The sequence below is a fragment of the Rhizophagus irregularis genome, chromosome 28 (genome assembly GCF_026210795.1).
Source record: "Rhizophagus irregularis chromosome 28, complete sequence".
Classification (NCBI taxonomy): Eukaryota; Fungi; Glomeromycota; class Glomeromycetes; order Glomerales; family Glomeraceae; genus Rhizophagus; species Rhizophagus irregularis.
The window spans coordinates 2,830,386-2,901,947 of NC_089456.1; the positions used below are offsets into that span (position 1 = coordinate 2,830,386).

At 26.6% G+C, this 71,562-nt stretch overlaps 13 protein-coding genes across 13 annotated transcripts; 5 read left to right on the forward strand and 8 right to left on the reverse strand.

Annotated features, from left to right (window-relative positions):
- Window positions 1-2,423: 2,423 nt before the first annotated feature.
- On the reverse strand, window positions 2,424-4,097 carry OCT59_019251 (uncharacterized protein; the record flags this gene model as incomplete). Its single annotated transcript, XM_066135897.1, has 5 exons — window positions 2,424-2,437; window positions 2,514-2,549; window positions 2,635-2,877; window positions 3,370-3,484; window positions 3,579-4,097. The coding sequence occupies 5 exons, from the start codon at window positions 4,095-4,097 to the stop codon at window positions 2,424-2,426; spliced, it is 927 nt and encodes a 308-aa protein (XP_066005143.1).
- A 4,592-nt stretch (window positions 4,098-8,689) lies between these two features.
- On the reverse strand, window positions 8,690-9,304 carry OCT59_019252 (uncharacterized protein; the record flags this gene model as incomplete). The annotated part of the gene is made up of 2 exons (XM_066135898.1): window positions 8,690-8,864; window positions 9,228-9,304. 2 exons carry the CDS (start codon window positions 9,302-9,304, stop codon window positions 8,690-8,692), a joined length of 252 nt encoding a protein of 83 aa, XP_066005144.1.
- Window positions 9,305-10,149: 845 nt separating this feature from the next.
- OCT59_019253 (uncharacterized protein) lies at window positions 10,150-10,797 on the forward strand (the record flags this gene model as incomplete). Its single annotated transcript, XM_025327686.1, has 1 exon — window positions 10,150-10,797. The coding sequence occupies one exon, from the start codon at window positions 10,150-10,152 to the stop codon at window positions 10,795-10,797; it is 648 nt and encodes a 215-aa protein (XP_025170035.1).
- Window positions 10,798-11,755: 958 nt separating this feature from the next.
- On the reverse strand, window positions 11,756-13,300 carry OCT59_019254 (uncharacterized protein; the record flags this gene model as incomplete). Its single annotated transcript, XM_025311597.1, has 1 exon — window positions 11,756-13,300. One exon carries the CDS (start codon window positions 13,298-13,300, stop codon window positions 11,756-11,758), a length of 1,545 nt encoding a protein of 514 aa, XP_025170036.1.
- Window positions 13,301-16,612: 3,312 nt separating this feature from the next.
- Window positions 16,613-16,879, reverse strand: OCT59_019255 (uncharacterized protein; the record flags this gene model as incomplete). Its single annotated transcript, XM_066135899.1, has 1 exon — window positions 16,613-16,879. The coding sequence occupies one exon, from the start codon at window positions 16,877-16,879 to the stop codon at window positions 16,613-16,615; it is 267 nt and encodes an 88-aa protein (XP_066005145.1).
- A 949-nt stretch (window positions 16,880-17,828) lies between these two features.
- On the forward strand, window positions 17,829-18,499 carry OCT59_019256 (uncharacterized protein; the record flags this gene model as incomplete). The annotated part of the gene is made up of 2 exons (XM_025311598.2): window positions 17,829-18,257; window positions 18,329-18,499. 2 exons carry the CDS (start codon window positions 17,829-17,831, stop codon window positions 18,497-18,499), a joined length of 600 nt encoding a protein of 199 aa, XP_025170037.2.
- A 2,422-nt stretch (window positions 18,500-20,921) lies between these two features.
- OCT59_019257 (uncharacterized protein) lies at window positions 20,922-22,965 on the forward strand (the record flags this gene model as incomplete). The annotated part of the gene is made up of 1 exon (XM_025311599.2): window positions 20,922-22,965. One exon carries the CDS (start codon window positions 20,922-20,924, stop codon window positions 22,902-22,904), a length of 1,983 nt encoding a protein of 660 aa, XP_025170038.1. The 3' UTR covers window positions 22,905-22,965.
- Window positions 22,966-23,792: 827 nt separating this feature from the next.
- Window positions 23,793-31,027, reverse strand: OCT59_019258 (uncharacterized protein; the record flags this gene model as incomplete). The annotated part of the gene is made up of 13 exons (XM_066135900.1): window positions 23,793-26,093; window positions 26,193-26,417; window positions 26,495-26,667; window positions 26,757-26,817; window positions 26,891-27,123; window positions 27,208-27,933; window positions 28,013-28,828; window positions 28,897-28,956; window positions 29,029-29,682; window positions 29,770-30,307; window positions 30,415-30,590; window positions 30,662-30,725; window positions 30,809-31,027. 13 exons carry the CDS (start codon window positions 31,025-31,027, stop codon window positions 23,793-23,795), a joined length of 6,246 nt encoding a protein of 2,081 aa, XP_066005146.1.
- Window positions 31,028-34,405: 3,378 nt separating this feature from the next.
- Window positions 34,406-41,551, reverse strand: OCT59_019259 (uncharacterized protein; the record flags this gene model as incomplete). Its single annotated transcript, XM_066135901.1, has 11 exons — window positions 34,406-37,063; window positions 37,140-37,321; window positions 37,409-37,466; window positions 37,556-37,803; window positions 37,887-38,573; window positions 38,648-39,463; window positions 39,545-39,601; window positions 39,680-40,868; window positions 40,954-41,117; window positions 41,196-41,259; window positions 41,333-41,551. The coding sequence occupies 11 exons, from the start codon at window positions 41,549-41,551 to the stop codon at window positions 34,406-34,408; spliced, it is 6,342 nt and encodes a 2,113-aa protein (XP_066005147.1).
- A 4,458-nt stretch (window positions 41,552-46,009) lies between these two features.
- On the forward strand, window positions 46,010-48,535 carry OCT59_019260 (uncharacterized protein; the record flags this gene model as incomplete). The annotated part of the gene is made up of 13 exons (XM_066135902.1): window positions 46,010-46,052; window positions 46,146-46,165; window positions 46,256-46,663; window positions 46,735-46,843; window positions 46,938-46,994; window positions 47,066-47,659; window positions 47,732-47,776; window positions 47,845-47,875; window positions 47,946-47,987; window positions 48,114-48,140; window positions 48,221-48,250; window positions 48,352-48,357; window positions 48,451-48,535. 13 exons carry the CDS (start codon window positions 46,010-46,012, stop codon window positions 48,533-48,535), a joined length of 1,497 nt encoding a protein of 498 aa, XP_066005148.1.
- Window positions 48,536-54,889: 6,354 nt separating this feature from the next.
- On the reverse strand, window positions 54,890-56,251 carry OCT59_019261 (uncharacterized protein; the record flags this gene model as incomplete). Its single annotated transcript, XM_025327687.2, has 1 exon — window positions 54,890-56,251. The coding sequence occupies one exon, from the start codon at window positions 56,249-56,251 to the stop codon at window positions 54,890-54,892; it is 1,362 nt and encodes a 453-aa protein (XP_025170046.2).
- Window positions 56,252-58,551: 2,300 nt separating this feature from the next.
- Window positions 58,552-64,243, forward strand: OCT59_019262 (uncharacterized protein; the record flags this gene model as incomplete). The annotated part of the gene is made up of 8 exons (XM_066135903.1): window positions 58,552-58,704; window positions 58,885-58,957; window positions 59,035-59,210; window positions 59,303-59,633; window positions 59,695-60,000; window positions 60,064-60,651; window positions 61,525-61,915; window positions 62,017-64,243. 8 exons carry the CDS (start codon window positions 58,552-58,554, stop codon window positions 64,241-64,243), a joined length of 4,245 nt encoding a protein of 1,414 aa, XP_066005149.1.
- A 4,067-nt stretch (window positions 64,244-68,310) lies between these two features.
- On the reverse strand, window positions 68,311-70,248 carry OCT59_019263 (uncharacterized protein; the record flags this gene model as incomplete). The annotated part of the gene is made up of 1 exon (XM_066135904.1): window positions 68,311-70,248. One exon carries the CDS (start codon window positions 70,246-70,248, stop codon window positions 68,311-68,313), a length of 1,938 nt encoding a protein of 645 aa, XP_066005150.1.
- Window positions 70,249-71,562: the final 1,314 nt, after the last annotated feature.

Below are 71,562 nucleotides of genomic sequence, written 5' to 3' on the forward strand. Positions count from 1 at the left end.
TTTTTTAAACTTTTTTTTAAAAAGTTTAATTAAACATTACTTTTGTTCTTACTCATTCACACTCTTCTACCCTTCTATTTCCTTCCCCTTTCACCTGTCTTTCTTTTACACTTTTCCTTTCACCCACTTAACCCCTTTTTACGCTTTCCCTTTTCTTTTTTTTCATTTTCACCTTTCGTTTCATTTCATTTTTTTCCATTTTTTTCATTTTCCCTTTCATTTTATTTCAATTCTTTCGTTATTATCATTTTATTTCTTTTTTTTCGTTCATTTTTTATTTGTTTTTTTTTATTTTTCATTTTTTTTTCCTTTTTCGTTTATTTCTTTTTTTTACTTCTTTTCCATTTTTTCATCTTTCTAGCCACAATTTTCTTTAAATGATACTAGCCCTTCCCCCTCACCTTTCTCACTCTTCTTACCTTTCTATCTTACTCTATTTTTCATACCCTCCCCTCTTTCCTTTACCTTTCTTTCTCTCATCTCTTCTTTTACCCAAAAATAAGTTTCAAAGCAGAAAGTTTAGAAACTTTGATTTATTTTTTGTTTTTAAATTTTCGCTCCTTTGGTTTTGGACTTCAGATATCGCCTTTTTGGGCTTATGGACTTCATAACGTCTGGATAGCACTTGGACTTTTCTTTTGTAAATCGGCGACTTGGAATCTTTGGACTTTCTTCAGCTTCAGAGATGAGATATCGGTAAGTTTCGAATTTCGTAACTTTAATTTTATTTTTTGGTATTTTTTTTAAGGAGACACACATTCTATTTCTATTTATTTTGTAGGCTCCCTCCGGTATTGATCTTGAATTAGAATAATAGGTTGTTTTAGGAAAGTTTGAGGAGATTTTTTCAGTATGAAACTTTAAACTTTTTTTTTGCTTTTTTTAAAGGAGCGTTTCTAACATTCTTTATTTTTTTTGTAGGTTCCATCTGGTGTTAAGCTTTAGATGCGGAATTGGTAAGTTTTGCAACATTTATGTTACAAAACTAAATTTTTTTATTTTATTAATAGAAACGTTTTCTAACGTTTCATTTTTTCTTTCTTGTAAGGTTCTTGAGGATTTATGAATTGGGCATTATTGGGATGGAAATGGTAAGCCCCATTTCAAAATGTATTATTTTTTTATTTTGTTTATATTAATAGAAACGATTTCTAACGTTTCTTTTTGTAGGTTTTGACTTTCAGGTGATATTACTGAACGATGGATACTTGGGTAAGTTTCGTTATGAAGTAAAACTTAAACATTTTAATTTTTTTAAATTACAACCATTTTAACATTTCTTTCAACTCTTAATTATAGGTTCCATTTACAGGTTTCGGTTGGATACTAAAAATTGGAAACGGTAAGTTTCTTTGCGAAACTTACCGTATTTTTATTTTTTTTAGTAGTAAAAACGTTAAATAACATTTCTTTGTTATGTTTTTGTAGGTTCCGAAGGATTCAATAAAAGCATTATAGTTTAAAAACGGTAAGTATTCCTGCGAAACTCTACTGTTTTGGTTTTGTCTTTTATGTTTTCTTATTAGGAATTGTTTACTAACAATTCTTTTGCTTTTATTTTGTAGGAATCAGAGAAGATAACGAAGTAATTAGATAAATTTTTAATATAGATTAAATAATATAATCATTATTAAGTAAAACAATAAAATGACATTTTTAACAATGAAAAAATATAATGCTATTTAATAGTGAAATAATACAATATTTAACTATAAATAATATAACACTATTTAACCTGTAGTGATAATTATCGATTTTAACAATAGGGATAAATATCGATTTTTAACTGTATGGATGATTATTGTTAATTTAACCTGATTTATCCTATCGATACTACTCGACAAGTGCGATAAATGTCACATTTTATAAATAATGTGATAAATATCGATAAAGTGATATATATCGCTATATATCACCTGGAAAAATTTCCTGATGTGCTACAATATTTACAAGTTCCAACTCCAACATGTTAAACGAACTTACTATATTCGCTTCAAATTTATTTAATATATTGTTCTTTACAATAGTTTTCTTTTCCCCTAGTGTTTTTACCTAGTTAATTTACTAATCACCATGTTCATCCAAATATTTAGAGCTCCAAATTGGATCAGCTCGGATTAGGTACCTGATATAACCCGAACTAAAAATCAGGGCCAGATCATAATAGGTTTTTAATCTCCCTTGAGTTGGATAACTTACAATATTAAAGATTAATATAAAATACAATGTAATTTTTTACTTTGTTGTAATTTTATAACATATTACATACAATTTATTCTATTTATTTTTCATATAATTTTATAAATAATAATACTTTATTTAATCATAAAAAATACATTCCAATAAAAATATAATATCTGTAGTAATGTTAAAGAAAATAAATAATAAATAATAAAGAAATTTATACCCTTCCTTTCTTTTATTCAGCTGCTTTTATCTATAAGTGAAAAATAAATTATTAAATATTATTATTAATAAAATAAATCATATAAAAGGTTAATGTATATAAGTACCGTCTAGTTTAGTAAAATCTATTGCTTCTAGTGATTCTATAATATAAAAAAAATATAATTATATACATCAAATAAGATATTTAAAGAATGAATTTGTAAAGTAAATTAGGAAATTAATTACCTGAATACTCTCCATTTTTTGGTTCTGGAAGATTTTTATAATCTAAAAGTCTACTTGTGTAAACTGCTTTAGGATTTGTAGTATATGAAAGAGTAGGTCCAGTATCATATAATAATGAAGAAGAAGTTAACTTCTTATTAATTTTATCTGCTTCTTCAATTTGCTCTTCAATTTGCTTTGTGATTTGATTTTTATAATATGATTCCGTCCATAAATTGCTTAATAAATTTTGTAATTCATTTGCTTTAGGTCGTTTTAAAGGATCAGCATCCCAACATTGTTCAATTATGTTTAAAATTAATTGGGGAATTTTGTAATTTGATTTTGGCCTAAGTCCATTACAAATGCTAATAGCTAAGACTTCGTCATGAATAATATCATGATAAGGAGGAAACCCTGTACAGACTTCATATGCAACAATCCCAAATCCGTAAATATCGCTTTCTTGAGTGTATCCTTTTCCTCTTAAAACTTCTGGTGCTACATAGGGCAATACTCCATATAGTTCTTTACATTCATTTTGAGATGATTTTACATTTGCTGGTCGACATAATCCTAAGTCAGTAATAAGAATAAAATTGCTATCTTTTAATATATTACCACAATGAAAATCACGATGAATTAACCCTTTTTGATGAATACTATCAAGGCCTTGTGCAATTTTTTGTAAAATATTCAACTTTCCATTCCATTTTGTTGAATTAAAACTATTATTCAAATGTTGTCTTAAACTACCATCTTTTGCATATCCCATTACTATCATAAAATTTCCAGATTTTGGATCTTTAGTAATGCCAAAACACAGTGATATAATATCCATATATTTTGAAAGAATCATATGTGTTTCAATCTAAAAAGGAATCCATAATAATAATAATTAATAGATAGTTTAACATTTATAATAGGACAATATCTTGAAATTATATACAAATTAAGTAACTTACTTCTCTTAAAAAATCGGATGTAATTTCTTTAGAATTATATAAACATTTTAAAACAACTGGAAAATTCTCATAATCCCTACAATAAGTTTTTTTTCTTGTCCATTTATTATTCTCAGAATCCCAACTTTTTATATATCCATCTTTCCAAATTGCTTTATAAATAGTTCCAAATCCTCCTTTTGTCAAGTATTCAATATTTTCAAATCTATCATATTCAATCCATTCTAAAATTTCCCTATGATTTTCAGCTTTAAGTTGTGTTTTTTGAATAAACATATCAACTTCATGATTTCCACTAGCCCAATTTTTAAAATTTTGTTGAAGTTTACATTGATACAAATGGTCATAATTTTTAGGCTGCTTACATTCTTTGCATAAACCATTTTTTTCATAACGTATTTTTAGTTCTTCATTTAATATTAACTTATCAATTAACAAACTTTGTTCTTCAGTTAGGTCCTCATGGTCAAAATCTTTTATTTGTTCAAATATATTATCAGTAAGCATAAATTCTTCCATATTGGATTAATAATAAATGTGACTCTCTAGAAAGAGTAAAAAAGATTTTTTTTTTAAAAAAAAAAGGCGCCTTTTAAAATCAAGAAGTCAGCTGATGATGTAAGAAATTTCCTTTTTTATAAATCCCATACAAAATACTTGTTTCACAAAAAAAAAGCTTTGTCGATCATCCGTTCATCCAACACCGAAATATTATTTGTTAGTAAAATTATACTACAGTAGTATATAGGTACTTTATTGAAATTTTGAAAAATATAGTACAGTCAATCAATACTATCATTATCAGTAACAACGTGTATTAAAAATTATGATAATTAGAATCGTGTTAAAATTGTTAGATTAAAAAATGTATTATCCAACTATATAAAACTAAAAGAAATATTTTACCATTATTATATGAAGGAAATTCGTATTAACAAATGAATTCAGTTATAATATTATTCATCATTAAAGTAGTTAATAATTGTAAAAAAATTTCAATCTGCTTGTAAATAAAAAAATAATTATTATGACAAAACAATAAATTATTAAAACTTTCATCTATTTTAACATTATTTTTTTTAAAATATGAAATTTTATTTTAAAACAATTTTGTATTTAATGACATACTAAATATTTTCTTAAAATTCATAAATATAATGATTTAATAACATCAAAAGTAGTTACGCTCAAAGATACTGTAAAATATGACAGTAAGTTTTAACGGGTGTCACGATAACATGTAGTGTATGGTTACCTATGTACAGTATGTAGGGTATGCAAAATTTCACACGCGTTCCATACAGAATTACAGATCTACATTGTTTATTACCAAATAAGGAAAACCCTAGACCGTTCTATTCTGTACCACATACGGTCACGTGATACTTTATATGTGATGTTTAACCATACCCTACATAGCCAATCATTACACTACATGTTTACTATGCTCTCAGTTTTAACAACTAGATTCAATGTTCTGTTAATTGAAAGATAAACTGATCAGTAATCAATTATTGCTAAAAAAAAGAAGATAAAAATTCTGTATTTGCTGAGCACGTCCAGGACTCCAGATTACTTCTGTATCATATGCAGATCCCTGACTGAAGAAACGAATAATTATTTATTAAGCTCACTTCCCATATCATGATATATATAGTGCCTCGACCCGTATCCGGATCAATCCGGATTGATCCGGATTTTTTTTTTTCGGATATCCGGATTTTCACGGTTTTCATCCGGATTATAAACCGGATGAAAAATATCCGGTTTGACCCGGAATCCGGATGAAATTTTTATTATTTTTTTTTTATTAATAATAATTTTGCTGATCCATAAAGATCTATATCTAAATGATATTATGGCTAATTATTTTTGCGCCTAATACCAATTTTTTTATTAAAATTTATTAAATTTATATTTGTTATTAAACTTTTTAATACAGTAAGTTTAAGAAGATTTTTCAATTATAATTTATTTATTGAAGTTTGTATCAGATTTGTTTATTTAAATTTATACATTAACAAATAACAAATAATTTTAGGTTTCACATTCAAACGTTCAAAAGAAAAAAAACTTTATATTATTTTTGTTACAACAAAATAATAATTATTGTTTTAAAATGAAAAATTGTTCAATATTATAAATTTATATAATTATAACAACTTTTTTTAAAAATTAAAACTAGTGTTATGTAATTTGATTCAAATGATTCTTTAATTTTTGAAAGAAGAAACAAATCCTTAAAAAATTGCCTTACTAACCCAACACATCTATTTATAGTAATCTTTAGCTGTATATAAAAATATCTTGTTTAAAATTTCATAATTAGTTAATTTACAAAGAAATGTTAAACAATAGTCTGAGACCATGCTGAAATAATATGAAATTGTTTTAAAGAAAAGTATTTAATGAAATTGGAATTATGTAAATTTCGTGGTCTTGGATAATTTTGGCCAAATTTGTAATTCTGGCCGAAATTAACATCACGTGACACCGGGAAAATAGTTTAGCCACCGGGCAAAAAATTTTTTATCGGCTGGCATGAAAATTTAATGTTACACAATTTGTAATTCTGGCCGGCGTTATGAATTCTGGCCAGAATTATTACCGATCATTTGTAAATCCAATCCGGTTTCCGGTTTCTATCCGGATTATCTGATCCGGATTCAAAATCCGGGTCAATCCGGATATAATCCGGATTTTTTTTTTGTGTAATCCGGATGACGGTTTTCATCCGGGTCGAAGCACTAGATATATACGTACTTACATAAACATTTCTTTATACTAGTAACTAGTAAGACAGTAGTATCACGTTAAGAATAACTAGCAAATTATCGATTTTTAATATGATAAAAAAAAGGTGCATAATAAATTATAAAAAAAATTATAATTGTAAGATTTAATTTATATATATTATATATAATACAAAATAATTTTTATTAGTTTACTACTAGTTTACTTATACTTTTTATTAATAAAAATAATAATTAAGGTTAATGGAAATCATGCAACTTAACTCTTCATAATTACTATATACCACCAGTTTCTTTATTAAAAATTTATTTTGTCATATTTTTTTTTAATAATATATACTGCAATAATTTTAATAATTATTATAATACTTTTTTATTTTTAATATTTTTGACGATATACCTTATTAATAATAGATTTTTTTTATTTGATACTTTTTTAAATTGTTTGTGTTAATAAACTTGTAAAATTTTAAACTTTTACATATTATTAACATGAACAAAATGTATAAGAAATAATAATTTTTATATTTTTATTTACATAATACAATCTATCTATTGATGCTGACTTGGGCAATTCTTTAAAAAAACTCGTTTCCACCTCCTGATCACCAATATTGCAGTTCACCATCATAAACTAGTTAAAATAGATAATTATAATAATACTTTTATTTCCATTCTCGATTTCGGAAATTAAAGTAATAACGTCTAGTGAATTTATTAATTTTGGGTGCAGTATTATATTGTATAAAATTTTGAAGTTTAATTTTCTACGGTCCGGAACTATCAGGGATAATCAAGTGTGGTAATAGATAGGGATCATTTAAGATCCGGAATGACGTTTGTTTTTATTGGGGAATTTTAATGTTTCATTTTTAGATGTTTTATCGTGGGATAGCGACTTTAAACTATTCGTTAATCTTTATTGGTTACATATATTTGGGGATCGGGTACTTGATGAAGTGAATACCCTGGAAATGATTTACATAATTGTGACGAATGGCGTAGGAAACGAACCAATAATTTATATAGCAATCATTATTTTAATTGGTGTAGCTTTGAATGAATAATTTACAGTATATGAGATCTTAAATAGGGATTTATTAATTTAATTGGTTCTTTAACGTTTAAATTAGATATTCAGAATTTTCTTGGAATTAATTTTATCATTTTATTTTCTTTCTGAAATTTTCAGTTTATTATTAACTTTTGAAACTCGGGAATTATAATAATTTTATTGAATTTAATAAAACTTGTGCCTGTAATAAAGACGTTTGCCACCACAAGCTACAGAAATAAGTCCTACAGTAAACAAAAAAAAAAAAAGGTCCGAATCCTGTGTAACATCTGAATCCAAAACGGTCGATTTACATAGCACAAAATACTTTTTGAAGCATAAAGGAAATTTGTATCAATTTATGAGGCTTTTAAAAAATATCAATTACCACATAATAACTTTTATTAAATCATAGTCGTATATACCTTTTTCCGTTAAAAAAGTTTTCATTGTACTACAGTACTTAATTTATATTATATATGCCTTCTATATTTAAAATTGTATTAGGCTTCCTAATAATATATTTGTGTTTTCCGTACAATGATCACAAGATTCATAAGATTCATCTGATATTTTATTAATTTATTTATTTTAATAATGAATATTTTATTTTTAAACAGATGTTATCGTTCAGCCCAATAGGATCATGTAGATTTTAATAGACCGATATTTTTATTAGCCATAGCAATAACACAATTAACACATGATTGTTGATTTATAAAATCATTGCTTCTTAAAAAAATTTTGCTTTTTTTTATTTTTTTAGGTCTTTCACTTAAAAGTATTTTTTTTTATTATTTTCTTTTCTTTTTTTTTAAAAAAAAAAATCGTCGTACTTTATAGATAGATAAAAACCTAATAATTTGTGGTAGACAATAATAATATTACTACTATATTACTTTTGCATATCAACTTAATCCGATCTACTGCTGTATATATATCAAAATGTCTTCTTACAGAAAAAGGAAAATAAACTCTGTAGTGGGAAAAGATACTAAACCGGTAAGTTACACCAATGAAGTAAGAAATACTGTATGAGTGAAATTTTAATTTTATTGTTTATCATTAATAAATTAAAATTAATATAGGAAGATGCTTTAATTATCTAGTGGATATAAGAGCATTCGTGGGCGGTAAGTTTCTTTTTATTATCAAATTATATGTAAATACGGTATATCATATTCGTTAGGATTCAATTTTGTATATAATTCTGGCCATCTATTCTCATTGCTAATGCTTTTCTTATACGTCTCATCCAAGAAATCGATCATTTCCTCATCGTTACCATCAAGGTCACTAGGTGCTCATCCTACTTCATTATTGAGTTGGTCTATTACAGAATCGGGTACATCAACAGTTGGTACCGTCACTACTGGCATCACTTCTTCATCATTTTGTGTCTGGCCAAATGACAGCGCCATCCCATCCACTGTTGAACCCTGTTCTAATAATACAAGTCTAGCCTCAAACTTTCCGACTCTAGACATTCTCTTCAATAATTTGCTTCAGTCAGCCTCAACCTCAGCAAATCTTAGTAACTTCTCTCTAAGTTTAGGAATCTCGGCATTCTCCTTCCTAAGTTTAGCAATCTCAGCCAAGAGCTTGGCATTTAATTCTCTCAATGAATCATGCATTTTCGATGATAATTTTTATTAGATGGAATAATTCAAAGTTCGTTAGCATAGATAAAAAAACGACGTAACATCCTCATCGGAATTACTGATTTATTGATGTAGAAATAAATTACAAGATTTGGTAATACATAAACTTGTTTTACAAAGCGAAATAGAATTTCTATGCTAATGACTGCCGGTGTTTCGTCATCTAAGCTACTATACTAACATAATTCTAATCCTTTGAGGTTTTAACGATATTAAATCGGGCTGATTAGCAATACTAATCCCAACATTAACTTTCATTTGTTCGTATAAGACAAGCGATCCAAGCAATATTAGAAATAAAAGTAGCATCCCAACTTTAGTAAAAAACCTCGCTGAGAGTTTTTGTTAACACTTCCGTGATATTAATTAGGTCTTCGGAAATCTGCACGAAAAAATATTAGTCTGTCAAGTACTCTGAAAAAAGTAGCATTTCATTCATACCTGAATTGCGTAATGTTTCGTTCGTACTTCAATAATTTTCTCGTCAACACTTCTTTAAAACTGGTTTCTTTTTAACGAGTTTATAACGTTCATGCTCAGAAAATAGTACAACGGCCGAAGAAAAAAGTGAAATCTTTTGCATAATGAAAAAAAAATCATTGATATCATTTTAGATATTTCAAATGATGTTGCCGCAAATCATTTTTACTTTTAAAAAAAATACAATTATTACTCATCTTAAAACATTTTTATTCATCTATTTTGATCGATTTTTTTTAAAAAAATCTTTTTTACTTGTCCGACCTAAGAGCGTTACTGACTGCGCCTTATCAATTATCAATAAAAAAGCCGCTCTGATTAGTCAAATAAATTACGTAACCTTTTTAATAAATACCCCGAGAATTCGTCGGGCAATCAAAAATCTAATGAGTAATGATAAACCCATATTAATTATTTTTTCGTGTAATGATAAATTACTTTTTTTACTATGCTGTATTACGTCACTACAAGCCACCAAAAGTTTATGCAAGAGTTCTATGTCACGATGTATTCAGAAAGTATATAATCTTCCTTCTTTTATAAACAAACTTAAAGAAAATTTTCTGTCTCTAAATTTAAAATTTCCTCGACATATAACGCGACACTATTCCGTAACCGTGACCATGACCATGAAAGCTTCAAGTACTAGCCAAATGCAGAATGTATTTAAGGAGAAGATTGAAGCCTTAAAAGAAGAAACTTCTAACCTTATAGAAGAAATTGCAGGATATGCCGGTGACGGAAATACGAATGAATTCCTAAGAAGCTTAGGAAATTTAGAAAGTAAACTGATGGATATTTATAAGACAATGGACAGTCTCTCTAACCGTGTGGATGAGGTAGAAAAGGAACTGAAAGAGTTGAAAGATCAAGTAAATTATATGAAGTTTTTCAGCGATTACCGGGATTGGGCGAGCATATTCATACAAATGTTAACGAAAAAGCTAGGAGGTGTAGATAACTGGCATGGTGTGGAAATGGGTCTTCATTATCACAATCTTAACGAGCCATTGACAAAGAAGGAATCTGGCTGTGTTGAACGTTTAATGAACTTATTAAAAGATGATGAAGACATTGGATTAAGTCTCACCGACATTAAGTTATTATTAGAAGTGAGAGATACGAGTAATATTTTAATTCATAAAAAAAATCAAACTTCAAGAGATGCAGAGATGGAACTTGGTACTTATCCGGTTCCTGATGATTTAAAGATATACAAACCTCCATTAAAAAAGGCCTTTAAGGCAATGAGTAGATGGCGCTCGTCTTAATTTAAATTTCAGGAAAGGGAATATTTTAATGTATTTGAATAGCTTGTTTGACTTTAATGAATTTGTAGTAAACATATTGATAAGATATACCAAGAGGTTATTTAGTTTTTTAAAGAAAATACTAATATTGTGCGAAACTATATATGATAAAATATACTATATTAGCTTTATTGAATCATCATCTTCTTTAGCTCTTAAGATATTATAATACTAGAATGGATTATTTCACATAATTGTTAATTTGAGTGATTACTCAAGTTAAAGCAAATTGTCCAAATTATAAACATGGCTAAAATTATAGGTTTACCATTATAAGGATAATTCTCCAAAATCAAAAAAAAAAAATAAAATTAGATAACCAAATGACAACTTTTTATCCAGATTTTTATTTAAGACTTAACTGAATTTTTAATATATCTTGACTGATCCAATTTCAATTGCATTTCTTTTTAAAAATTTTGTTAAATAATTTTAAATATTGTTTCACATTCGATTAATAATCACCCAAGTGCAATTAATGACCCCAATTTTCTATGATTCTTTATGCAATAACTTGAGAGATGTGATTTCCATCCTTATTCTGTTGCAGGCTCAATAACCCCAGAACAGCATCTTTTTAAATAGCAAAGCATGATTATTTTAATGTTGAACTGTTGATAACTTCATGATAGTTGATCATAATCATTCGACATATGGTCATCAAGAATGGAAATTTCAAGAATTTATAAAATAAATTATTAGTTAAATCTGTTACTATATTAAATCTAGAAAAAATTTTTCATTTCAACAATATAAATGGCTGTTGATCAATACAGGACAATCAAGCCAAAATTTTATCATTGTATCATATGTTTGCATATTGAATAATAGTCTAGTTTACTTAAATACTTGTTGGAAATATATTATCTTTTAATTATAGATTTTAGAACTGAAATTACATATATATATATATCACATATTAATCTGAATAAGAATAATCATACTCTTTATAATTATCAATGAATTGTGTTAATTTAACTCCTTTCTCTTTAATCTGACGTAATATTTCTAATTCTTCAACATCCCAATCTATATTTTTATCACCAATTCTTAAATATTTTAAATTATTATTATTTTTTTTCTTTATATAATTTAAAATAACTTTAAGATGACCCAATCCACATTTCCATTTAAAATTTAAAGAAATTAAATAATTATGACACTTATTTAAAAAATTAGATAAAATATTCAAATTCAAAAATTTCCGATTAATAAAAGAAATATGAGATGTAGTTTCAGATAAACTTTCAGCTAATTTAATAAAGAAAATTTCATCATCTAAATAAGAATCTAAAAATAAATTTAGATTTTTAACTTTTAAATTTTTCAAATAATGTAAAATTAATAAATTATGATTTGTATATTCAATATCTAAAGTATCAAGATCTAAATTATTATATTGAACCAATTTTTCCATAATTTCATTAGTTATATATTTAATTTTTAAGATTTTTAAAGTTAATCCTAAATATTTAATAATTTTAGTAGTAATATCATTATCACAAAATTTGTTTCTAATAATTAATCTTTTAAGTTTAAATGAAGCAAATTCAAAAATTTCACAAAATTCTGATGTCATATTATAAAAAGAATCCATTTCTAATGATTTTAAATTATATAATTTGATAATACTTTGTAATATTAATTTTTCAAAAGTAATATTATGAAGTTTTAAAGAAACTAAAGAATCTTTTTGATATTCTAATGAATCAAAAATAATATTTGAAGATAATTTATCAACTGTATGAAGATAATAATCAAATTCTTTTAATTTATATTGATTATTAATAATTGATGATATTTCATATAAATGATAATCTTGTTCAAATTGTTCTAAAGATATTTGTTTAATATTTTTACAATATTCTACAAATTTTTGTAAAAATTTTGAAAAAATTTCATGTTCAATAACACGAGAATAATGTAATTGTAAAGTAGTTAAATTAGAAATATTAATAAAAGTATTAATATAATTAATATCAAATATATTTTCATCAAATATATCAGAAACAATTCCCAATTCTTTAATTTGATCACTTTGTCTTAAAAACATATGATAAAACGCAACTTTTAATAAATTACAAGTATCGATTTTTTGTTTTTTAAACCAAAAATCAATTATGTTATAAATTAAACTTTTTGAAAGGTATTTAATATATTTTGGATATTCAAAAGTTGGTTTTAAATTATTATTTTGAAAAAAAATTTTCATATTGCAAACATTATCCTGTTTGATTAAATACTTTTTTTCTTCTTCATTTAAACATAATAGAAATGTTTTTACAATTAAGATTTTACTTTTACTCTTTAAAGTTGGTGAGAAAGGATTTGTATAAAGTAAAGGAACAGTAACTTTACACCAAAATCTATTTACTAATAAAAAGTTAAATAGAGTCGAACGATTATATTGAGAAAATTTAATAATATAATAGATGCAATCATTATCTAATCGTGGTAATGTCATATTTTTTGAAGAAGAAAAAGTAAAAAGTAATACCAAAATTAGAATATTTATAATATTTATAGTTAAATTTATATAATATTTGATTCATCAATTAGTCATAATGATCAATAATATTTGTAATACGGTGATCAAGTGTGCGTAGTATTTTGACTATTTCTATCTTTAAGTTCAGTTAAAATGAGTAAAAAAATTATATTCATAAAAAATATAAGAAACATTTTTAATATCTCATATTCACAGTTTAGCCGTAAATAAATATCTTATCACTAATTCTATATATAATGGATTTTACTGTTAGATTTTTTTAAAAAATGACTTGTTTCATGCTTCTAAATATTTAAAATCAATTATTATAATTTTTATAATTGATACGTGTAATACAAAAATAAGTTAAAATTGTTTCAAACCAAAAAATTTTGTTTCTTTATCATCTTAAATAAAAAAATATACATATGACTTATTATATTTTATCATCTGAAATCTTTCATGTCATTTATATATTTTGGATGTTTAACAAAAAATTATATTGAAAATTTGTGATACAAAAGATTTAAATTTTAAAATTTAATGAATAGAATGAATTTTTTGAATATAATTAAGGTATTTTGGAAATTTTTTTCTTCAATATTTTTCTTCAACCATTTTTTTCTTTCAATATTTTTTCAACCATTCTTCAATATTTTTTTCTTCTTAATATTTTTTCTTATTTAAAATGAGTATATACCGGAATAATTAAAGAATTGTTACAAGAAACTTAAGGAAGCAAATAAAAGATATGCGAACAGCGAAACTATTACAATCATTTAATGGAAATATTAGTGATATCAAGGATGATAAAGAAGATATTAATAAGAATAACCAAACAAGTCGATGAAAATTTTTTAATAGTTGGTTAGAATTTTTTTAAAAAGTAAAAAATATAAATTCATCTTAATTGATGAGTTACCTGCTTATAATTTTTTCTTGATATTACGTCAGGTTAAAATAAAGATTATCTGTTTTACGACTAGTATATGTGTATAATTTACTATATTTAAATATTTCCAAAATATAAAAAATATATTCAAAATTTGAATTTGAAACTTTGAATAAATTTGGCGTGCTTGCTTTACATCTTTTGATCTTTTTTGACAATTTTATGGTATCGATTATTAATCGGTTAATCATAATCTCATAATGGCACTTCTCAATCCACCTGATCTCTGAATCAATGAAAGTACAATTCTATTAAATATATATGATTACATTAGAAAAATATTCTTTAATTTTAGAACTAGCCAGCGATTAATAAATAAAATTCCATATTCTCAAATTCTAAATTATCCGAAAATAATTTTATTTTCATCAACTTTATGTTTATTTTCAAGAGATAATTTTTTATTTTTTTTAAAAAAACTTTGACAAGAATTACACACAACTGGGTAATTTATCAATAAATTTCATTCTTTTTTTGAGATTCAGAAAAAACTGTTTTCGTAAAAAAAATTCCTAGTTCTGAATACAATAGGTACACATTGCATGTCCTTTAAACTTTATTAGCACGAAAGAAAAAAAACAGCTTAATCGTTATTTTTATTCAATAAAAAGACATAATATATAGTATATAGTAAGTTAAGATTACAATAGATAATTATGAAAATTACGTCTTGACATTATTTATATATATGAACAACCCCTAGGAAAAATTTTGTTCAATTTGGATAATGATATCATTTTTTTCTCTGCAAAGCTGATTTATGAATTTATGTTTAGAAACGAAACTAATCTCGGAAAATACAAAAAAAATTTAGTCAAAAATCAGTTCAATAGAGAAAATGATGTAATATCTTCACAGTCCCATGTTGAATTGGAACTCGCATTAAATAGTATTAGTCATATTATTATATCGATTATCAATTTTTTAATATACTGTATATACTGTATATTAGTATATTGAATATATATCAGTATATAGAATATAGCTATGCTAGTATATTAAACTCGTTAGTTATACTGATATGGATATTTGCATTATAATAAACGATTGATATTGAAAATATTTGAAATCCTCATAGCAATTGTCTTGGAACAATATGGAGAGAACCTGATACTTGAAGAAATTGATGATTATGAAACTCTTAAAGCACAGATGACTCGCATCAATAACATAATACCGATATATGGGGATAAGCACAGCAAAACAAGGGGATAGCCTCAAAAAAAAATTTCTTAAGTTTATATGATAATTATGCTCCAATTTATCCAAAAATTACAGTTGTAATGAAATCTCAAAAAAAAATTTTTAGATCCTATCCCCTTGTTTTGCTGTGCGTGTCCCCATATATTGTACAAAACAAATGAGAAAAAATGTGTTTCAATACTTAGAATGCTATATCACAATTTGACTGGCGATGCTTCATTGGCAAATGATCAAATAAGTAAAGAAGATTGCGTCTTATGATGTTATTAGAAGACACTTCTACAATAATTGGCTTAATGACTAATAATGGATTAAGGGTCAAAATTTGATATATTTTGGGACGAACCTAATGGATATTTTAATGAGGTATTAAATAATTCAGAATTTAGATTTTCTGCTATTCCGCTATTTCTAATAAAAAGTTTATTAAATTTAGTAATGTTTTCCATATACTATGTGCGATACAGTTAAATTGTGCATTACCTATAATGTATAGATTTTTTTTTTTTAGTAACGCATTTTATTTAATTATTTATTCATAAAATACCTAGAGGTATCATCAAAAGACGATAACCCTATAACTAACCGATCTAATCTAAAATGACTATAACTAATCGGGAGACTAAAAAAAAATAATTGTGTAAAGTCTACAAAATTGATAAACCTATTACTAATTAAATTTTTTAAAAATATTTTTTGAATTTTCTAATATTTTCTTCTGTTTTTGGGTCATAACAATTTTCTAATCAAATCAATAACTATATATATAAAAAAAAATTTCTTATCTGTTATACAAATTGTGAAATCAAATAAGCAATACATTAAGAAAAATAAAATCTAATTAATTTTCTGTTGTAGGAACGCACGCGAAATTAGACAAAAATTCTCCACTTGTCCAGAAATCTGATACTTTTTCAAGAAAAAAACTTGACCTTATTCGTCCTAAATTTGTTTACTCTATTGAACGTTTATTCGCTATCAGAGTCGTCTCTGCAACCTTGTACTGTCACTATGCGTTTCTTGTTTTCATTCAATTTTTTCGGTTTCTGACTCCACAACTTTTTCTTTGCCTTTGGATACACTCTTTTCTTCTTTTCCGCTTATTTCGTTAATTCGACTACTAAAATCAGAGTTTATTTTTCTGCCACATCATTATTCGGAACCGTGGATACTGAAGGACTAGTTAACGCGTCTACAAATTGTTCGTCCTCTGAAGGAGGGTGTGCGATGTTGTTAGACGTCTTTCGATTGCCTGGTTTCCTGAAACTTCCGTCTTTACCTATAATTTCATCTTGCGTTTTTATTTGTAATCCATTCCCTAAATCCCCTGTCATAGCTGATTGATACGTGACTTTGAATAAATCTTGTTCATTATTAAAATACATTAAATCATATTTCATATTTGTTAATTTTAACGATTTTAGCAAAATAACCGCAATATTCTCTAATGTAGTCCTTTCTAATCATGTAGTTGTGTTTTCCAATATCTTTTGCGCTCAACTTTTTAACCGCCTGCCAACTATATCTTTTCTTTATATCGCTCGATGAAATCTTTGCGTCAAACATCCTAAAGAAATGTAAATGTTATTGTTATATAAGATCCACCCTTTATGAAAATTGATTCCATATCATTTGTTAAGCGGATTTTGGTCTGGACAGTTTTATATTCATAGTTTCGTTTGACCGTTAGACGTTCCACATAACCCACTTGCTTCATCACTTCGTATATCTCTTCATCTTTCCAATACGCCGGAAAATCATAATAATCTTAAGCCACGTGAAACGTCGGCAAAATGTTTATCAGCATTATATATTTTTCCTTAATAGATTTACATACTGTATATAGTGAATTACTTAATATTATTAAACTGCCCATAACTAAGCAGTAATTAACTTTTAACTGAGCAGTAATTCCCAGCTTGTTAAATTTAATAAAGATAAAAAATGCTGCAGTGCGGCTGTTCCCACCTTAATCAAAGGTGCGTAAACCAAAAGAAGAATGATAGCAGTAATAAAACTGCAGAACCATAAGAAAAGAGTCTTATATATATATATATGAGACTTAGAAATGTATTACGCTATCGAAATTATAGTGTTACTATGACTCAGATGCGGCGCTGATTTTGTTGTGTTACAGCCGTTACGCGATTCAGCCGATTCACGATATTACTATTGATTAATCATTTTAATCATTGACGCGTTTTGTAAATAATTATGTAATTATACGCCAACGCCAACTTTCATAAGCTTAACCAATCAGAATTTGAGGATAATACAATATATATAACCTATCTTGCGAAAATTAAAATCTCAAGCCTTTTTTATTTATTTGCTGGCAATATAAAAAAAATGGCTTATCAACGTACTATTCTTCCGCTCTATTACAACCCAGGCCTTTCACCATGCAGCAGGACTGTATGGTTTCTTACTGGGTTTCTTTTCGGTGCTTTGGTTGTGTTGGCCTTTGGAAGGCCATCACTTTTTTATGACTTCTTTAATTTTCTTTTTACTCTTTTTCATTTAGTTCTAGATTTTTATAAATCAGAAACTGGACAACAAATAGTTATTTATATCAAGCAATTATACAATAACTATTCGAATTTCTGCTCTATAAGGAACTTGAAAGAACTAATGGAAAGGGGAAACCACATGGTACCTTCCCTTTTCATTTGGATATTTCAAGAGTATCCTGAGTCAGCTGGACGTTTTTTCAGTAGGTTTAATCCGATTGCACTTAATGTGATGTATAATAAAATATCGGATTACCTTTTGGATTGTGTATGTACTAATTTTAATATATATATTTAAAATTAATTAATTTACTAAATTCATCATATTTGCTTTTATAGGCAGCTGATTTCTTACTTCCTAACTGGATATTCCTCAAAGACTGGATGAAGGGCATGACTAAAAAGGTATTGATTTATATATATACTAAATTTATTATTCCTCACATTTTTTCTTCTAGGTTACCAAGTCTTTTTAGAAAGCATAGATTAACTCCTGAAGACATGGTTTAAATGGATACTTTTCTTTAATAGAGCAGAATTGTCCAGTTTCTGATTATTCTTTTTTTTTATTTTATTTTGCCTATTATTCGTTTGATACCTGGCTTACGATTGGGGCAGCATCCAGGAAATATTTAATTTTGTAATGTTAAGGAATGTATTATTTATTATTGTATTTCGAAGGGTTAGGGGTTGGACACTTCAAATTTTGATTTTTGGAAGTGACAGAGTATGGCGAGAGTAGGGGCCATATTCAATAGTTTTTGAATTAATAAACAAAGGTAATTTTGCAATGTATGAATTAAAATTTTTCCAGTTTTCGTAAGTGTATTAAAAATGTTTAATTATTTTTGAGAGATCAAAAAAAAAAACTCTCATATATTGATTTGAATTATTAAGTTGAAATATACAATATAATTGGAGGTAAAGAAATCGCACAAATGAGTACTAATGCGTAATGAGCATCTATGAATATTTTTTTTTGAATGAAACATTAAACTCACTTTCTGATAATAGAAAAAAAAGAGGCGAACAACTAATGAACGAGATCATAACTATAAATCAGATAGTGACGAAAAAAAACTAACGGGATTAAGATGAAGAATCAACATCAATAAATTGTAGCCAAGGTCTATTATGTAAAATATTATTAGATTCCTAGCGAATCTAAAGGTGCGATAAAGGATATGGCAGTGGATTATCTGGCGAATAATAATATATCAGATATGGAAGGAAATCATTTGTGTGTCTGTTATGGACTTTGTCGGGGACATTTGTGTGATCTTTAAAAGATCTTTTGTTAATGCTATTAATGACTTTCCATGGTTTGAAGAGGTCGCAAGAAATCTTCCAGACATGTTGTGCACGACACTGAACAAATTGCGAAGGAAAAGTAGCATGATGCGACATACGCTAAATGTGGAGTTCAAATATATGAATTATGTAAAAGCAAGAAAATGAGATAGATAATCGTCTGTTAACGAAAACGCAGGTTGAGATGTCCATCTGGAAATTGGGTTCCTTGTGTCGTGATAATTTGTCGCAAAAGTTTTTAACAAAATTTTCTGAAAATATCTTTCGCAATGTGATGTGTTGACATGTCCGTAAATGATGATTAGAATTGATTAATCAGCCGGTAGACTTCGTGTAAGTACTTTAATCTTGAAACTTATTTGCTTCAATAACATGAGAGAGGTCGGGCAATCCAAAGGGTTATGTAAAAGCCAATCTTGTTCGAGACTAATCAATTTTATTTTTAATAGGTGCTTGTTTGGCAAAATTGTTGTTGAGCGCAGTTTTCCGATTTATATAATCATGTCTTTCCATAAGACATTACCGGATATGATAGAAGAATTTTTTTCATTAATGCAGTGAAATATGGCGACTTTGATCCAAGTTTAGCTAATCTAACCATATTGAGGGGGATATTCGTGTGAACTGGAACTTTTAATGAGATTAACCTGTGTGGTATGTGTGTGATTGTGTGTGATTGTGTGATCGCTTTCCAAATGTTGATTTTAAGTGACCATCTAGGGTAGTCGTATTACTACATATGATATATAACGAAAAAGTTTCTCTCTAATAATATTATAACGAAATGATAAGTTAATAAGTAAAAATCTTATATAATGTAAATAATCAAGAAAAAATAGGAGTTTATTTGAGATTCAATCAAGGAGGTTACAACAGCTTTGTTGGATTATCGTTAATTTCAAACTGTTGAAAATTTTGATACAATTTAAAGAGTCTGTATAAATGTTGGCTGTACTATTCTTTAAGGCAAACTAATAAGGATGTAAAGCTTACACTTTTGTCGAGGAACTCCAATGCGAGATATGTGTGAAATGTAAGAATCTTATTAGAAGGGTGTTCAATAATCCATCCTATATGGATCTGTACACCAATATATACTGTATATATTAGGATTGTTGATGGCTAGAGCGAGGTTGAGAAGTTGATCAAAGAGTAAATCAGAGTAATTTATAAAAATAAAGAAATTTAATGAACTTAATAAAAATTTTATCATTGATTAAATAATTATGTAAATATGTAATAGACAAGCTTTAATATTTATTAATTGATATTTGTACACACATTATTTCAGGTCTCATATCTGAATTATAATTTTTATAAAGTAATATATTGATGATTTTTTTTTTAAAAAAAATATTGAATTATCTATAGTATATTACGTAGAAAGTAAAATTAACATAGTAATTTTTGAGCTAATCAAATTTTTTAATAAAACGGTCAAAAATTTCATCTTTGATCGGCACATTAAAAATAAGTACTTTTCTATTTTTGGATTAGTACATCCTGTCGTGATTTCATCTAGCGCACTACATATGCAACAATCTGTGGCATGTTAAACAAAGTCTTTATAAATAAGTAATAATCGAAACATAAAAAAAAATTGTCTTTTAATTTTTTTAAAATGTCTTCGGAAAAAATCGCAGTGTTTATTAAAATTATAGAAAATTCATCTCTATTAAGTTCTAATTTAAAAAGATTAAATCCAGATGATCATTTATCTTATATTCGTGAAGAACTTGAAAATAATAATATTATTAATGATATGTTATTATTTTCAAAAGAAGAAAATAATGAACTTAATGAAATAAAACGTGAAGAAGAAGAAAATTTTCATTTAAAAGATATTATAAAAGTTGAAGATGATCGAAATATTTTATTTTTAAAACGACGTTATTGGAAATTTTTAAATGATCATTGTAAATTAGATTATGGACGAATTATGAGTTATGATGGAATTAAAATAGCTGAAAAACAAGCTTATACGATGAATGAATGTGAGTTAAATGGAATTAATAATTATAAAAAAAGTAGAATTGAATTTGAATCAAAAGAAGATTGGATGAAGAAAACAAATTTATTTTTTGATGTCGATGAAATTAACGTAACGAATTTTGCAAAGTTAGGATTATCGGTTGAAAATTTACGTAATAAGAGTTTTAATAAAGAAGTTATGTCAGCTTATCAATACACTGAAATCAGTAAAGCATCATTGAAATTTAGTAAAGAAAATTTAAAATTAACTGACGAATTTGAAAAAGATGTGAACGAAGCTATAAAATCTGAAAATCCTAGAGAAAGATTTAAGAAAATTACTAAAGAATATGGTCAATTCATTTCAACTGAAATTATTTTAGGAGGTAGAGTTTATTTCAATGATGTTAAAAAGTCATTAAAAAGTTCAGCAGATAGCTTTAATGATAATTCTGAAAATATGAGTATCGAATCTACTAGTAATAGTATAGGAGGATATTACTCTAGTGATTCAGAAATAACTTCGAAATTTTATAATTTTGATCATATGAGATTATTGGGAGGAGAGCATCCTGATGATAAAAATTTTGATGAAAAAATGTGGAATGAATCTTTGAAAAATTATCAAAATTGGAAATGTATTGAATTTAAATATCCTGTTCATATTTTCCAACTTTTACCAGATGATTTGCGTAAAAGTACTTTTAAATCTATTGGAAAAAAAATTCTTTACAATATTGCTGAGGATTGTGATTATTATTTAAATGAACCTGGAAGTTATCGAACTTTTGAATTAAAGAATATTCCACAAAATATTTTAGAAATAATTCAAGATAGAGAAGCTGATTGTGATATCTTTGCATCAGTTTTTGATAATAATGAAAATTCAAAAAATGATTTTTTTGATTGTCAAATTCTCAAAGAACCAAATACAAAACCATGTATTATAATTCATGGTATACAAATGCAAAAAGAATTTAAACCATGTAGATATAACTTGAAAATTAAGATAATGATTATAGGTTATGATACCAATTTTAATTTCATGCTACCAGATATTATTAGTGTTGAATCAATAGGAATTGAATACTATCCAAAAAATTCTTATATATTTTGTAACCTACCATTAAAAAGAAAAATTGATTTAATTGGTGTCCCTTTATTTGGAATTCCTGTATTAAGTAATTTGAATTCATCAAATAATTCCATTATCATTGGTCATAATTTTTGTAATACTCAAAAAAACGGATTAAATGTAGATGTATATTCTTATTGTTTAAAAAAGAAATGTTATGATAAATTACCTCAGTTTACTTTTTGTGTGTTAATTATTTCTGATTACCCTTCTTCTTCTAATTCTTATTCATCACTTCCTTTTAATTCTAGATTCTTTGGAATTGGAACAAACCCATATGTTAAACTTAATTCTAGTAGTAAAAATCCAAAATGTGTTAGTTTATATTTATCAAAAAAAGATAATTATAAACCAACTTTTCTGAATCAAAAAATTAATCAAATTAAAGTAGAATATGTTCATTGTAATTGTAAGAAAACCTGTTTTATTTGTAAGAAAAAGACTGTAAAATTATCAATAAGCGAAAATTATGCTAAATGTATCTTATTTGATTCTTAAAAATTGGTTTATTATTAGAGATGAATATATGAATATATATATATATATATACATGTAATAAAAAAATAAAATAAAATAAGGTTTTAGTTTATATTTAATATATTCATTGTATTAATTGCAGCATAATTTTATAAACGTTAATTCGTGACCCGTGAGTCAACTGCAAAATTCATATATGATTTCGGTGCAAATTTATGTCGACCATTAGTAATTTTTTTCTGATACCCGTCAAAACCAACATTACATAATATTTTATCCAAAAGTTTCAAATAGTTTGTTTTTTTCACATAGTTTTTTACTTTTATTTGACGCCACGCCAGATTCCCATTTTCTGCAGATCATTTGCAGTCGACTTGTCAATTGTTTTGTAATTTTTACTTTTAAAAAAAATTTAACATTTTTTTACAATTAGTCATTTATAAAAAATATAGTCACGTAATACATGTAATATACATATACGAATGATCAAGTGCATGTTAACCGCCGGTTCTATATCAATCTACCTATAATATCTCAATAATTCCCTATAAAAAGAATGTGACGATAGTTCTTATTCTCGATCGATACTATGCGAGACATCTTGTATTTGAAACTTTTATTTCTCAAAACTCTTCTACCCTATCGTATGACCCATCAAATGAAAAGAATTTTTATAATTCATGGCTTTAATACATATCCTTTATGATAACCCCTCAAAATATTTTTAATAATCTTCCGTTAATACTACTATTACATGAAAACAAACGTTTAAACTTTCAATGGAAAAACAATTATCTAATTATACAAGTTGCGGACTCTATAATATACTTTACAAATCTTTTTAAATCTATCATTTAACTCATACAAGGTATTATATCGTTTGTTATTAATGGAAAGGAATTGTTTCTATTAAATAATTACTTCAGGGTTAACTTCAGTCGATATGCTCACATCTAAAGGGTATATTACTCCTGTTTTTTCTTCTTTATGATCTATCTTTAAATTTTTGTAATCCGTAGATATGACGCAAATACGTAATTCTACTTCAACAGCGTCCGTCAAAGAATCACGATGACTTTTTTGATTATTAGAACCTATACTCTTGTTTGAATTAGAATCATTACTAATTGGTTTGATTATTTGAACATTAATATTAGGTTCATGAGAACAATATGCATGAACAGAAAACAAATGTCCTTTATATCCTTGGAAAGGAATCTTCTTGTAATAGTTTGAATTATCGAGTTGTAATGCAACAGTTTCTTTAATATAATTGACTTGAATTCCTCGATTCTTTGGACTAAAAACTGATAATTTTGAGGGATTTCCAACAATCATCCATAAAACAAAACATTTTGTTATATCGACGCTTGTTTCTTTGGATTTTTTTATTATCGCATAAAATCCATCGAAGTCATATAATCCAAAATTGACATAAATTTCTTCTGATTTTGTGTTATTTTCTGTTATGATCAATCCAAATACTTCATAATCTTCGCTTTCCAATGATAATCCAATATTTATACGTTTGTAGTTCTCAATATTATTATTCTTCAAATCAGTTAAATCGGTAATTCCCGTCATTATAATTCTGTAATTATTTTTTAATACGTCATCTATTTTTTCTTGATGTCCTGTTTTAAGAATTTTATAAAGAGGAATGATATTATCAAATTCAATAATTTCCAAATAATTATTTGTATTACGAATCCAATTATGTAAATCTCTTCTTCCAATAATCCTTCCTTTCTGTGTTAAAAGGGATGATATATTTAATTTATCTAATATTTTAGATAATTCATGTATTTCATTAACATCATTAACATCATCAATATTAGGTAGTGTGAGATTTGGTAAAATACTTTTAAGAGATCTTCCTAATATAATTCTTTGTGGAAATAAATGACCATATTCGTTAAATACGTCCTGTAGAGCTTTCAATGGCTTCATACTATTAAGTGCTTCTTCTATAGCTTTCTCAAATTCTTTCGTAGGTTTTATATTATCCGTATTTAAGAGAATTTCATATTTCTCGCATTTGACTAGAACGTGATTATAACCCTCATAACCCTCATTATTATTATCATTATCTTCAATAAATGGAAGAGTGCTTAACTTTTTAATTGAAAAAATATTATTGGAGACTAAAGTAGATTCTAATTTTGTTGATGGTTTGATAATTTTCAAATAAGATCTATTATTTGATGTGATTTTAGGAATTTCAAAGAATTTAACAGGAATTTTCTTGTTAATTACCATTTCGTCATTTTTATTAATTATTAATCCATGAAAAAGGTTAAAATCTTTGATCCAACTAATCAAACTATCATTCATCGCATCTCCAACCCACTTTTCTAAACTTAACTTTTCTTCAAAATTAGCGACTCCAGTTTGTATTTCTTTTAAAGTTTCGTCTTCATTTACCAATGATGTATCTCGTTCTGGTCGAGAAATGGGAATGAGTTCATCATAAGAAATTATATTACCCATTTTCTTTTGATATAAATTATTCATCCAATTAGTTAATTTTTCGTGAGTATTTAACTTTTCACCATCCAACGTTACTAATTTTGGTAAAATATTCAAGGTAAATAAACTGTTGAATTGAAATTCTGTAGGATATTTAGCTGAATTATATACACAGTACAAATAAAACTTTAAAATGTTAATTTGTGTTGGAGTCGCTGAATTAAAATCTACGATAAATAATTGTCCACCGGTTAAAATTCTTCTTGCAAAGAAATCACCATACAATTCACGTAATTTCCTTTCATCGTTTGTATTTTCTATTAAAGATTTTAATAAATCCCCATTATAAATGATTTCAGCAACTGGGAAATAAATGCAGGTATCTACTTTTAAATTATTATCTCCAGAATCAATACACGTGTATACTAAAGGTTGTCCCTTATATAAATTTACTTTTAGTTCACCATCTTCAACAGCAACTCCTTTTATGCTTGGCATTATATCGGTCCCGTTTAGAACTAAACCATGATTTAACTTAAATTGTCTAATTATTTGTTGTGGCGAAGTCTTTAATATTTCCAAGGTAATTTTCGCAGTATGTGGATATGATGGTCGACCAGATGTTAGATCTGTTACTTGAGCGTTAAACTCTCCATTAATATTGGATTGTAATTTCAATTGAGATAAAATTTCGTAAATTTCATTAATTTCAGGCCTCAGATTTGGATCATCTTGCCAACACTTTTGGTAAAGTTGTAGATATTTCGAAGGAGTATTTGCAACTGGTTTCTCTCTCACACCATTTAAAAGTTTATTCCTTATATGAGCTAAATCCAATACCTTTTGAGTATAGTCAGAAAAGGGAGGACGTCCATTTGACAATTCCCATAAAAGAATACCTAAACTATAGATATCCGATTTAATATCTAGCTCATAACTTGGATTGCGAAGATACTGTGGTTCAACATAAACTATTTTTTCAGATGTAACTTCTATCTCTTGTTTGAGTACTCTTATGTCCGTCATCATCGCTATACCATTATTAACCAATACGTTACGCGCATGCTTTATGATTAAATAATGATCAATATCAATTAAGACAACAAATAAACCAAGAATAAAATCTAAAAATATTTATTTACCAAATTTCCATGAATTACATCGTACGAATGTAACCACATTAATCCACGAGTGATATCAAGCGCCATTTGTAGTTTGGTATCCCATTGTAATGTGCTAAACTTATTTTTCAAATAATCCCTTAAATTTCCTTCGTTTGCAAATTTCGATACTGACAAATAGTTGCCATTTGATTCTATTATTTAATAAGTAAATAATTATGCATGATAAACCGCAGCAAACTTTATTATTTTTATAAATTACAACACGCTCATCACTACGAACCTCTCGTTAATCCGAAAAAACCATTAATGTTGGAATGATCAATTTTACGAAATGCTTTTAACTATATAAATAATCATTTTTTAGTATTAAATAATCTTTTAAAATAAATAAATAAATAAAAATGTTATTCATACCTTTGTTATAAATTCTTTAAAATCATTTTCACTAATCTGTGAATTATTCAATTTTTTTAATACGATGGTAATTTTTTCATTTTTCCAATTGGCTTTTTTCAAGATTTTGTGAATTTTTTTGTCAATTTTCTCTACATTTTTAAATTCACTGTAATCAAAGTAATCGATATCCTCTTCTCTAATCCTTTCGTCAATCCATTCTTTCAAAAATTTCCTACATACATCATCATGACCTAAATTATTAGTCATATCTAATTAACGTTAATAATATGTGATAAATAAATTAAACCAATTCTCAATATATAAAATTTACTTACTTGACGAGATTTTTTCGTTAAAATTGCGTTCCGCTTTTTCGAAGTAATCCGAATTTAGTGTCGGAATTTCTAACTTTAAAATGTGATCTACTTTACCAATACTTCCCGCCTTGGAAGCCCCACTATGTAACCACGCTTTTAATTCGTAATATTTTTCCTGAAATACTTTATCCAAGTATTCTATCAGTATAAATCTTGACTGATCTCTTTTTTTCTTATTAATCTTATTTGTCTTTTTATCATCATCGTCAACAACAGAAATATTCGTTGGAGGATTATCCACATAAACGATATTTCTGCATAGTTTAGCAACTGCCCCACTTTTTTTATACATAGCACTGATTTCTCTACACAAGTCCTCTTTGTCTCTATTACATTCATCTTTATTCTTAAAGTTACTAAATTTAGTCCTCACAATAGTAACATTTTCATAAATACCGCTATCAAAAATAGCCTTCACTTCTTCTGCCGTGAATTTTCCGTCAATAACAAATAAAAATTGGCTTATCCCTTCCGAAAATCTTATTATATTTTTATTTAGCTTAGCGGCCCCAGTATCAACCACAAAATATTTCGTTTCTTTTTTCAGTACATTGGCTAATGTAGATTTACCACTATTAGTGCGACCAACTATTATTAATTTTTTAATTGTTTCTTTCTCTCCTTCTTTTAACTTAATTAGTTGATTAAAACTTTTAAATGAATTTGTACGAGTTGAAATCACGTCTAACTTAATATAATTTATTATTAGTATAGATTCATCTTAATATTGATTTGAAATAATTAAATAATTAAATTTACTAACCAGTCTCCACGGAATTAAAATTTAGTGCTGATTTTAAATTTCGTTCCAATACTGGAAATTCTATTTTCAAATTGCGTTCCACTTCTTCAGCAATATTTCCTATGTCAATCTTATTTTGTAAATTATCCCATATTTTTAATTTGTAGTATTTTTTCCAGCATACTTTATCCAAGTGATCTAGTAGTATCTCTCTTGAATGGTTTCTTCTTCTTTTATTAATTCTAATCGTTTCTTTATCGTCATCATCACGAACAGAAATATCTACCGGAGGATTGTCTACGTAAACGATACTTTTACATAATTTAGCAATTGATTCGTTCTCCTTACATAAATCTTCTTTATCATTTTTGCATTCATCCTTATTTTTAAAGTTACTGAACTTAGTTCTCACTATTGTGATATATTCAGCAATACCACTTTCAAAGATGAAATCTTTAAGCAAGTTAAACGTACTTGCTTCTTCCGCCGAAAATTTTCCGTCAATAACCCATAAAACTTGGTTTATCCCTTCCGGCATCTGATAAATTATCTCTGCTATTTTTTCATATATGACTTTCTTTTTAGTTAACTTAATGTCTCCAATTCCAGTGGTATCAACTACTTGATATTTCGTTCCCTTCCATTCAAAATCTTTTATTCGGTAATTTTTTTTCTTATTAATTGAGTACTTGTTTCCTTCAGAATGACCAGCACCACCTAGTACATTAGATAATGTGGATTTACCACTACCAGCGTAACCAACCATTAATAAATTCCTCATTTTTACTTCTTCCGGTTGATTATTGGTAACGTCCTGTGTAGAAGTTAAATTCGTGTCTAATTAATATAAAAAACTATTAATAAAAATCATTTGAATGTTTACCAATGTATTTAAATTTACTCACTTATCTCTTTTTCTTTTTTCTCTTCTAGATGGAGGATTTGATCAATTATTAATCGAGAATCTAATAAAGTAAAATTTTTAAGTAAATTGTTGATTTTTAAATAAATAATAATAAAATATAAAACATACATACATTTAAGCACATTATTACATTCGTAATATTTATTTTGACATATATTCTCCAAATGGGCTAGTAATATTTTTCTTGATTTTCTTCTTATTTTCTTATTATAATCAATTCTTTCTCGATCATCATCATCATTAACAATGATATTTGTCGGAGGATTGTCTACATATATGATACCACATGATTCAACTATTTTAGCAATAGTTTCACTTTCCTTACACATTTGAGTTGTATCTTCTTTACACTTGTTTATATTTTTAAAGTTACAAAACTTTGTTCTCACAATTGTAGTATATTCAACAATACCGCTATCAAAAATTATTCTTTTAAATAAATCAAACGCTTCTATTTCTTTTTCCGAGAATCTTCTGTCAACTACAAATAAAACTCGACTTATCCCTTCTGGCGTCAAACGGATTAATTCATCGTACAATATTTTCTTTTTCTTTTCAATTGAACCAACTCCAAAATCAATCACACGATATGTCGTTCCATTCCATTCAAAAATTTTATCCTGAAAATTTTTAAAATCCCTGGCTGAATATTCACTTTCTTCAAAGTCATTAGTATCGCATAGTACATTGGATAATGCGGATTTACCACTACCACCATAGCCGATTATTAACAAATTTCTAATTTTTCCTTTTTTCCTTTCTTCATCTTAATTGATCGTCGTAGAGTAATTAATAATAATAAACTATTAGTAAAATCTATTATTTTTAAGTCTAAATTTATAAAATTACTAACCTGTTTCAATAGAATTATTATGAAATCCAGGTATTATTAATTCAGATTTTCTACTATTAATATTATTTTCCGATTGATTAAATTGTGGTTGTAAAACTATTAATGGTAAATCAGGAAATTCATCGGTTTTTAATTTAAATAAAATATCATATACTTCATCAACATTAGGTCTTGAATCTGGATCACCATTCCAACATTTTTCATAAAGTTGTTGATATTTCAAAGGTGTACCTTCAATTGGTTTTTCCCTAAGATTCTGATAACTAATATGAGAACCTAATAAAAGTCGTGAATATCCAAGAAAAGGAGGATGACCACTTGAAATTTCCCATAATAGAACGCCTAAACTATAAATATCGGATTTTTTATCTTTTTTGTAATTAATAATTTTAAAAAGTTGTGGTTCATTATATTCAACCATTCCTATTCCATTACCCAATGAATTTGTTGAATTAGTCATAGGTTCTGATAACTGTTTAGATGTTCCAAAGTCTGCAATCATTAATCTATTATCATTAACTAATATGTTTTTTGCATGCTAAGAAAAAAATAGAAAAGAAAAAAGATAAATTTAAAATCAATATAATTAACAGAATATAATCAACAGAAAAGATAAGACAACAATAATTTGAATCATTATATTACCAAATCTCTATGAATTATTTGTTTGAAATGTAAACATTTCAATCCACATACAATATCCAAAGCCATCTGAATTTTATCATTCCATTGAAGAAATTTAAAATTATCTTTTAAAAATTCTCTTAAATTTCCTTGATTAGCATATTGTAATACCATTGCATACTTATTTGACGAAGGTTCTAAAAAAAATAAGAATAAAATTAATAAATTAAAATTAATTTTATAAAAGTTTATTCGTTAATATATAAACCTTTTGTAACTCCAAAAAATCCGGTTACGTTCGGATGAAAACTAACTTTCTTTAAGTTCTTTAACTTAAAAAAAAAAAAAATTATTTTAAAATCATAAAAATTTTTGAATATATCAACTTAAAATATACTATTAAAAATAATATTACCTCCTTAACAAACTCGTTTAAATTATCTTCATCAACTGAGGGATTATTTATAAGAGTTTTTAATGCCGCTTTAATTGCACAACTTTTCCAATCAGCGCTTTCTACAATCCCGAATGATCCATTTCCAATTTTTTTCACTTTACTGAACTCGCTATAACCAATATAATCTATCTCACCATCATTTATTTTTTTGTCAATCCATTCGTTAAGTGACGTCATATTTAAAAAAGTGTTGTCTTGAATGAATCCTAGGTTTTCGGGCAAATTTATATACACAGCTGCGATGTAATACGCAGATCAGATACACATGAATTAGTGCTCATTGACAGACGTCACAGATAACACAGCATACATCTCGATAACATCTGATATCAGTTTAGACATGCATTTTTTTACAATCGGCCATTTTTATACCGTTTAATGAAGTAATTTTTATAATCTCGCATATACAAAAAAATACCGGCCCTTTTTTTTATAACAAATTTTTTTAAAACCGACTTTTTTTACATAAAGAGCAATTTTTAATGTTGATTTTCAAGAAATTTTTTTTCAGATAAGCGAATTTACTACTTTAATATATTTTATCAAAAGATGGATGCCTTATATGTTTCGTAATTTTCTTTTCCTCAATGTATCGATTTTCTTATATTTTACCCCATTATACCGAATTTTCCCGCTATACCGAGTGATTCGTTATAGCATTAACGAATTGTCTCATGACGAAGGCCAGACGCCTACTTCGTTATATCGAGGGTTGACTGTACATTGAAATAAAATAATGATGACCACGCGCTAATGAAATACGCGAAAAATTGGTTGATACTGGTTACGATCCGGATCTAAAAGAACTGAAGAATAATGATGTTATTTATGCGTTATTATTTATCGTTTTAAAATATATTCTCAAAATAGCGCATCAAAAAAATTTTTAGATGGAATCATGATGAAATTTAGAATTGTACTGCAAAGATGGTGTAATAACTAGGGATGGAAAAAGTTCGGGTTGAGCGACTTGAGTCGTTTCGTTCCATTATTCGGTTTGTTACATTATTCCAAATCGGTTTTAATAAAATTTTGATATATACTGACTCGGATCTGGAGTTCTGGACCGGAATGACAAAAACCGATTATGAAACCGAACCGGTTTTTCTGTAATTATTAATTATTTTAATATTAACAAATTCTTAAACCAGGAATATCTACTTCGTACAAAAATATGAATTTACAATTATTGCTTAAATTAATTTAATAGGTCCGATTGTTACATATTTACATTTTAAATATTTACTCGACACAAATTACGAAAATTTTCTCGTGTCTTCCGCTCCACCTTGTAAAAAAAGTCGATCCGTTTTTTATATTTCATCTTTTTTCCGTAAAAGGCCGGAATTAATAACCTTATATCACAGAATTTATCGAATTATTTTCATTTTCCGTGAATGAATCCGTGAAGGCTCATTTTTACGGAGTTTTTACAGAAATAACGGATAAAATTTTTTATAGGGCCACCGATATGAAAGAAGCAATTTCTGGTAAAAGATTATAACATGTGGCAGTTGTGGCACGATGATAGCCAAGCACTCAATATCGAACTTAATATATACCATAGTGTCCAACAGTAACTACATATATGTTAAAAAAATTGGATCCAAGGAATATTTCTTTTTTATAAAGTCCTATTACAGAAAAAAAATTGTGCACAACCTTCGGATCACAAAAAAATCTTCTAGAGAGTCCTGGCTGTTTTATTAAGATAGAGTCATATATTATGCAATTTGATATGCAGCTAAAAAGTTAGACATAATTTCCATTTGATTCGTAAAATAGTGTTAAAGGTAACATTCATTCATGTAGAAATAATGCACGTGAGATGAATTTTAAATAAGTAACACGAACAAAGAAAAAAAAATATGGTTGATAATCAAGAGGATTCTTTTTGTGTAATGGTTTAATAAGTGTAACAAATTTAAAATAACGTAATGAAAGTTTAATAATCGCGAATATTTATAACCGATTGAAAATCTATCTAATAAATTAATTTTTTGTTCTTTTTAGTTTAGGAATTCGCATATTTAGTTTAGAATTAGATTAGTTTTAGGATAGTTTAGATAGTTATAAACTTAGTTATACGGTTTAGTATTTTATGCTAAGCTCTAGGTATTTTAAATTAATTATGTAAATTTTCTAAAATTTGAAAATAATTAATAAAATGCGTTACTATTAAAAAAAAAAAAAATATATAATAAATTAATGATCTTAAAACTAGGAAACGGGAACCGTTGTAAGTCCGGAGCGAAAAACTAAAATTTGTGATTTCATTGGGTGACGATCACGTGGCGGACAGAGAAATTCACGTGATCGATTTTTTTTTCATAGTGCGTAGACATATATTTTGTCCTTCGCTTCGCTCCGGACAATAATAAACTAGGAAACGGGAACCGTTATAAGTCCGGAGCGAGATATAATAAATAAAGATTTAGCGATATTCTACTAATTAGCAGCATAACGCCTTGGAATTCCTGGACAGAGAAACTCACGTGATTGAAAATTTACACGTTATTTCCATAGATCATCATAGTGCGTAGACATATATAGTCCTTCGCTTCGCTCCGGACAATTACTGGGCGGTTCATTCCAACCGAAGTTATCTACACAATTCTATTATTTGAATATCTCGTCTGTCCGATCATCCGATATATACATAAGAAATTCACCTGATAACGGATATCTGTCAAGATCCGGATGACGGATAAACAGAACATTTAGTGCTCTTTGTCATACAAAGTCACAATAGCTACAATACAAGTGTTCGACATCCGAGAGACACAGGAAGAAAAATAGCAAATTATCATTTTTAAAAAATACGTACAATTTATTAAAATTACAATAAATGTCTTAATACAATTTTATACTTTACATACAATATATACATTTAAACTTGAAATGACATCAATCTATCGTTCTATCAATAATATAAATAGCAACTAATAATTTGTCTTGTACTATCTAATATAATTCATATAACATTGAAAATATCCAGACGTAGTGGTTCTTGTTATAAAGCATAACTATGTAAGCCGCGGCGTAATTGAAATCAAATATACTATTTTGATGTGAACTTCGGCTCTTAAAGTTCCGTATCCATCCCAATTAAAAACCAATACGTGAAAATATGATATAGACTCTTTCAATTTCATCAGAATTATAATCAATTCTGAAAGCATAATTCGAGAAAGATAAATGACTTATATAATTCCCGATTTCAATGAATGATTCAAATCATATAGTAAAAGTGGAAAAACTTATTAACCTGTTGATAGATATCGTCAGATTCAGAGCATCAGAACAACCATCAAATTCTTTAATAACCTTTTTGATTTTTTTTTTTGATACTATCACATGACTCAGTAACAAATTCTTTACGTTCTAACTTCTAAGAAATCTAAACTTTCAAGAGAATATCATATTTTTGATCATCTATTCACGTCAATTGCGGCTTCAGCGGATATAAATTGATAAAACCATATCTTACAAATCTTGAACCTATTATTCCAAAGTATTGTATCGTTTGTTATTAAAGGAAAGAAATCGTTTCCGTTAAATAATTACTTTAGGACTGAAATCGTTTACAACTTCAGTTGTTATGCTCGTATCTAAAGGATATTCTACTTCTTTTTTTCCTTTTGTATGATCAATCTTTAAATTTTTGTAATTCGTAGACATAACGCAAATGCGTAATTCTACTTCAACAGTATCTATTAAAGAATCACGAGAATCACGAGAATCACGATGAATTTTTTGACTATTAGAACCTATACTCGTGTTTGAAATAGAATCACTACAAGTTGGTTTGATTACTTGAACATTAATATTAGGTTTATGAGGGCAATATGCGTGAACGGAAAACAAATGCCCTTTATATCCTTGGAAAGGAATCTTTTTGTGATAGTTTGAGTTATCGAGTTGTAATGTAACAGTTTCTTTAATATAATTGACTTGAATTTCTCGATTCTTTGGACTAAAAACTGATAATTTTGAGGGATTTCCAATAATTACCCATAAAACAAAACATTTTGTTATATCGGCGCTTGTTCCTTCGGATTTTTTTATTATCGCATAAAATCCATTGAAGTCATATAATCCAAAATTAACATAAATTTCTTCTGATTTTGTATTATTTTCTGTAATGATCAATCCAAATACTTCATAATCTTCACTTTCCAATGATAATCCAATATTTATACGTTTGTAGTTCTCAATATTATTATTCTTTAAGTCAGTTAAATCGATAATTCCCGTCATTATAATTCTGTAATTATTTTTTGATATATCATCTATTTTTTTCTGGTGTTCTGTTTTGAGAATTTTATAAAGAGGAATAATATTATCGAATTCAATAATTTCCAAATGATTATTCGTATTACGGATCCAATTATGTAAATTATTCTTTTCAATGATCCTTCCCTTCTGTGTTAAAAGAGATGAAATATTTAAACTAACAATTGATTCGAGTATTTTATCATCATCATTAACGACATCAAATGTATTAGATGGTGAGAGATTTGGCAAAATATTTTTAAGAGATCTTCCTAATATAATTCTTCGTGGGAATAAATGACCATATTCGTTAAATACGTCCTGTAGAGCTTTCAATGGCTTCATACTATCAAGTGCTTCTTCTATAGTTTGCTCAAATTCTTTCGTAGGTTTTATATTCTTCGTATTTAAGAGGATTTCATATTTCTCGCACTTGACTAAAACGTGATTATAACCATCATGATTATTATCATTATTTTTAACAAATGGTAAAGTGCTTAAATTTTTAATTGAAAAAATATTATTGGAGACTAAAGTAAATTCTAATTCTGTTGATGGTTTGATAATTTTCAAGTAAGATTTATTACTTAGTGTGATTTTAGGAATTTCAATAAAGTCAACGGGAATTTTCTTGCTAAGTAACATTTCGTTATTCTTATTAATTATAAAACCCTGAAAAAGGTTAAAATCTTTTGTCCAACTAATCAAATTATCATTCGTAACATCTCCAACCCACTCTTCTAAACTTAACTTTTCTTCAAAATTAGCGACTCCAGGTTGTATTTCTTTAAAAATTTCGTCTCCGTCTTCCAATGATGTATCGCGTTCTGATCGAGAAATGGGAACGAGTTCATCATAAGAAATTATGTTAACCATTTTCTTTTGATATAAATTATTCATCCAACTAGTTAATTCTTCGTGAGTATTTAATTTTTTACCATCCAACGTTACTAGTTTTGGTAAAGTATTTAAGGTAAACAAACTGCTGAATTGAAAATCTGTAGGATATTTAGCTAAATTATATACACAATACAAATAAAACTTTAAAGTATCAATTTGCGTTGGAGTTGCTGAATTAAAATCTATGATAAATAATTGTCCACCGGTTAAAACTCTTCTTGCAAAGAAATCACCATATAATTCACGTGATTTCTTTTCATTGTCGAAATTTTTTTCTATAAAGGATTCTAACAAATCACCATTATAAATGATTTCAGCAATTGGAAAATTGATGCACGTATCTATTTTTAAATCATTCTCTTCAGAATTAATACACGTGTATACTAAAGGTTGTCCCTTATATAAATTCAATTTTAATTCACCATCTTCGACAGCGACTCCTTGTATGCTTGGCATTATTTCGTACCCGTTTAAAACCAAACCATGATTTAATTTAAATTGTCTAATTATTTGTTGTGGCTTAGTATTAAATACTTCCAAGGACGATAATCGATTAAACATTACTTTATCAAAAAGCCTATCATTATCAAGAGTTGAAGAACTTTTACCGTCTATTACTTGAGTGTTAAGCTGTTCATCAATATCAGATTGTTTTTCCAATTGAGCTAAAATTTCATAAATTTCAGGCCTCAAGTTTGGATCATCTTGCCAACAATTTTGGTAAAGTTGTTGATATTCAAAAGGAGTATTTGCAACTGGCTTCTCTCTCTCCCCATTAAGAAGTTTATTCTCTACTCTAGCGAAACCAAATACTTGTTGGATATAATCGAGGAAGGGTGGACGTCCACTTGACAGTTCCCACAAAAGAATGCCCAAGCTATATACATCAGATTTTATATTTCTTTCGTAATGTGGATTGCGAAGATACTGACGCTCAACATATGCTATATTTTCGGATGTAACTGTTACCGCTTGTTTGAGTAAATTTAAGTCTGTTATTGTTATCATTCCATTAATAACAAGTATGTTACACGCATGCTTTATGATTAAATATTAATTAGTTAAGGCGTTAGATGAACTAAGAATTAAAAAATTTAAAAAAAACTTTATTTACCAAATTTCCATGAATTATTTCTTCGGAGTGTAACCACATTAATCCTTGGGTAATACCAAGCGCCATTTGTAATTTATCACACCACAGTAATGTACCGAATTTGCTTTTTAAATAATCCCTTAAATTTTTTCCGTTAGCATACTTAGCATATTCCAATACCGAAAAATAATTGCCATTTGAATCTATTATGTTTAAAAACAAATAATTAATGGGTAATTATCAGATATTATAAACGCAGAAAAATTCTATTATAAGTTTAAAGCATGCACCTCTCGTTAATCCGAAAAAACGATTGATGTTCGGATAATTTTTATGAAAAGTTTTTAACTGTATTAAAAATTTTTTTTTTAATATTTAGTAATTTCGCTAAAAAAAAAAAATAAATAAAATAAAATAAAGCAAAAAATTCTTAATACCTTTGCAATGAATTCTTTAAAGTCATTTTCACTAATCTGTGAATTACTCAAATTTTTTAATACGACGAGAATTTTTTTATTTTTCCAATTGGCTTTTTTTAAGGTTTCATAAGTTCTTCTGCTGTCAAATTTTTCAATATTGCTAAATTCATTATAATTAAAGTAACTAATATCTTCTTCTTCAATCCATTCTTTCAAATATCTCTTTATGCACACATTGCTATTATGACCTAAATTCTTAGTTATATCTAATTGATATTAATAATAAGTTATTACTAAAATAAAACAATTCTAGTAATAATCAATATATAAAATTAACAAATTTACTTACTTGACGAGATTTTTTCTTTAAAACTGCGTTCCGCTTCTTCAAAGTAGCTCAAATTTAATGTCGGAATTTCTAACTTTAAAATATGTTCTTCTTTACCAATACTTCCTGCCGTGGAAGCCTCACTATGTAACCACGCTTTTAATTCGTAATATTTTTCCTGAAATATTTTATCCAAGTGCCCTAGCAGTATAGATCTTGACTGACTTCTTTTTTTCTTATTAATTTCATTTGTTTTTTCATCATCTTCATCAACGACAGAAATATTTATCGGGGGATTATCCACATAAACAATACTTCTACATATTTTAGCAACTATTTTACTTTTCTTATGCAAAGATCTGATTTCCTTATACAAATCCTCTTTGTCTTTATTGCATTCATCTTCATTTTTAAAGTTACTAAATTTAGTCCTCACAATAGTAATATTCTCATAAATACCACTGTCAAAGATAGCTTTCACTTCTTCTGCCGTGAACTTTCCATCAATAACAAATAAAAATTGGCACATCCCATCATAAAGTTTTACTATATTTTTAGTTAGCTTAGTGACCCCAGTATCATTCACAAGATATTTCGTTCCTTTTTTCTCAAGTACTTTGGCTAATGTAGATTTACCACTATTAGTGCGACCAACTATTATTAATTTTCCAATTGTTTCAATTGTTTCTCGAGATGAAAACCCTTCAACTAAATATAATTAATTTTTAGTATAGAATTATAGATTCATTTTGATATTAATCGAAATTAATAATTATACCAACCTATCTTTGGTGATGGTAAATCTACTTGTGCCGGCTTTGAATAGCTTTCCGCTTCTTCAAAGTAATATACTAACGACGGTATTTCGGAATTTAAGTTGCGTTCCACTTCTTGGGCAATATTTCTTACGGAAGTCTTATCATGTAATTTATCCCACATTTTTAATTTGTAGTATTTTTTCCGGCATATTTTATCCAAGTGATCTAGTAGTATTTCTCTTGACTGATTTCTTCTTCTTTTATTAATTCTAATCGTTTCTTTATCATCATCATCACGAACAGAAATTTCTACCGGAGGATTATCTACGTAGACGATACTTTTACATAATTTAGCAATTGATTCGTTTTCATCACATAAGTTTTCTTTATCTTTTGTGCATTCATCTTTATTTTTAAAGTTACTAAACTTAGTTCTCACGATTGTGATATATTTATCAATACCACTTTCAAAGATGAAATCTTTAAGCAAGTTAAACGTACTTGCTTTTTCTGCCGAAAATTTTCCGTCTATCACAAATAAAACTTGACTTATCCCTTCCGGTAACAAATAGAACACTTCTGCTATTTTTTCACATATAACTTGCTTTTTAGTCAAATTAATGTCTCCGATTCCAATGGTATCAACTATACGATATTCCGTTTCGTTACGTTTAAAAACTCGTTTCTGGAAATTTTTAGTTTTCCTAATTTGCTTGTTTCCCTCTAGATGACCAGTATCATTTAGTACATTGGTTAATGTGGATTTACCACTTCCAGAATAACCAACCACTAACAAATTTCTAATTTTTTTTTCTTCCAGTTCATCAGGTATAGGAGTTGCTAATTATTATAATAGATCATTAAATAAGAACATCATTTTAATATTAATTATATAAAATTAATAAAATTGAATATACTAACTCATCTCTTTTCCTTTTTTCTCTAGAAAAGGGATTAGATCAATTACTAATTGAGAATCTAATAAATAATAAGAAAAGTTTTTAATTAAATTATTAATTTTAAATAAATAACAATAAATATAAAAAAAATGCATACATTTAATTACGTTATTATATTCATAGTATTTATTTTGACATACAAACTCCAAGTGGCTTAATAGTAGTGTTCTTGATCTTTCTCTCGTTTTTCTATTATAATTAATTCTTTCTTGATCATCATTATCATTAACGATGATATTCGTCGGAGGGTTGTCAACATGTATGATACTACATGATTCAACCATTTTAGCAATAGTTTTGCTTTCTTCACACATTTGTTTTTTATCTTCCTCGCATTTATTTTTATTTTTAAAGTTACAAAATTTAGTTCTCACAATGGTAGTATATCCAATAATCCCGCTTTCTAAAATTGTTTTTTCAAAAAACTCGAACGCTTCTATTTCTTTTTCCTTGAATCTTCCGTCAACTACAAGTAAAACTTGACTTATCCCTTCCGGTATTAATTGTAATATTTCCGTTTTGTTACACAAAATTTTTTTAATTGAACTAAATCCGATATCAATCAAACGATACGTTGTCCCGTTCCACTTAAAAATGTTTTTCTGGAAATTTCTAATATTCCTTGCCGAACATTCACTTTCCTCAAATTCATCAGTAGCACATAATACATTAGATAATGTGGATTTACCACTACTAGCATATCCAACTATTAACAAATTCCTAAACCCTTCATTTCCTGCTGCTTCAATAGTATTATCAGAAGATCTAGGTATCATTAGTTTTGATTGATTACTATCGATTCCATTAAAACTTGATTGTGAATCAGATTCTGATTCTAAAAGTATCGATGGTAGATCAGGGAAATAATCACTCTTTAATTTAATTAAAATATCATACACTTCTTCAATATCTGGTCTTAAATTCGGATCATTCTCCCAACATTTTTGGTAAAGTTGTTGATATTTCAAAGGTGTACCTTCAATTGGGGTTTCTCTAAGATTATTATGATAAATATGAGTACATAATAACGGTCGAGGGATTCCATGAAAAGGAGAACGTCCGCTTGAAATTTCCCATAATAAAACACCTAAACCATAAATATCGGACTTTTTAGTTTTTTTATGATTGATAAACACAAAGCGTTGTGGTTCCATATATTCAATCATTCCTATTCCATCGGCTGTTGAATTTGTTGAATTTGTTGAATTAGCTTCTGATAATTGCTTAGATGCTCCGAAGTCAGCGATCATTAGTCTATTATTATTAACTAATATGTTTTTCGCATGCTAGAAAAAAATAAAATAAAAATAAATTTAAATCAATTGAATTAATAGAAAATATATGAACCAGTAACTCAAATCATCATATTACCAAGTCTCTATGAATTATGTGTTTGAAATGTAAACATTTCAATCCACATACAATATCCGAGGCCATCTGAATCTTATCACTCCATTCAAGATCATTAAAATGAATTGCTAAATATTCTCTTAAATTTCCTTGATTAGCAAAATCTAATACCATTGCATACTTTTCTGATAAAGGTTCTAATATAAAATAAAATTAGTAAATGAAAGACTAATTCATAAAAAATTTACATGAAATATATGAACCTTTTGAAATTCCAAAAAAAGTAATTATGTTTGGATGAAAGCTAACTTTCTTCAAATTCTTTAGCTAAAACGTAAATTATTTAATAATTATTAAATATGTTAATCAGTTAATGAATATAATGATATAATAATATTACCTCTTTAACAAACTCGTTCATACTATTTTCATCAACCGAAGAATTATCTAGAAGAGACTTTAATGCTATTTTAATTCCACAACTTTTCCAATCAGCGCTTTCTACAAGTCCAAATCCTCCTCTTCCAACTTTTTTCACATTATTGAACTCTCTATATTCAATATAATCTATGTCTCCATTTTTTATTTTCTTATCAATCCAATCATTAAATGACGTCATAATTAAGAAGAAAAAAATTTTTTTTTTATAAATTGATTTTTGAATTATGTTATTGAGCCTAGGGTTTTTATATTTAATAACTAACCACGAGGATGTAACCGCAAATCATTATCAAAATCTGAAACATGCAGTTACACATGAAACGGTTATGATGATAATGATTACAAATCTATATTTCTTAAAAAATAAATTTTGAATAGCTAAAAAATGATTTTATAAATGCGATTATTAAATAATAAACCACGATAACGCAATAAAAGAATATTATACCTCATATCTCGTTCCATGCCAAGAAAATAATTTAAAATGTCAATTTTTAATTATACGGTGAAATAATAATTTTAAACATCAGGAACGTGTATTTTAAACGATCAATTTTTATAATAGAAATTTGATATCTTTTTTTATAGAAGATGAAAACAATTGATCTTATTATAGATCTGAACCGACCGGCTCATGGTCAGTTGTATAGACTATACTAATTTCCCATTGGATCCGATATGAAATGACGGCAGAAGTCACAGGTCCGGATGATTACAAAATGATTACAAATCAGATGTTGATCGGAATGATCGGTTCACCAGTCAGAATCAATGAAACTAGGTGCAAAAATTAATATAACCCAGTTATATACACTTTTAGTGAATTTCGGTTCGATTTCGAGTTAACCATTTTAACTGAACTGAATTTGATTATTTATTGCTTTATATTGTATAATCAAATAATACTAGATATTAATTTATCATTTACACTCAAAAACTGAACATTTACAGTACATATAAGTTTAATAGACATATTTACAATTAAAGTAAGCTATAAAAAAAAATTTTTTGCGTTTTTGTTCATTTACAAAAATAGTTAAGTGTTGTGGATGAACTGGTCCGGTTCTGTCGGTTCGATCGGTTCGGTTCGAGATGCTTTACAATTTATCATTATTGTTTTAATTTTTATATTTTCGTAGATAATCTATCCGAATTACCTACCTAATAAAGATATTCCGCGATTTTCCGGAATTTTCCGAAATTTGGTTTTGTTTGTATTGCAAACCTAATTTGAAATTTTTTTTTGGTTTTTACAATGATTACAAAGATTTACACAGCAGATACGCCAAGACGCCTACAGTACTCACATGTCGCAATCATTTTGTGTAAACTTTGCTATTAATATAATGTCAGATGATTTTAATTGAGCACGTGCTTTATTGGCTGTGCGGCCATTGTTTTATGCGACATACCAATTTTAATTTTAAAGTGAGGTGTTGGATTTAAGTTTTCCGGGGTATAATAGAATTTTATTTTTATCTTAAATTATCACTATTTTCAGAATTGTGCTACCCATACAAATTACTTTTACTGGACAAAAAAACCGGACAATTTGTCCTGTAATTATAATCACCCAGTAATCACAACGTACGCAAAATTCAATAAAAAATATATATTTTTGCCATTATCTTAAAATTTCCAATTAAATACCCGTATCTGTTAATAATAAACGTACGATAATTAAATAAATTAAATCAAGATGATAGTTTATCAAGATTCGTAAATAATTTCATGTGATGATAAATTATTATTAAAAAATAAAGATCAATTAAAATTGAGGATGAGAAAATATTTATTAAAAGAAATATTTATAATTAATGTTTGGAATAATTATTTAATATATGTAAAGAAACGAATTTATTGGAAAATCGTAGATATTAGAGCATTTAAATCGGAAGATTTTTTTGGGTCGAAAAAAATTGATAAACACAGAAAATGACAATTGAGATCAATTCAAACGAAGAGTTGATAACGCAAGAGGAAATTATTAAAGATGGAAAAAGTTAATTAATAATTGTACATAAGTTAGTAAAACATAATTGAATTAAGTAAAGATAAGTAAAATAGCTACGGAATTTATTGAAGCTACAAAATCCGAAAATATAACTTAAGTTAATTACTGACTGAAGATTATGGACTACTATATTCATTCCAACTGTGGAACTAATGGGAGGAAGATTTGGCCGTTCCAAATTAATTATTAATAATTTAACTTCTCCCCTCTATTTTGAAAATTTCAAAGGTAAGTTACCGAAAATTTCCGAATTTTGAATAAGTATGTTTAATTATCTTCCCCCAAATTAAGGATGACTATCGAAACTGAAATTTAATAGAATTCAACTTTTAACTTGCGATTTACGTAAAGAACTTTTCATAACTGTAGGAAAAAATTTTTTTACAAGAATATTAAATTGTGAAGGTTATTTAAATCATCCTGGAAATTATCGAAAGTTTAAATTATTAAGAAGCGATAACGTTTTGCAAATTCCTCAACATACGAATAGAAGACCGAGTATTATTTATTATTCATGAATTTCGACCACGTACATATATTTTGGATATTGTATTAGTGGATGTACAGTTGGTTATAATACATATTTAATTTCACCTCAGGTAATTATGTTCTATATTAAGCAGTTAGAGAATTACAATTGTCACCCAATATCCAATCAGACCATGAACTTAAAATAGATATATTTTTTATTGTTCAATAATAATCGATACTTCAATTTTTAATTTACTCAACTTTACATTTTGCGCATTTATCATTTTAAATCCAAATGCTTGTAAATAGCTTTGAAGTTTGATCTGAAAAATAGAACCGCTTCATCTAACGATTTAAATCCATAATTTATAAGTTTATACCCATATATATTAGTATTTATTTTATTATTTAATCATTGACATTTGTCCGTTTTACCATAGTTATATTAAATTATATTCTGATATATTTAATTAGAGATTAGATGTGTAAATTATTAAAAGAAACGATATTTCGGCTATTCCGCTGAATATTATAAAAATATCGATTAAAGGCTTATTATCCATAGAATTGAATTATGAAATCTTCATTCCCATTTCTAGAAACAGTACAAAAATTAAGATTTTATTTATGGTTGATGTTATTGTAACTTATGATGAAAAACTGTGAGTGTCTTCAATTTATTTACGTACCCATGTAGAAAATCATGTGATTAGACGATCTACAATCAACCGCGAAGCAACAATAATATTAAGGCCGAATACATATATTGTTATGAAATAAACTAAATATTTCCAAATTCTCTTTAGCAAGAATTACTGTATGTCCAGACTTATGATGAAGAGTATATTTTCTCACTCTTTGACCCACTAACTTGAATCTAGTAGGTTCTCTTCTGGTTGTGCTAATTTGTCGTTGACTTAATACAAAAATATATTTTTCTTGTGGAATTCGATGATAAAACAATAAATATTTCGTGAATTAATGCAGATTTATTAAGGATAAACACAGTAATGTCAGAATTAGTACGATAGAACGTATGTAAAACTAATTCAAATAGCGTGAAATTTTTTAATTAGTCGAAGAAGTAGCGACCTATTATTTTAATTCAATCAATATATAAAGAAGAGCATAAATTAACCCCAGGTTAGTACCTCATTATTAATGAACGTTAAATTGCTATTACTTTTTATTTTAATTTTATCTGATTGTTTATAATAGCATCGTTTATGGTTGTCGACTGCGGATATAACACAGACTTTACGACATTTGAACTAATAAATGAGCACTGAAAGTCCGGACTAAGAAATAAAGTAGATCAACGAACGTAAATACCTATTACTTATTGGAATTTTAATGTTATCAATCAATACTATTTTTATTTGCTGATGCAGCACGTCCGCCTGATCTAATATTAACGAAATATTTTTTTTGAATGTACATTACAGACAAGAAGAATGAAAACGAAAAATAAATTGGTATTAAAATGGGATTATATTTATGGTCATATTTTTTTAATTTTTTTCTTTAATCATTATTTAATGCCGGCCGGCTATGTATAAATTAATTATCATTAACATACAGTATATCTTCTTAAATACAGTAATTATATTGTGATACTCGGTTTAATTCGTGCTATAATATGATAATGGATAAATTAAGATTGATATTGGCCTATTGTTATAGAAATATTCATATGAATTAAAAATAATGAAATTATAAAGAAATATGATCCATAATAAAAAAAGCCAAAATAGATTTAAGCTCAGGTTAATTTTCCAATTTTCCTATAAATTGATTTTGCTGCGCTCATCACAATCACGTGTATTACAAATGTTTAAAATTCTATTATTGTAATTAGTAAAATATAAAATAATATATATATATATATTATTTTTTTAAGTAAAAAATCCTTTTAAAAAAGGTTATTTTAATTAATCACATTTCTTTGTTTCGTTTTGTCATTTTTACTTTTTTATTGAAACAGTTAATAGTTATTGATTCAAATGTTCATTCATTGTGTGACAATTTTTTTTTGATTTTTCTAAAAAGGAAACAATGATGCAACATAACGTTTCACAACGGAATTGTTACAATAAATAAATAGTAAAAATTGCGAAAAAAAAAATTCAAAAATAATTAAAATAAAAAATAATGTCAGAAGCGAATGATGAAATTCGAGTGGTCGTTGCTATCGGTATGATTTTTTCCTATTAAAAATTCCGTAATTTAATAATAATTCTATTATTCTATTAATAACATCACACATATATATTTATATTTTTGTAAGATTTTGGAACAACCTACTCTGTAAGAACGTAGAGAATCTTATAATTTTATGCATATTTTATATTTTTGTGAAATATTTCTAATTTACAACATTCCTCACATAAATTTTAGGGGTACGCATACGCTCACAAAGAACAGCCTGATGTAATCATAGTTCAAGATAGTTGGAAAGAATATGAATCTCGCTTTAAAACTCCAACTGTTGTAAAATATTATGACAATTACAGTGATATTAAATTATGGGGATACCCTGCATTAATCGAAAAACCGAAGCTTAAAAAAGCTCGTCTCTTTTCTTCTTCCAAATTACCTAAATCTTCATCGGCCCCTATTGAATTATTTAAATTACATTTATTAAAATCAATTAAAGGAAGCGAAAAACCCACTTTGCCGAGAAAATTAAATTATAAAAATGTTATTAGAGATTTCATGAAAAAATTGGGTGATGATGTCAAAACTTGTTTGAAGAAAACTTGGCAAAGTTTGGATCCTGAAAGAAACGTGTTATATATACTTACGGTAAGTATTGAAATCTAAGTTTATTATTTATTATTAATCATAAATAAATTTATTTTTTATTTATTCCTAAGGTTCCCGCTGAATTTGATGATGAAGCAATTGCAACATTTCGTGAATGTGTTTTTAATGCTGGTCTGCTGAAAGATGAAGAGAGCAATAATATCAGATTTATAACAGAACGTATGTAGAATCTTTTTATTAATGCAGTCTTGTATGAGTTTCTTTATGATGATTAAAATGTGTAATATTATACTAAATAAAATTTCTTAATTAGCTAAAGCAGCGGCAATCCATTGTTTAAATTTAGTTGTACAAAATTTAACTCCAGGAGGTTAGTAATTATAATTTATGGAAATAAATCATGATTTTTTTTTTGTTCTAATTTATTTGATCATTATATAGATTCGTTTATGATTGTCGACTGTGGTGGTGGCACCGTAGACTTAACGACATGTGAACTTTTAGAAGATGAAAGATTGAGCGAACTAACAGAATGTACAGGGGATTGTTGCGGGTCTAGTCGTATTGATGAAGCATTTCTTGAATTTGTTGGAGAAAAAGTAGGCAAATCTGCAATTGAATCAGTAAGAAAAAACCATTACGGTCAATTACAATATTTTGTACAAGAATTTTGTAGTCAAGTAAAATTACCATTTAGAAATGATGAAGGTATGCAACACGACATTGATTTAGAAGAGTCATTACCAGCAATAATGAATTATGTAAAAGGAGAGGAAAGAGAGAGATTAAATGATTCGGAGTGGATAATCGAAATTAATTCCACAGATATTAAAAATATGTTTGATCCCGTTATAAATAAAATATTAAGTTTGATCGGGGAACAATTGGATAAAAGCGAGAAAAAATGTTCCGCTATATTTTTAGTAGGGGGATTTAGTGAATCTAAATATCTACAATATAGAATCAGAAGAGAATTCTGTAAGATTCCAAATATTTCAGTTCCACCTCATCCTACTACATCAGTTGTAAAAGGAGGTAAAAAAGTTTTTTTGTTTTTGATTTATTCACATTTAATTTTTATTTATTTTATTATTTTCTTCTGCTTAGGTGTTTTATACGGACTTGAAGAAATTATTAAAGATCGAACATATGGTAAATAATTCAATTTGTATTATAATTATAATTTTCAGGTACACAATTTTATTTTTATTTTTATTTAGGAATAGAAACTGAAATTGACCCATATATGAGGTATTTATTTGCTACTTGATTATCGAATTATCTACAATAATTATACTAATTTTTATTCTGATATAATTAGAAGAAATGATATTCCAATTAGTCCTACCTTATTTATTAGCAGGTATTCATTATTAATTAGCAAAATATGAATAGTTTAATTAAATTAATGATGCTTTCCTTAATTTTTTGACAAAATATAATTAATTCAATTGAATATTACTTAAATTTATTTTGATTATTGTACTAGTGATGATACTACTGCTTCACATTTCAGGTATTTATATTATTATTTTCATAAATTGTTTATTTAATTAATAAAGTAAGATTAATTACATTGTTTTTTTATATTATTAGCTGTAAAGATGATTCCGCTTCGTTAATGAGGTATTTATTATAAATAAAAATATGAAATAATAAATTAATTAACATTACTTTCATTATTTTTATTATGTTAATGAAACTATTGTTATTAACCCGACTTCAAGTATCAGGTATATATTTATCATTTCTTATTTGTTTTTTTAGTTAATAAAAATATGTTTAATTATAAGTTATTTTTTTAAAAATATTATCTCCATTAATAGGCCCGCTTTATTATCACAAAATTCTAAAAAATCACAGGATATACTCTTGAACAAACATAAAATAATATTAGGTGATTTTATTTAAATAAATGTCTCGTTTCTTGGAAATTATGTAAAAATTCTAATTTTTACAAATTCCTCGAGGTTCGATAAATAAATATCCTCAAAAATATAATATATAAGAGTTAATAATAGTAGAAAATATTCAAAACAAAATAAATATTTGTAGCTAACTCCCTCAACTAAACCTAAATCCAAAACCTATCTTATTTATACTTTTTCAATCTTTAAAAACTAATAAATTTCCTAAAATTTCTCAAACTATTTCTTAAATTATTCTAAAAATTTTAACAATTCTTTTTTTATAAATTTTTATACCAAATACTAATTAAATCCATCAAATAAACTAATTATTATTATTCTTTTTTTTAATAATTCTTCCAATTCAGTATACATTTGAAATTTCTTCATTGCCCACCTATTATCGAAACAACTTTTATTATTTCTTTCTCTTCTTCCTTTGTTACATAAAACTATATTATGTAATACTTTAAGTCTTTAACCATTTACAAATATTACACACATAATCTCTTCCCCATTTTTCAACTTAATTTGTTAAAATCTTGATATTTTATATATTTCTCTTTCATCTTATTTTTGTACTTTATTTCAGATAATTTTTCATAAACATATCTTTCTACATTTTTCATATCCACTTTCTTCAAAAAATCTTTTATTTTTATTTTTATTTAACAGTAATAGTTAGTGAATACAAAAATTTATAAACAAATCAAAAATGTAAAAGTAAATAAAAAATCAAACTAAACTACCAGAAGAATCTACTTCAATGGTGGGGCAGTTAAAAATGAAACTATTAAAAGCATAACCAACTACACCTAAAAACCATTTCTTTAACTAACTCACTACCTCCCATATACTAGCCAAAACTTGGTAAGTTGAAGCCCACTCTGCAGAAGAAAGTAAAATTGGCCCAATAAAATTATATGAATCAAACAACTGAAATCTGCATTGGCGCTACGAAGTAAGATTAGTATAAAATTCTATAATATTTTTTCCAAAATAAATGTAATTTCTAATACTATCTAGAGCATCATAATGAATACTATTATTATTATTACTACAATTATTACTAGGTAACGAATGAATACTTTTGAACTCTAACTTTTTCTTTTTAGTTATCTCCAAAGAACATTCAAGTACTCCTTCAAATGTGAACATCTCTTCTTCAAAAAATCTTTATTTTTATTTTTATTTAACAGTAATAGTTAGCAAATACAAAATTTTATAAACAAATCAAAAAATGAAAAAGTAAAATAAAAATTGAACTAAACTATCAGAAGAATCTACTTTGACAGTGGGGCAATTAAAAATGAAACTATTAAAGATATAACCAACTATGCCTAAAAACCATTTCTTTAATTAACCCACTACCTCCTATACACTAGCTGAAGCATGGTAAGTTGAAGCCCACCCTGCATTCTTCAAAAAATCTTTGACACCATTATAATGTTTACTGAAAACATGATTATTGCCATTTTCAAAATGGGTAAAATTCGATAATTTATATGAGGTGATGACAAAAACACACAAAAAAAACACGAAAAATTATATCAAAAACACACTCAAAAAACACATGTAATGTGTGTCATGTAATACAAGATCACAAAATCTTAAGTTTTTTGCGTTAAAAGCCTTTAAAAGGTTGGAATTGACACCAAGCCACAAATGATATGTGATTATGTGACCAAGACAATATTTAATTGATGTTCGTTTTTTATTTATTTTTATATAAAATTTAAAGGCTATGCACAAAATGAATAATCCAAGTTAATAAAGTATTCGAATATGTTGTTTAGGTTAAATTTTAATTATATTTACCTATACCAACTATAGTTTATTGCACTAAATTTCACTTAAATAGTGTTCAAGATAAAAAAGATTAATCAATTAAATAAATTTTATTAGAATAAAATCCATAATATGACATAACAATAAATAAACAAACTTTGTAGCAACTAATTAAAAATATTTCTCCCTTTTCTTTCTATTCCAAAGCTATAAATATATGATTTTAATTATTAATTAGTTAATAAGCTTTTAAATAAAAATTATATAGATAGAGTATTTCCAAATAAATATGTAAAGTAGTGCCATAAAATACCATTTTACTGCTTCCCAAGAGGTCTGAGAATACTTTGGTTAGTTTAGTTGTAGTGTGATTCTAGTGTAGTGTTTTTTTTATTCACTGTGATCTAAGTGTGATTCTTGTGTGATTCAAGTGAGATCTTGGAGTTAAAGAGTAAAAATACCAGTCTATTTTTGACTAAACCTTACAAACTCATAGTATACACACATGTTTATTGAAATATTAAAAAAATATATAGTAGAACTATAAATAATTTAGACTTTAAATATAAAGAAAGAAAAATTTTTGCGATCTTATTTTTGACCTAAAAAATTGATCAGCCAAAGTTATATTGTTATTATCAAAATATGGGTATGATCATCAACAATTTTTTTTCCAAAAGTATTATAGTAATAGAAATATAGTACTAGAACAGTTCAGTTCAGTTCAGTACAGTACAGTATAGTACAAATGTCTGGAAGAGCAAAATTGCAATTTAGAATTTCCTGTGGCACTTTTATGTTACATTAAATTTAGCCATCAAATTATAGAGTTTTGTATTAAAATTTAATTTTGTTGATCATTATTTTTTTTTTGATTATGTTGACAATGTACTTTTGTTTATAAAAAGAAATAAGTAAAAAAAAAATAATTTAAGTAATAACAAGCTTTTGATATAAAGAAAGCTCATTTATTTTAATTTACTAATACTTTGCTGTAAGTAGTATTCCAAATGATTTGGATTGGATAGGTTGGAGGAGGACACATCATCCATGGGTTGATAGGCAGAAGACCATCTATCTGGTAACACATCAATAGAGGTAGGAGGGGTGGATTTAATCGGCACAAAGTTTTGGAAATGGTTAATGACAGCATCATCAATATCCTTTGGGTCGGTGAGCAATTGAGGTAGTGCTTTGATCTATATTCGGATCGATCTGGATATTTTTTTTTTTGGGTATCCAGATTTTGTGGTTTTTACCCAGATTATAATCCAGATGAAAAATATACGGTTTAAACCAGAATCTGGATGAATCTTTATATATATTTTTTTTGCATAGTACCATAACTTTATATATTAAGATTTACAAATTATTTATAGAAATAAGTATATCTTTTTTTCACTAAAGTGCAACCATAGACAAAATCTCAAATACTGAAAAGTAAAAAACACCAAAAACATCTGTACCACATGTTGGTCAACTGAAGTTTAAAATGTAACAATCTACTAAACAAAGAATCATTTTTCACATTCAAATGTTTAAAAGAAGAAAATTTTATTATTATTTTTTTTATAATGAAATAATAATTATTATTTTTAAATGAAAAATTATTCAGATCAAATTACAAAAAATTGAGATACTATAAAATTTATATAATTATAATAACTTTTTTTAGAAATTAAAATCTTAGTATTATAATTTGATTCAAATGATTCTTTGATTTTTGAAAGAAGAAACAAATCTTATTTAACATTTTAAAAATTGCTTTACTAACTCAACACATCTATCTATAGTAATCTTTAGCTGTATATAAAAATATCTTGTTTATCAAAAATTTCATAATTATAGTTACAAAGAAATGTCAAACAATAGTCTAAGACAATGCTGAAATAATATGAAATTGTTTTAAAAAAAATTATTGAATAAAATTGGAATTATCTTTATAGATAATTTTGGCCAAATTTGCTGAAATTAATATCATGTGAACCAGAAAAATAGTTTAGCCATTGGATAAAAAATTTTTTATTGGCTAAGCATAATGGTACAAAAATTTGTAATTCTGACTGGCGTTATGAATACTGGCCAGAATTATTGCTGATCAGTTGTAAATCCAATCTGGATTCCAGTTTCTAACCGGATTATTTGAGCCGAATAAGAATCTGGATCAATCTGGATAAAATCCAGGTCTTTTTTTGTGTAACCTGGATGACGGGATCAAAAGCACTAGGGTAGGATGACTAGGGTCACCTGACCCATTTGACCTTTAAAAAATGCAAAGTTAAATGTTTTAAATTAAAAAACATTATTGTCAAAATTGATGTTTTTAATTAAAATCATTAAAATTGACATTTTTTAATTAAAAAATTTAAAAAAATTGGTTTTTCTAACTTAAAAACGTCTAACTTGACATTTTTAATTAAGATAGTAAATAAAAAGTGTTTTTTTTAATAAAAACTGTCGATTTTGATGTTTTTAATTGAAAAATTGTTTTTTTTTATTGATTTTAATTAAAAACTGTCAATTTTGACGTTTTTAATTAAAAAAACATTTTTTTGTTAATTTTAATTAAAAAACTTTAATTTTAACATATTTTCGTCTTCCATCACTCCTTTTTGTTCCCATCATTCTTCTTCATCTTCCCATCACTCCTTTTCATTTCCCATCACCCTCTCCATCTTCCCATCAATCTTTTTCGTCTCCCATCACTTCTCTTCATCTCCCATCATGTTTTATTTCTCCTTTTGTTTCCTATCATTACTCCCTTTCATCTTCTATTACTTTTATCCATTGTTTTTCATTTTTTTATTAGCATCTTTCTCCTTGATCATTGTAATTTACTTATTCTTTTATTTATTGTTATTGTTCTTTTATTTGTATCATTTCATTAAAAATATGGTGATTTCTTTCTTTAAAATCGTAAATGTGTGACTTAAATTTTAATATTTGCAAATAAAATTTCATTAGATAAGATTATTTGTTTGCAAAAAAATTTTTTTTAAAATATATTTATAAAAATTTTAAGTTTAAAATTAGTTAAGTTAAAAAATCAATAAATTTACTCTATATATTGTACATCATGTGACATATTTGAAAAAAAAACCCCAGGCGACAATCACCCAGGCGACGTTTAGCAATTCCCTTAAATTTTTACTATTTTACTATAATAAACCGAAATCTGCCATTTCTCTATACTTAATTTACTCATTATAAATAGAAAACATCATAGAAAGTTATTTTGTATGTGCACTAAATAATCTAAGATTGCACATAAAAAAATTCCCGTATCCTTTGATTTCATTAAACCATATTCATTTTATTAATTTATTTATTTTAACGAAGCTTATTTATAAAAAAGAGATCAACAATTTGCATATTTAAAAATTGTAGTCATTTTTTTTTTACAATAACTTTCACTTAGAAGATCTTTAAAAGCATGCCAAGCTCCCCCATGAAAATGACCCCTTGTTTATAGTTAAATTTATCCAAAATGATCAACACTATGAAATGATCAAATCTTTTTAACGTAACATGCTTTAATTCAGAAAAATCATTACACAATTCAAATTAATCACCAAATTTTTTTAATCACTGTAATAGATTATAAGTGTATTTATCTGTTGATAATCTAAGTACATAATACAATTTATTTTATTTCAAAAAAGATTGTGATATGAATATACAATGTTAGAATATTTGCTCCTATTTTATAAAATATTTCCTATATTTCACCGCTAATTAGTCATTAATTCCAGAGAACACGTTGGAAAATATAAAAAAGGCTATAGTAAAAGGAATAAACATGTGATTAACCAACAATAACTTAATAAATTAGCCTATATATTTATAGTAAATTGGATCGTGACCTAGTTCATGTGGAATCTAAAAATAAAAACAAAAATCAATATATAAAATAGTTGTACAAATTTGAGACAAATTATTTGGTCTTGAATATTACTAAATTCTCATAATTTACATTCATTTATAAATTTTTAAAAATATTTGGTTCCTTAATTTAGCTTTCTTGTTCTTTCTAAATACGGTATATACTGTATTAGTCATATACAGTATATATTATATTTTTTAAAAAAACGAATACCATTAACTTTTCATATCATTTACATCACCAATTAAAATTAAAAAATTTGTAATTAAAAAATTATCAGATAAAATCAACTAATAAATCATATTTATTTGGTTTTAATAGAACGACACACTATGTAAGCACTTGACCTTTTCAGTTTAATAAATTAATAAAAGTGAATAATTACTAATTTAATATTTGAATATTTCAATAAAATGTTGTTTTAAAAACGTTGCTTCTGGTGAGAGAATGATTCATATGTAAAATTTTCTCAAAGTATCAAAAATGATGTTAAATATGATATATTCATTAATTTGGTTTTATTATATATTTACTATAGGATACATGAATTTACTTATAATATCAAACTAAATAATCACTTTTTTTGCTACATAATAAAATATTATTTATTCATAATTGCAACAATTAATATGATTTAATATACTATTTAGTAAGAGTATATAATTATAACTGAATCTTAATTCACTTTTATTTGTTTGAGTTCTCAAATTTTTTAATAACACCCAATCCTTTGTATTTTTCAACTAATTTCCTGATTATGTTATTATTTAAAGGATCCTTACCATTACCATTAATGATAAGTGAAAATGGTTTTAGTGGTATACGATCTTTCCAACTACTAAAAAATGATTCTAAATGATCTTTTGAATTTAAATTTGCTTCACGTAATTTTAATTCATGAAAATTTTTAGGAGAATATTTAGCAACAAGCTCTAACAGTCTTTTTCCGCTTAAATGTGTATAACCACAAGAAGTTATAATACTTTCTAATTGCTGACAATTAACAAAAATCATTTTTAATTCTTCTATTCCATTAGATGGAAAATGAATATATAATGATTTTAAGTTTTGGCAATAATTAGCTATAGCTAAATTTAATGAATTATTATCACAACGAAATACAGAAAGTTCTTCTAAATTCTTTCCATTATTTACTAAAAATTTAATCAATGTATCAACATTAATTGAAAAAACTAATTTTAAAGCTCTTAAGTTTGAAAATATAATTTTAGTAAAAGTGGATGGTAGTGATATTCCATATAAGAATAATTCTGTTAGAGTATTTGAATGTTTAGTTGATGCCTTGAAACAATTAAGTATATCATTATCAAAAATATCCCTACCATTATTACAGGTGAATGATATGGATTTCAAATTATTTTGACAAAATATCAAATCCTTTATTCCAACTACTGAAACAGTTTCTTCAAATTTTATAACTAAAGAATTTATATTGTGACATATTTTAGATAGTTGAAGAAAAAATTCAGAATTTATGTATGAGTCACATATCAATTCTGAAAGATTTTTTAAACAATCATTTGCTCCAGGAAAATTAATAAAATTTAAAAAATTATATTTTTCATAAAAACTATAATAATAATCATAATCATCTTCAAAAAAACAAAAATCCATTTTTTTTAAAGAAGAAATTTGTTTCATAAACATTTTCAATATTTCTTGGATTATCAGATAGTTTTTTGGATCTTTGGTTAAAATTTCAATATATGTGCAATAGCCAATTAATAGATGTGGAATTGAAAGAACTTTGCAGAATGATACATAATTAAACAATGGAGGATTTGAGATTGGAATTGAAGTGACTCCATTATTAATTAATAAGTCTTTTGATTCATTAGGAAGACAATCGATTAGAGTCCTCATAATTTGGTCAATACATTTAAAATCCCAAATATTTCTCCATAATATTTCAACGGAAATTCTACAACAAAGACGATTTACAAGTAAACAAGAATGTAAAGTAGCTTTGTCTTTCTCTAAGCACTCGAAAATTTTGTTAAGACAATCAGTGGGAAGTGTTGAAATCATTTTTTTTTAAAAAAAAAAATTGTAAAAAAAATTTGTATGGTTATTTATATATGCTTATATATCTATATATCTTGCACTTAAGATGACTAATGCTAACTGATAAAAAATCATATGAACAATAATGACACAAATATGAAAGGTAATGATGATGTCAGAATACTGAGATTTATTTACAGTACTAATTATTAAAAAGACCTAAAAAATGATTATATACACAGTCCATGGTATTGCAAAGCTGCCTCTTTACCTTATTAGTAAAAATTTCATTTTCATTCACATTATCCAATCCAACCAAATTATAAATCCAGGAAATATTGGGCGCAAGTTGGGTATTCTAAACGTCAGAAGAATTTTTTATAAACTTATCTGAGAAATTTATTATGACGAATTGATAATCATATTCTGTTAAATGATATTTAATCAACATTTTACAACACAGCTGAACCGCGTGTTCACTGTAAAACTTATATCATGAACATGAAATGTATATGACTCATAAAAGCTTTTTTATTTATTTATACATTCATCTTTATGCATGATTAAACCTGAAATTTCTTAAAAGTTCAAAAAATATCGCTTAAAAATAAAAATATTATAATTATTTTTAAACACAAATTTTAATTCAATGTTTATTTATTTTATTAAATGTGAACGAGAAACAAGATCATCTTAGACTTTACTCGATCAATTGTCAAATAATTATATATGATTTAATAGTTTTTTTATTCTATAAAAATTTCCTTTCATAAGAATTATGAGCTGTGTTGCGTCAATACTCAGATAAACTAAGTATGTAGGATTTTTTATGCAATCATTATTAGTGATTTAAGATGAGTATATTTAAAGATTAATTATCTACTATCTATTATTATCTTTATAATTGAGAATAAATCATTTTATTACCTCAATAAGATTTTATTGCAAGTTATAACCAAAGCGCGGGTATTTTTTAACTTAAAATACAGTTGTTCGATAAGTTCAAGATATAAAGTTTCTTTAACCGTTATTTTCGTTATTTTACAAAAAAAACTGAATACTTTTTTTTTTATTAATTAAATTGAAATTCAGACTTTAAAGGTTTCTACTTTGCTGCATATTATAGTCTAGCATTAATAAACATTTTTTTTTTTCTTGCTGATAAAATAAATACATTATGTTTGTTATAATTTATTAATATATTTTATACATAATATCGTAATATAATAAAAATTATAAAAGATATAACCATATTCTTTCCTTTTGGCCTCTTAAGCAGATATCTCTACTGTTCTGTAGAGCTACTATTGCAACAGATGATATATATACAAACAAATTATCTTTTCAATGGCTTTACCGGTCAGATATGAATTATTACCGGTTCTATTTTGTAAAATAATCTCCCATAAATTTTATTATTCCACCGCAATCATACAAGACGTTAATTTGATTTCTTTTTTTTTCAATAAAATGCAAACTCTAGTAAAAAATATACAATGTTTGTTAAATTATTTATCTTCATTTCGATTATTCGAAAACTGAGAATATAAACATGTTCTGGATCATATTGAACCAAAATTTGTCAATAAGAAATATTTAAATGAATTTTATATCCAAAAAAATTGATAAAAGAATAGTATACAGTACATTTCAATTAAGACTATGTTCAATTTAACTTTAGAAACGGAAAAACAGATTTAATAATTCCTTGGAAATAATAACAATTTTTGTATTTACGTAAGAAATCTTGTGTTAAAGATACTGTTAAAATGACTAAAGATACTAAATCTTTGTCTTTAAAACGAGGAAGTAATGATTTACGGATAGTAGACAAATACAAATTCCCTAAACTTTTATTTAGTTGGCACATCTAACAGGCGATTATTCGACTGATACTATCAAAATCCTCTCATCCATATATCAAAGAAAAATCATTTTAATAATACGTTACAAAATAAATATTTAATTGGTCGTTAGTAACTTGGAAATATTTTTATTTGTTTATTTTTTTATTTTTAAAATAAACATCCATTATTTTCCAGAATTTAAATTTATATATCCTAATTTGTTAATATGCTAAACTTAGATATTATCAGTTTTTTTTTTTTAAAAAAAAAGCGATGATCTAACGTGCCGATCTTTTGTGCAATCTAGTCCTACAGAAGATCAGCGGACTTTCGACATAGAAATGTCTGCAATCTGTATTGTCTGGTGATACTATCCTATCTATAAATAGTTAAAAAATATTTGTATTTTTTAAATTCTACCTTTATAAAACCGTAAAATTAACTTTCCGCAGTAATAATTTTTTTTCGTACCCAACAATGTCAAATATGTCAAATAACGCTGAACTTGTTAGCAATTCAAATGATTGGAATAAATGGATTGAAGAAGAGATTTCTAAAAAACTTATAAAGTATTATGAGTATAACCAATTTTATAATATTCAAGAAATTGGTTCCGGTAGCTTTGGAAAGGTTTATCGTGCGAATTGAAAGAATTCTCATAAGCGTTATGCAATAAAAACTTTTTATAATATCAATGATGCTATAGGTGAAGCAATTGTTTGTGAGGTAATTATAATGTCAACCATATTTCATTAATTAATTATAAATATGTTGAGTTTTTTATTAATGTAATATTTTATTTATTACTAGATTCAACTTCAACGTAAAATTGATTTTCATGATAATGTTATTCGTTTTTATGGTGTCACAACTTCTATTAAGGGTATGATAAGTTCTAATATTATTTTATTTTGTATTATATAATAATTATCTAATTCGTAAAATTTTCTTTTTAAAAAGAAACCCAAAAAAAAGAGTATTCATTGGTGATAGAATATGCTGAAAATGGTACTCTCCGAGAATATTTGAAAGAAAATTTTAAATATCTCACTTGGAATGATAAATTTAATCTTGCATTCCAACTGGTTTGTGCAGTATCATGTTTACATAACGAAGGGATCGTGCATCGCGATTTGGTAATTAATTTACAACTCATTTTGATCACATAATGTATTTTAATGATTAGTTGTCTTAATTTAATTATTCTATTTTTAACGTAATGATATAGAACTCCAAAAATGTGTTAATCCATCGGAATATTGTTAAACTAGCAGATTTTGGCTTATCAAAAAGAATTGAGGAAACATACTTTCAATCAAAAATATTTGGATTAATTCCTTATAATGATCCACAAAGTTTTAATAGTTCAACATCGTTATATGTATTAAATGAAAAAAGTGATGTTTACAGCATTGGTGTATTATTATGGGAGATATCCAGTGGCCGACCGCCTTTTAGTGATGAATTAAATTATCTTGGATTGGTTATGAAAATTTTTCAAGGTCTTAGAGAGAAACCTATTCTTGATACACCAGAAGAATATATAAAAATTTATACTGGTAAATACAAACTTACAATTCAAACTTACAATTTATGATTAATTAAGACATTTTTTTGTAGATTGTTGGAATATTGAACCTGATAACCGTCCAACTATCAATCAAGTTGTCGTTAAATTAAAGGCAATAATGACAAAAGAAAATATAATTATAAAAGATTTTCACTTATATGATAATAACAAGGATATTCAATCATTAAACAATCAACAGCCAGTTAATATTTCTGAAAGTGTTTATTCATTATATGGAGTTTTATCTAAATTTATTCAAAGCTTCAATATGATGAATACTTCGATGTCATCAAGTAACCAATTTGAGAATAGCTTTGATACAATAGTCAGTGATTTGATTAATCTTAATTATGATAGTATTGAAATAGGAAAATAAAAATTCCTAACTTATCTTAATAGCCATAATATAACTTTACAAGAATTTAATAATTTATTATTAAATAGTCAAAATAGTTCAAATTCTCTTGTCTTACTTGGTGAACTTAATTTTTTAGGAATCGGAATTAGTATTAATAAGCAAAAAGCATTTGAATTATATCAAAAGGCCGCATACTTAGGAAATTCATTTGGAATAAACAGTTTAGGATATTGTTATCAAAATGGAATTGGAACTGATATTGATAAGAAAAAAGCATTCGAATTATATCAAAAGGCTGCAGACTTAGGAAATTCATCTGGAACAAATAGTTTAGGATATTGCTATCGAAATGGAATTGGAACTGATATTGATAAGAAAAAAGCATTCGAATTATATCAAAAGGCAGCAGATTTAGGAAATTTATCTGGAATATACAATTTAGGATATTGTTATCAAAATGGAATTGGAACTGATATTGATAAGAAAAAAGCATTCGAATTATATCAAAAGCCGGCGGACTTAGGAAATTCATCTGGAATAAATAGTTTAGGATATTGCTATCGAAATGGAATTGGAACTGATATTGATAAGAAAAAAGCATTCGAATTATATCAAAAGGCTGCAGACTTAGGAAATTCATCTGGAATAAGTAATTTAGGAGATTGTTATCAATATGGAATTGGAACTGATATTGATAAGAAAAAAGCATTCGAATTATATCAAAAAGCTGCAGACTTAGAAAATTCATTTGGAATATACAATTTAGGAAATTGTTATGAAAATGGAACTGGAACTGATATTGATAAGAAAAAAGCATTCGAATTATATCAAAAGGCTGCAGACTTAGGAAATTCATTTGGAATAAATAGTTTGGGATATTGCTATCGAAGTGGAATTGGAACTGATATTGATAAGAAAAAAGCATTCGAATTATATCAAAAGGCTGCAGACTTAGGAAATTCATTTGGAATAAATAGTTTAGGATATTGCTATCGAAATGGAATTGGAACTGATATTGATAAGAAAAAAGCATTCGAATTATATCAAAAAGCTGCAGACTTAGGAAATTCATCTGGAATAAATAGTTTAGGATATTGCTATCAATACGGAATTGGAACTGATATTTATAAGAAAAAAGCATTCGAATTATATCAAAAAGCTGCAGACTTAGGAAATTCATTTGGAATAAATAGTTTAGGATATTGCTATCGAAATGGAATTGGAACTGATATTGATAAGAAAAAAGCATTCGAATTATATCAAAAAGCTGCAGACTTAGGAAATTCATCTGGAATAAATAGTTTAGGATATTGCTATCAATACGGAATCGGAACTGATATTTATAAGAAAAAAGCATTCGAATTATATCAAAAAGCTGCAGACTTAGGAAATTCATTTGGAATATACAATTTAGGATATTGCTATCAATATGGAATTGGAATTGATATTGATGAGAAAAAAGCATTTAAATTATATCAAAAGGCTGCAGATTTAGGAAATTTATCTGGAATATACAATTTAGGATATTGTTATCAAAATGGAATTGGAACTGATATTGATAAGAAAAAAGCATTCGAATTATATCAAAAAGCTGCAGACTTAGGAAATTCATCTGGAATAAGTAATTTAGGAGATTGCTATCAATATGGAATTGATATTGATAAGAAAAAAGCATTCGAATTATATCAAAAAGCTGCAGACTTAAGAAATTTATCTGGAACAAGTAATTTAGGAGATTGTTATGAAAATAGAACTGGAACTGATATTGATAAGAAAAAAGCATTCAACTTGTATCAAAAAGCAGCAGATTTAGGAAATTCATCTGGTATAAATAGTTTAGGACATTGCTATTTATATAGAATTGGATCTGATATTAATGAAACAACTTCTTTTAATCTGACTTCAAGTATCAGGTATATATATATTCATCATTTCTCATTTGTTTTGTTAGTTAATAAAAATATGATTAATTATATGTTATTTTTTTTAAAAAAAATGTTATCTTCATTAATAGTAGGCTCGCTTTATTATCACAAAATTCTAAAAAATCGATAAATTTTAAACAAGATGCGAGTCGTGGTTTACTCTTGAACAAACATAAAATAATATTAACTTCATTCATAAAAAATGGTAAATGGGATATAAGTTTATATAAAGGACAGCCTCTAGTATATACTAGTATTGACGATTCGTCTGATATATGCATTAATTTTCCAATTATTGAAATAACTTATAAAGATGAATTAAAATCAAAATACTTTCGAATAAATTCAAATGGCGATGAATTTTTTACAAGAAAGATATCGGCTGGTGGTAGATTATTTATTAAAGAATCTAGTTCAATTACTCGAACACCATTTGATATTCTAAAATTTTATTTATTCTGCGTGTATAATTTAGCTAGATACTCTATAGAAGTTCAATCCAATAATTTATTCACCTTAAATCTTTTACAAACAATGGAAACATTGGATGGAGAAGAGATAAATACTCATGAAAAATTGACCAAGTGGGTGAACAATTTACACCTGCTGCAGAAAACATTGGATGAGGAAAAGCCAAATTCCCATGAAGAATTATTCAATTGGATGAATAATTTGCATCAAATGAAAATAATTGATGTAATATCTTATGGCAATATAATCTCCGTCTCCAATCCTCAATTAGAATACAGAAAACTAGATGATATTGTATCTTATGATGAAAGACTGCTCGGAATTATCAATTTTAAAGAAAAATTGAACTTAAAAGATTGGGTTGGAAATGCAGCGTATGATAATTTGATAAGCTGGACCATAGATTTTCATTTATTTCGGGGATTAATAACTAATCAAAATTATAAAACAGAAGTTAGCAAGAAAATTGCTATCGATTTTATCAAAATTCCTAGGGTTAATATAAGTAATAAATCTTGTCTGAAAATGATCAGGCCATCAACTAAATTAGAATTTTATTTAATTTCTAATAATATCGTTTTAAGTGATAGCATAAGTTCTTTTCCGTTTATAAAATGGAATGTTGGGAAATATGAAGGTTTTAGTTATATTCTAGTCAAATTTGAGCATTACGAAATTCTCTTAGAAGAAGATAATGTAAAGCCTGCAAAAGAATTTGAACAAGTCATAGAAAAAGCACTTGACAGTATGAAGCCATTAGAAGAATTACAACGTGTATTTGATGAATTCGGACACATATTTCCACAAAGAATTACTTTAGGAAGATCTTTAAAAATTATTTTACCGAATCCCTCTTTAAATGATACGTTTGAAAATACTAATGATGTTAATGAAATAGTTAAATCATTAGATAAGTTAGATGTTCCATATCTTATAACACAAGAAGGAGAAAGCATTAAAAAAAATAACTTAACTTCTTGGATAGTAGATACAAATGATAGTTTGAAAGTTATTGAATTTGATAAGATCATTCCTCTCTATAAAATTCTTAAAGTGGAACAACAAGAAAGGATAAATGATATATTAGATAAATTTAATGATCTCCAAAATTCTCGAATTATAATGACAGGAATTACTGATTTAAAAGATTTGGAATATTTGAAAGATGATTTGAATAATGGTTTAGTTAACAATATTTCCCATTACAAACGTATTGATGTAGAATTGTCCTTGAAAGATGAAAATTATGAAGTATATGGATCAGTAATTTCAGAAAATAACACAAAGTTAGAAGAAATTTACGTTAATTTTGGGTTGTACGACTTTAATGGATTTTATGCTATTATAAAAAAATTAAAAGAAATAAGCATTGATATAACAAAATGTTATATTTCATGGATGATTATTGGAAGACCTTTACAATTATCAATTTTTAGTCCAAATAATCGAAAATTTCAGGTTCATTGCATTAAAAATCATTTCAAATTACAATCTAATCAATTAAATTATCGAATTGAAACTTCCTTTAACTTGTCCGAAGGATATACTATTTTTGCACATGCATATCATTCATCAACAAATCATGAACCCAATAATATTATTAAGTTAATTAAATGGTCAAAAAATTCCATTAATTTTCAAATAACCAATTTATCTCAGCTTAATTTAGTTGATGATTTTTTAACGGAGACTGAGAATGTTATTAACATAGAGTTAAATATATGTATTCTATTTAACGATTATGAAAGGTTAAAGATTGATAATAACGAAGGAAGGAAGGGCCTTTTAATCGGGTATACTTTAACTAAGAAAAATTTTGATGAAAGTCTCAAGCAATCCATTTAAAGATAAATTCAATACAGGTAGTTTTAAATTCTTTTTTTATTTTAGTCAAAATATCAGTAACAAATTTTATTTTACATAATATTATGTACAGTCGCGTCGGAAAGTATTGCCCGATTTAAAAATAATGCCAAAATTGGCAAAACTTTATTAATTCTCATTAAAATTTACATAAAAAAATAACTTTTAAAATGGCTAATAATGTGTTGGCCCTCCTTTTGCTTCTAGTACTGCATTGATTCGTTGTGGCATTGAGGCAACAACTTCTTCAAAAACGGAGCAGTCCAAATTTTCCCATTCTTCACTTAGTGTGGCTTTAAGTTCACCCACAGTTCTAGGAAAGACCTCCCGACTCTGGATATTGTCTTTTAACTGCTTCCAAATGTTCTCTATCGGATTTAAATCAGGGGAATTGGCTGGCCAATCAATAATCGCAATTTTATTCTTCTTTAACCAATCTTTAGTTATTTTCGCGGTATGAATGGGTGCATTATCTTGTTGAAAACTTGCAGCCCTTCCTGTTAATTCGCAAACTGTATGATGAAATGGATGGAGATGTTTATTTAAGATTCTAACATATGTATTTGAATTAATTTTTTCATTTCCTTCCTTATTTTCATCACAAAAAATCAATGGTCCTTTTATCCCTCCTGCAAAACATCCCCAAACCATAACTGATTTTCGACCACTTTTAAAGGTAGGTGTCAAACATTCAGTGTTAAACCTTTCCCCTGTATGCCTCCAAACTCTTATTTGTCGTGACTGCTTTCCAATCTCAATACTTGATTCATCAGAGAAAATAACTTGTGCCCAATCACGAGCTGTTTTTTCTTTATATTTTTCACACCAACTAATACGAGCTGATGCATGCCTTTTTGATATAAAAGGCTTTTTTGCAGCAACATGGGAATGAATTCCAGCATCATATAGTGTCTGTTTAGCGGTTGTTAGACTACAACTCAACTTCAATTTATTAATAACTTCATGTAAAGGTTCACGTCGATTTTTAGTAACTTCATTAATGAGTGCATTTTTTTCATTATCATTGAGAGCAGATGGCCGTCCTAAACGCGGTAAATTTTCAGTTTTTCCAGTCTTCTTGTATTTGTCAATAAACCTGCGTATTGTGGTAGGGTCACGTCCCATTTTTCTTGCTATTTGTGCAGGATTGAAATTTTCCATATATGCTAGTATTTTTCCCTTCTCTTGAGGAGATAACTCAGTATAATGTGTCATTATTTTTTTAACTGTGAAACGGGTTCGGCAAGTTGTAAATTTATGGGAAAACAAAAAAAAAATAATAAAAAAGGGGTATAAATAATGTAAGCTAGGTGTATCATTACACAATACAAAATCGGGCAATACTTTCCGACGCGACTGTACTTTTATAATTATTATTATGTATTTTAATATGTATTATTATATCTTTTATCAATAAAACTCTATTTAGTTATTTAACGTAAAATTATTGACGTTCATAATATTTTGCATACTAGTTAATATTTTAGATAATAAATTACTGTAATAAATGGTCCATTTTTTTTGGATGCACAAATCGAATGACTTCTTTTTCAAATATTTTGACACTTATTAGTTACTCCAAACCATATTTACAAAGTTACAAAGCCTTTTTTTTACATTAACTAGTAAGTTATTTTGCAATTTGAACTTTAAGTAGTTTGTCTATCTTGAGGTCTGATTTTTCAGGAATTTTATTATTAATACAAGATACTGTATTCCTTTTTTCTCAAAATGCAGAATCGTTAAAGCTGCACATCTAACGGAACATGAAATATAAATATATATAATGGGTAGTCAAAATCATGTATTAATGCTTTGGTTGACCGCGCAGTCCAACGTATCGTAATTATAAGTGCTCTTTGTAAGTTTACACCGAGAATTACTGGTAAGACGAATACCAGTGATATAGGGTCGACAACCTGTGTGGTGTATGGTGATATTTAGCAGTGTGTAACAGTGTGTAAAATAAGGGGTGTGAACCATACACAGGTGATTAATAGCATTTTGGCCCACTCTAAATCACATGTTTGGCCCGTCATGTTATTTATCACCTGTGTAAACTGTCACATAGGAGACCATACACTACACATCTCCTTGACCCTACACCACTCATCTCCGCAGCACTCGAAAATTACTAAGTTGTATATAAAACATTAAATATACACTCGTTTGTTAAAATTTGCACGCGAGCCAAAGTTCTCGCGTAATTTAAATCCATAATCAATGATCAGATATTCTAGTTCTGTTTATTGAAGAGCATGGTAGCTCAAGTATTCAATATTACTTTTAAGAGACAACATACAGCAAGTACAATATCGCTGGACTTAAATTATTATTCTCAAGCCGACCCTATAAGAAATACTGTATGTATACGGAAAGAATACGTTTTGTATACATTTTTTGTACGTTTCTATAGATTCCGTATACAAATTCCGTATATTTAATAAGCAATTCATTTTTGAACATTTTTTAAAAAAACTAATATATAAGAAATGTATACGGAAAAAATTAATCATGCGGAATGTATACGGAATTTTTAAACTTAATATTTTTAGGAAGATAATTTTACAAAAATCCCGTATCATAACACGAGATCACATGATTGTGTATTGTTTTGTTATGATACGTTTTTTGTTTTTTATATAAACCCTTACTTTGGTGAGTTTGATCTTCCGATCTTCCTTTCTGTCTTTCCTTTCCTTTCTCTTTCTCTTGTCTTATTTTTGTTATTTTTTCTAAATTTTCCTTCTTTCTTCGTCACCCCCATTGAAAAAAATTTTTTTTTTGTCACTCCCTTAAAAAAAAATTTTTTCTTTTATTCCCACTCTTCTTTTTTTTAAAAAAAAAATTCTTCTTTCTATTTCTATTTCCTCTTTATAAAAAATTTTTTATTTTTCTAACTTTGACGTCCTCCCTTTCAAAAAAAATTTTTTTTTAACTTTCCTAACTTCGTTACCCCTCTTTTTAAAAAAATATTTTTTTTGGTTTATTCTTTATTCCCCTTTCTTTTTTATTTATATTTAATTTCATGGGCCAGCAGATTTTTTTTTGTGAGAATATTCAGTTTCTTTTTTCTTTTTTGTAGATCAGTTTGGGAGTCCTTTTCTTTTTGTAGGATGATTCAGGATTTTTTTCTTTTTTTTAGGTCAGTTCAAATTTTCTTGTTTTTTTGTAAATTGGGTTCAGATTCTTTTCTTTTTGTAGGTTGTTTCAGTTTTGTTGCTTCAGAGTCTTTTTTTTTTGTAGGTCAGTTTTGGATTTATTTTGTTGTTTTGGTTTCCTTTTCATTAGACGCCTCATAATTCTTTTCTTTTATGTAGGTCAGACATTCTGGAGTTCTCTTTCTTTTTTTGTAGGAATGCTGACCTTTGGTGACTTGGACGATTGCAGATACTATATGAGGAGGGGTTTTGTTTCCAATCTTTTTTTTGTTCTTTTAGGTTGTTTGACTCCAAATGAACCTGAACTAATAGATAATTTTGGTTGCAATAGGTGGTTTTAATAAGGAGGGAATTTTCATAATGTATTTGTACTTTGTTTATTTTTTATTTTTTATTTAATTTAATAAAGTAAAATTAGATTTATGTAAATACAATTATAGTAAACTGTAATACAAATAGTAAATTCAGTGACCAAATCGTATAAATTTCGTGATAAAATCAGTGATCAAATCATGTAAATTCCATATAAATTCCGTGCAAATTCCGTATCCAAACCATATTTTTAGTGATACGGAATTGTGCATTTTTCCGTATCCTATTATGATACGTTATTTCTAAGGAAAAAAAATCGTATAAAAACTTTATAAAAAACGTATCCAATTTTTTTATAGGGCGACTGTGGACAGGCAATTATCCATGGGAACTAGACGCACAAATTGGATTGGATACTTAAAATTCAAACATGTATAACAAAATTGTCAGCTCAAATTCTGACAAAAGCAAATGATAGGTTCTAACCTACCCATTTTGGGCGATTTTATTAATATAAATAAATATTTATAAATAAAAGATTACAGTATAACAATAATAACTAATGATGATATTTCTTTATGGATTAAAAAATATACACTCAATACATTCAATTTTTGATTTTTTTGTTTGTAATGATTTTGAAGTACATTTCTCACAATTCTTGCAAATATGTTCTAAATATACTTTTTTACTTTTTTGATTCATAAAAACTGGTAAATAACTATCAACATCTGATAAATATAAACTAATATATTTTGGATTCAGGTCATGAAAATGTTTACTAATATCAAGTTCTTTTTGCGAATGATCTAATTTAATTAATTTGTAGGCTTTATCAGGACAATCTCTGATGATAATGGTACAAAAAGTGAATTTGGGTAAATTGACATAGCGCTTTGTTTTTAAGCAATAAGGAAATATTTCTATATTAAGTTCATTATGTTTATCATATAATTTGTGGAAATTATATCCAATTGCAATTGAAGAATTCAAATAATTCAAATTTTCTAATACAGGAATTCCCAAAAAAGGAGTATTTGTTGTTATTAATTCATCTTCAAATGGTAATACCATGCCAGGTTGGTTTGAATTATAAGTAGTGCTTATCAATTTAACATTAACATTTGAAAGAATGCAATTAAAATCTACATCGTAACCAACGATCATTATTCTAACATTCAATTTACATGTACATTGTTGGAATTTTTTTTGAATACCATGAATTATAATGCTGGGCTTTGTATTTTGCTTTTTCAAAATTTGGCAGTTAAAAAATAATTCTTTTGAGTTTTCGTCAGTATCAACAACTGCTGCAAAGACATCACAATCAGCTTCTTTATTTAAAATGATGTCTGAAATATTTCTTGGTATATTACTTAATTCGATAGTTCTATATCTTCTAGGATCATTTAAATAATAATATTGATCTTCAATATTCGTCGTATAAAGGATTCTTTTTCCAATAGATTTAAATACGTCTTTATATAAATCATCAGGTAATAATTTAAAAACACTAACTGGATCTTTAAATTCTATGCAATCCCAAGTTTGATAATCTTCTAAAGATTCAATCCAAGCTTTTTCATCGAATTTTTCACCAGCAGGATGCTTTCCTCCAAGTAATCTCATACGATCAGAGCTGTGGAAATTTGATTTTTTATTTGAGTCGCCAGAATCACCTCCTATTTTTGCATTCGAAGATACAATATTCACGTTCACGGACCCTTCCTTAGATTTATTTGTAGATCTTTTAGATGATGATCTGACGCCTTTAAAATAAACTCTTCCACCCAAAATAATTTCAGTTGGAATAAAATGACCATATTTCTCAATAATTTCAAAGAATTGTCTAGGCTCTTTAGATTCTATGGCATGTTTGACATCATTTTTAAAATTTAAATTTTCTTTACTAAATTTCAACGTTGCTTTGCCAATTTCTGTATATTTATAAGTTGAGTTAATTTCATCTTTAAGATTTTCACTTTTTGATTTTCCGATTGATAATCCAAATCCAATAAAATCCTGTAGGTTAATATCAATACCAAAAAATAAATTTGTTTTCTTCATCCAATCCTCTTCTGAGTTAAATTCAAGTTGGTCACATTTATATCCTTCAGAACCAATTAAATTAAATTCACAATCCTTCAATTTAAATGCTCTATTATTAGCTTCTTTATTTCCATCAAAGCTCATAATTCGTCCGTGGTCTAATTTACGTTTCTCATTCAAATAATTCCAACTTGGGCTTGAATTTTTTAATAAATACAAAAATTTGTTTTCTGAATCTTCAAATACAATTTCATTTAAAAGCATATCATCTTCATCTTCACGGTCAATTTCTGCAAAATCATCATCTATTTTTCTTGCGAATAGTAATATATTCATATCATTGATGCCTTTCTTGAGTTCTTTACGAATATCAGATAATTTACTTTCAAGATTTAATTTTTTCATCTTTTTTTTTCGTGTTGAGTCAGCAATAATTTCAGTAAATATCATATCTTTTTTAGACATTTTGAATAATTAATAAGTTAAAAAGTTACAAAAATTTTAAAAATTTTCGCTTTCATTTCTTTTATACAATTAACGTAGGTAACGTTACATGATTAATTACACGATATCATAATAGATAAGACGATCTACTTGTTCGTTGCACTAGTTACGCCAATGTATAACGCGCATGACAATGTTATTTGTGATACTAGCCATGAACAATTCTTGTGTCACAAAACAAAATAATGATCGCTTGGTGCTTATTTTTTGTTTTTCAAGTTTTTTTTGTCAAAAGTCAGTGGTGCTTAAAATTGGAAGAATACGGTAAATGGTTAGATACAAAATGTGTTCAAATGTTAATATTTCCTTATTCCAAGTTCCAGCAACTGATAAAGTTTTGGACCAAATAATTTTCGTGTTATAGAGAATCATTTTAATGATTGTCATTTAGGTCATTGTTATTTAAGTTATTTACAATATTGACCAAATTTAAGCTTTGTACTAATTGAAAATGGGCTTTAATTAAATATATATGTAAACACTTGATAGTTTGTGTCATTGATGTCATATTGGGCAAAGAGTGTAATTACTAATTTTATACTGTGCAGTATGATAGGGGTTGAAATATTATCCTAACTTTTGGTTTATTAAATTTAATCGGTTTTGATTTTAATAAACTTTATTACGTCAAATGGTCAGAAATTTAAATTTTTGGAAAAATTTTAAATTATAGATGGGATATCGGTAATAATCATGCGAAACCTTCTTTTGGTGCATAAAATCGGGTAAATCAATAATTAATAACAAAATTGTATTACCTTGCACGTCGTTATTAAACCTCAATCATTAATCAAAATTTTCCTTAGTTAAATAAAAATATATCTCTTTGTATTGTTTATATTATTTTATTCGAGAACCTCATGACGGCCTGATTATTTTTAAATAAGATTTATCAATTTTCTTTAAAATTCATTATCTTTTACAATAATAGTTTTAATAACGTTTCTTTTGTTTCTTTTGATAATTGTATCACTAATTCATTCATAATGGTAAACGTTTCATCTCTAATTGAAATATATGAGAATAAAAATTAATATTGGAACATAAAACAAAGCAAAATTAATAAAATAAAATACTTAATAAACAATTTTGACAATATTTTTTTAATAATTTCAATTTTTTGTTCTTACAAATAAAACAAGGTTTATCGCAACTATAATAAACATATTTTATCAAGAAGAATGGTTATATATTATAACAATTAGAAGATAGTATTATTACTATTATATATAAATTTTGGATTTAAATCATTAAACTTGACTATTTGACCGTTAT